General features: G+C 37.8%; 3 protein-coding genes and 1 non-coding gene across 5 annotated transcripts; 1 reads left to right on the top strand and 3 right to left on the bottom strand.

Moving 5' to 3' along the window:
- Positions 1-28202: 28202 nt before the first annotated feature.
- LOC142521435 (small nucleolar RNA R71) lies at positions 28203-28308 on the bottom strand. Its single transcript, XR_012814188.1, has one exon. It is a non-coding gene; the product is annotated as a small nucleolar RNA R71 (small nucleolar RNA).
- Positions 28309-38358: 10050 nt separating this feature from the next.
- Positions 38359-41806, bottom strand: LOC142541334 (rac-like GTP-binding protein 5). Of its 2 annotated transcripts, none has more exons than XM_075647884.1 (8): positions 41684-41806; positions 41336-41577; positions 40866-40953; positions 40677-40786; positions 39851-39914; positions 38991-39055; positions 38773-38838; positions 38359-38698 (listed from the first exon to the last, which is right to left on the bottom strand). In XM_075647884.1, the coding sequence occupies exons 2-8, from the start codon at positions 41432-41434 to the stop codon at positions 38597-38599; spliced, it is 594 nt and encodes a 197-aa protein (XP_075503999.1). In that variant the 5' UTR covers positions 41435-41577; positions 41684-41806; the 3' UTR covers positions 38359-38596. The 2 variants fall into 2 exon arrangements, with proteins under 2 accessions (XP_075503999.1, XP_075504002.1); XM_075647887.1 differs by having other exon boundaries at positions 41336-41580; positions 41684-41791.
- A 1715-nt stretch (positions 41807-43521) lies between these two features.
- LOC142541329 (uncharacterized) lies at positions 43522-46034 on the bottom strand. Its single transcript, XM_075647880.1, is given in 5 exon segments — positions 43522-43660; positions 43662-43855; positions 43857-43889; positions 44373-44718; positions 45034-46034. Coding segments are annotated over 5 exon segments (627 nt in total). The 5' UTR covers positions 45045-46034; the 3' UTR covers positions 43522-43617.
- Positions 46035-50145: 4111 nt separating this feature from the next.
- Positions 50146-53624, top strand: LOC142541321 (serine/threonine-protein kinase-like protein ACR4). The gene has a single exon (XM_075647876.1). It carries the CDS (start codon positions 50419-50421, stop codon positions 53143-53145), a length of 2727 nt encoding a protein of 908 aa, XP_075503991.1. The 5' UTR covers positions 50146-50418; the 3' UTR covers positions 53146-53624.
- Positions 53625-70964: the final 17340 nt, after the last annotated feature.

Genomic DNA, 70964 nt, shown 5'->3' with positions numbered 1-70964 from the left:
TATCAACTTTGAGTCAACCCTATCAATTGGAGAAGCCGATGTGAAGAATGTTTTTCTGAAGCTTGAATCAGCAGGGTTGAAAACTTTCTTAGGGCAATTCTCACAAGAAATCTATCCAAAGGAACTTCAAGATTTCTACTCAAATGGATTTATCAACTCTGATGGAAACATCATCTCTACTGTCAACAATCACCAGTTGACCATCTCTGAAGATTCTCTTGGAGAATTATTTTTGCTGCCTTCTGATGGGTTAGAACAACTTGCTGATGTCAAAGCATATGATATCGAAGAGATGCAAACATTACTTTCTGCTGATGGACAGAAAATCAAAGTTTCCGATCCAAAGAAGGAGCTGAAGCATGAGGTTCAGTTACTGGCCGACATTGTAGCCAAGGGGCTATTGGCAAAGGCAGGATCCTTTGCTGCTCTAACTTTGGAGAAATTTCAAGCCATTACTGTCATCATGGCTGGACGAAGACTCAACTGGAAGCACCTACTTTTCAACATCTTGAAGAATATGTTCTCTTCCACCAAGCAGTCAAAAGGTTTTGCAATACAGCTGAGCTATTTGATGAAAGTCAAACGGTTAGTAACTGATGATTCCGAGAGATTATCTAAATTCAAAGTGTTCAATGCCAAGAATATTTTGCCACCAAAAACTAAGTTGGACATCTCTCCTGAAAAATTTGTTAAGATCAAAACAGAGATTGGGACGCAGCATGCTGCTCCCAAATCAGTTAAGATTGCCAAGACTCTACCACAGAAGAAGACTTCAAAGAGCAAACTGCTTATCAGTGATTCTGATGTAGAGAAGACCCCGTCTCCTCCAATTGCCAAGAAACCACGGACACTGAAAACCAAACCTACTGCTACAGTTGAAGTCATACCAACTGATAAGGTGATGAAATCAGGAGCTCAACAGCCAATCCAGGCTGTTCCATTGAAAGCAATTCCAACTGAGTCCTCAACTTAGGATCAGTTACCCTTGTTCACCATTCCGCCAAAAAGTTTAATCACTACATCTAGTGATAAAACCAGACTTGCTGGAGTAAAAGCTCCACTTATTAGTATTTCTCCTTACTCCCCTTTACCATTTGCCAGACCAACAGGGGTTGTGCTCAGAGAAAAGATTGATGCAACTACGTCTGGATTAACCATTCCTCATATTTTGACCGACTCCAAGGGAAAAGGTAAAATACAAGAAAAGCCCAGACCTTCGAATGCCATTTAAACTCACATGGATCTAATTTGGCAAGAGGTCCATAAATTTGCTGAAGAGAAGCTCCAAGTTTTTGAAGAATGGGTAAATTTCAGAGTTTGTGTTTTTGCCAAGGACCTCAACAAAAAGTCTAAGCTGAAAAGATTTATTGTTCTAGAAAGAGTAGTGCTGAAGATGGTCAAAGCTTCTTCAATTTATCAAGCTTTACAGAGGAAGAGGTATTTCTTTGATCTTTCAAGACAAAAGAAGCTGAAGCAAATTGTTACTGAGTTTCGGCAAAATTTCAATCCCACAAGTCCAACTGCATTCAATGATAAAGCAGTTTATGCTCAACTGGAAACAGATTTAATTGGACTACAAGCAGAAATTAAACAGTGGGAAATGGATCAAGAACTGATCATCCCAGAATTTTCTCAAGAAATTGTGACTGAAGATCTAGCTGAACAATCAGCTGGAGAGCCTGATAAGGACACTACTGCTACCCTTTCTCAGAAAGCAGATGTCTCCTCATCTTCAATTGCTCTACCTTCATTCTTGTCATCACCTCTTATTGATGATCCAAAGATGTATTCAGAAGCTGAATTGACACTAGCTCATATTGATGAAATTATTCAATCAGTGGTTCAAGAAACTTCCACCAATGAGCCCTTGTCAGTTGATCACTCCGCTGATCAAGCAGTTGAAGAGAATCCCATCTTAACTGACGAGCCAGTTGAAGCTGTCATTTCTGCACCAAATGATCAAGCTATGATGACTGTTCAATCACCAGTTCACCACATTACTGAGAATCTGGAGGATCTATTGACTACTTCTGAAAATCCTCCAACTGTTGTGTCAGCTCGAATCTCAGATGATCATCAGGCAGAAGCATCAGTTCATGACCCTCTAGTTGAAGACCCTGCAATCTCTCACATTCAGCAGGAAAGCTCAAATGCTAATCAACTTCAGTCTTCACCTCCTCTGGTCCAAGCTGAAGTAACTGAAACAGATGTTCCAGCATCGACTATTGCCGCAACAATGATATCTGAAAGAACCATGGTGGTTTTTGATCGACTCTCTCAGGAAACTGGAGCGTTGGATCAGCCAAATCCTCACTCTGCCAAAGATCTTGATTTTGCTCTGGAAGAGATTAAGGACATTCAGCATCATATACACAGAGTGATTAATGATTTGTATAAAATTCAGCATACTCAACTAGAACATTCTCTGAAGCTAGAACATTCTGAAGCATTCAACTCAGAGAAACTGAAAGCAATTCTAGAAGCCTTAACCTCTCTTTCTCAGTCAGTGGACGCAATTCAAAAGAACAAAGGTTTGGCTCAGAGCCTCTCCATCACTCAAGATGTTATCAGCAAACGAGTTGAAAATCTGGAGACACTTGTAACAAGAAAAATAGACTCGTTGCAAACCACAATGCTCTCTGCCGTCTCTAGAATATCTTCTTCTGTCAATCTATTATCAACCGATGTTCGGAAATTATCTCTTCAGATGGGTTTATTTGACAAAAAGGGGGAAGAAATTAAAGAGTTGCTAGATCAACAAAAGAAGAGCAGTCTTTGAGTCATTTCTGTTACTCAATTCTATATCAAAGCTTTTATGTTATCTACAATGAGTTCAGTTGTTCAGTTATTTTGTGCTTAGTTTTGTCAAACACCTTAAAGAGGGAAATTGTTGGAAACAAAATTATGGCGTTTGACAAATTGCCAACTGATTATGCGAACCAACTGAATCTAGTAAACTGAACTCAGCAACTGAATATAGTAAACTGATCTACGCAACTGAAACGCAACTCAGTTATTCTCCTCACCAGTTTATTGCTCAGCAGCTGATTAATTCAGCGAACACGTCATTAACAACCGACATATAGTACCACTACAGTCCGCAACTATTAGTGGGACGCCGCATTTCAGAGGTCACAGAGTACGGTTGTCAGAAGAATAACGATGTGGCATATCAACGGATATAATATTCAAACAACAGTTAATGTTACCGTTGAAATGGAAGCTTATAAATAGTTGAAGAGAACAGCTGAGAACAAGAATAAACCTACAACGAAATTTCAATCTCTTTGAAGCTTGCTGTTACGCTGCAAAATTCTTTACTTATCGAAAGCTCTCGCTTACTTGTTCTATCAGTAGAATTCAAGCTATACATTTGAGTTTAATAGCACTTTGTAATATCTGCTAATTCTTTAAGTTGTGCTAAGTTCAGTCAAGGACTGTAAAAGCGTTTGTAACTAAGAGTTTCAGTTTTGGCAGTATTAAGTCCAAACTGAAGTGTGTCAGTACAAGTCTTGTATTTGATCAAAATCTTTTAGTGGATATCCTATCTTCGTGATAGAAGGGGTGACGTAGGAGTTATTCAAGTCTCCGAACATCCAGAAACAATTGTGTTCTTTTACTTCAGTTATTATATTTCAATTAGATATTCTATCTTTCAGTCAGTTCTTATTCCTCAACTGTTTTCTTCAGTTTAACTGATTGTCATTGACCGACGTGATACCTAGAGTCAGTTTGTAACCAAACTGAATCCAAATCTTCGAAGAGAATATAAAATTCGTGAAGTGTTTATTCAACCCCCCCTTCTAAACAATTTTCATCCTTCTAACCGATCCTTTCAACGTCAAAAGTAAAAGCTGAGTTTGAGCATAAATAGTAAATGATAAAAATGAGGTCCTCGGGTTCCTACTACTGCTGACCCAAGCTAGCTCACTGGTCCCCGCCCTCGGTCCCGACCTCATCAGTACCTACAACAATCAAGTCTAGTGAGTTTAAAGACTCAGCATGCATATATCATGGATAACAAGTAAAATATATCGTAAAGTTTCGTGTAACGTAAAAATATCGCATCGTAAAGCGTAAGGGGAAGGTCATGTCATGAGTAATTATAAATACGTGCATAACTGAAAATCGTACGTAAAAGAGTTGCTCGATAGAGTCCTGTCATAATTATCATAATTTTCTTGTAGAGATAATGTTCTACGCAAGTGGCCCGTAACATAACATGAATCGTCTGATAAGACTAAACAACAGTATACTGGGCGGTAGAGATCACCACAGCCCTTGGACTGGATTTCCGTACCCATACATAAACATGAACCAGTCGTAAGTCACCGGGTGAAGCAATTCCATAAGCGTAAGTTGGCCACAAGTCATATCGCATATATCTCAAAAATAAACATTTTATATTTTATGCACGTAATATAATTATAACCACATTTTTATCGAAAGGGTTGGATCGTTCCCAGGCTCACTGCGACCTACTTCTAACATGAGGAACATGCAAATAATTTCAACTTGACTAAAGCTTCATAACCGAACCCAAAAACGAGACAAACGCGACCCACAAACTAATATTCCAACCATGACTCCGTACCAACCCGAACCAACATCGAATCATCGTTAAGTCATGATTAAAATACATCTAAAATGATGGAAAATAAATCCCTAGGGCTGTAATACACGAAAAATGGGAATGGAGACCAAAATCATGAAACGCTCTTTCGAGAGTCACTTTGGAACATTGCACCTAAATTCTCGTACGACTTCTAAACTTAACCGAATCGTAAACGGCCAAAAACGTGACCTTCTTAACTCATTGAGGTACTGTGTAGTCCAAGGACATAGGCTAAAAGCCAACCAAGAACTCGTACATGACCTCTGAACCGATGACAAAGTTGCTGTCAATTAACATGGCAGCAGCTTCGCTTGCTTTGCTTCGATTACAAGGCTAATGGCCATTGGGGCTTGAACCACCAACCAGAGCCTCTTACCAACATCCTAAGAAGTGGCTTGAACCGTGGCTAAGGGCACTAGGTCAACCACAATCCACCCAAACACCTAGGACAACACAAAGCTCAAACCGAGAACACAAAGAAAAATTCTGTACCATGCGATTGTTTGGATCGCTTGCTGTCATGTGTCGTTCCACTGGTCATATGATCGACCATGGCTCAATCTAGACATGATGAAGTATTTTATGAACCAAGGTTAAGGGCTAAAAGCCAACCAAGATCCATCCAAAACCTCAAGAGCCGAAACTCACTCACAAAAATCAGAAAACGAAACCGAGGGACATGTGTTTGTTTTGTTTTAAAAATCGATGGGACCATGAACCAAGCCTTGAAAGGCGACCTTGGTCACGTCTTAGACATGCTTAGGGAAGGTCATAACCATGTTTACAGGCCCAAAAGCCAACCAAGATTCGAACCTCCTTGAACAATCGAAACCAGAAATTTCGAGACTCAGCTTGCAACTATGGTGGAGTTGCTGTCAAGTCTTGAATCCAGCGAGTTGGGGGCTTAAACGAATGGACCAACATGATCTTGACACACCCTAGTATGTGCTTAGATGCAGGCTTGAGTGCCTGGAACCGAGCCAAACCCTGAAACCACAAAAACAAGCCAACCCGTGAAGCACAAGGAAGGGGCCGAAAAATTCTGTCCATGTTTTACGAAAAGAGCTGTCATATTTTCGATTTTGCTTCATGATTTATGATCACAACATTGTTTAAAAATAAGACTTGATTGAAAAGAAAAGAATAACATATACATGCCTGGGATTTTGATGAATAAGAGAACAAACACTACGACGACACGGCGCGGAGGAGACGGAGTTGCTTTCTTACTTTCTTTCTTGTTCTTCTTGATGATGGTTCACATTTTTTAGCAGCTGTTTCTACTGATATTTTCGAATGGAGGGTGGAGAGGAAATGTTAAGTGGTGAAGGGGAAGGTTACCAAGATGAATAAGGAGTCAAGGAATGCATTAAGGTAGGAGCTATAAGTGAGGGATTTGAATGGCACAAGGATTGATCTCCTTCCTACTTGGTGCTTCGAAAATTCTGGGATTTGGGGAGTGTGTTGACCAAATTATCTCATCCAAATGAAGGTAGGGATATTGCTTAATTATTAATTAGTGGGATTTAAAATGAAGAAATTGTTCTACCAAGAAGGGTTTAAGGAAAGAATCAAAAATGGAAAGTTGTCAAACTTAATAAAATCTACAATGAGGTGGCCGAAATCTATGTTTAAATGCAAGGAAAAATATTGCTTAATTATTGAATTTTAACTCTTTAAAGTTTTAAACAATTATTATGTATTTTAGTGAATTAATAATTTAATTTGGGATAGTAATTTTCTTGCATTCATGGCTAATTCAAAAAAATAAATTACTAACATGTTAAGTTACAATTTGTTAAATAAAATAAGCCTAGATTAATTTATCTCAATTGGTCACACATTTTAATTTAGGCTTTTAATTAATTATTGGACATAAAAGAATTTATTTACTACTTAACTCCAATTAATTAATTAAATCTTTAAACCTTCTTTTACATTAAAAAAATTATTCTTTATCTTAAATAAATTCTATGAATATTTTCTTACTATTAAATTTTATCTCAATACTCCAACTCCAGTCCGGCCTCGTTTATTTAACCGAAAAGATAAAAACTAACTTCTGCGATTAAAATAAATGATCATGACTAAACAACTTTTAAAATGCTTTAATAAATCATTTTAATTTTAAATAATAATAATTATGCATGGCCTATACGTAATCTGATTTATCGGGTTCTACAACTCTCCCCCCTTAAAAGAAATTTCGTCCTCGAAATTAAAACTTACCGAATAACTCGGGATACCGACTCCTCATTTCTGGCTCAGATTCCCACGTAGCTTCCTCCTCCGAATGGTTAAGCCACTTGACCTTCACTAGCTTGACCAGTTTGTTCCGAAGCTTCTTCTCCTATCTGTCTAAGATTTGCACTGGTCTTTCTTCATAAGACAGGTTCGGAGTGAGCTGCAATGGTTCGAAGCTCAAGACATGCGAATGATTTGTCATATACTTCCTCAGCATAGAGACGTGGAACACGTTGTGTACTCCGGCCAGATTCGGCAAAAGAGCAACACGATAAGCTAACGTCCCAACCCTGTCGAGGATCTCAAATGGTCCGATGAATCTTGGACTAAGCTTTCCTTTCTTCCCGAACCGCATGACACCTTTCATAGTTGCTATCTTCACGAAAACATGGTCGCCAACGGCAAACTCTAGATCTCTCCTCCTCTGATCCGCATAACTCTTCTGTCGACTCTGAGCAGTCCTCAACTTGTCACGGATCTTGACTACTACGTCGGTAGTCTGCTGAATAATATCCGGACCCAATTCTGATCTCTCCCCTACTTCATCCCAATGAATAGGAGACCTACACTTACGACCGTACAGTACTTCATACGGAGCCATACCTATAGACGGCTGAAAACTGTTGTTATAGGTGAACTCTACCAATGGCAACTTCGACTCCCAACTCCCGGTGAAGTCGATGACACATGCACGGAGAAGATCCTCCAAAATCTGGATAACTCTCTCTGACTGTCCATCTGTCTGAGAGTGGAAAGTTGTGCTAAACAACAACTTCGTACCCATAGCCGAATGCAAACTCTTCCAAAATGAGGAAGTGAATCTAGGATCTTGGTCAGACACTATAGAAACGGGGATACCATGAAGTCGAACTATCTCTCGGATATACAACTCTTCATACTGAATCATGGTGAAAGTCTTCTTAGTAGGCAAGAAGTGCGCTGATTTGGTAAGACGATCAACAATCACCCAGATAGCATTTGATCCTCTGACTTACTTCGGAAAACCGACAACGAAGTCCATGGTAACATTCTTCCACTTCCACTCGGGAATAGGAAAAGGCTTGAGCATACCTGCTGGTCTCTGATGCTCCGCTTTCACTAGCTGACACGTCAGACACTCGGATACGAAACGTCTGATATCCTTCTTCATTCCGGGCCACCAGTACAATAACTGCAGATCTTTGTACATCTTCGTACTCCCAGGATGAATAGAGTACGGCGGCATGTGGGCCTCAGATAAAATATCTGCTCGAATAGAACTGCCGCTAGGAACCCACATTCTGTCTCGATATCTCACAATACCGTCGCTAACTGTATACAAAATACTGCCCTTGGCCTCATCTCTCTGCCTCCACTTCGCCAACTGCTCATCTGCTGACTGTCCACTGCGAATACGATCTAGAAGAGAAGACTGAATCGTCAAAGTAGATAGACGGGGAAGTCTACCTCGAGGATATGTCTCTAGATCAAACCTCTGCATCTCAAACTGAAGGGGTCTCGGAATCATCAAATGAGCCATCACTGCGACTTTTCTGCTCAGTGCATCCGCAACTACATTAGCTTTGCCCGGGTGGTAGCTAATGTCACAGTCATAGTCCTTCACCAGCTCCAACCAACGCCTCTGACGCATATTCAGCTCTTTCTGCGTAAAGAAATACTTGAGGCTCTTATGGTCGGTAAAGATCTTACACTTCTCTCCGTACAAATAATGCCTCCAAATCTTCAAGTCAAATACTACGGCTGCCAATTCTAGATCGTGGGTAGGGTAGTTCTTCTCATGGATTTTCAACTGACGAGAAGCATATGCTATCACCTTCCCATGCTGCATCAACACTGCGCCTAAACCGAGCTTCGAAGCATCGTTTTACAAAACAAATCTCCGGGCCCTGACGGCATGGCCAGTACTGGTGCTGAGATAAGAGCTTGCTTCAAAGTATCGAAGCTCTTCTGACACTCATCGCTCCACACAAATTTTGCATTCTTCTTTGTCAATGACGTAAGTGGAACTGCGATAGAGGAGAATCCATGAATAAACTTCCGATAATATCCTGCTAGCCGAAGGAAACTACGGATCTCTGATGCATTCTGCGGCACAACCCAATCTCTGACTGCTGCAACTTTTGCTGGGTCTACCTCGATACCGCTGCTAGAAACAATGTGGTCTAAGAACGCCACCTTCTCTAACCAAAACTCACACTTACTGAACTTCGCGAATAGCTGCTGTTTCTGTAAGGTCTGCAAAATTGCGGTCAGATGTCTGCTGTGATCCTCTTGATTCTTTGAGTAGACGAGGATGTCGTCTATGAATACTATCACGAACTAATCAAGATACGGCTGAAATACGCGATTCATGAGATCCATGAAGATCACTGGCGCATTCGTCAAATCGAACGGCATCACAAGGAACTCGAAGTGGCCATAACGAGTTCTAAAAGCAGTCTTGAGAACATCGGCGTCTTTCACCCTCAACTGGTGATAACCAGAACGCAAATCAATCTTTGAGAATACTGAGGCTCCCTGCAACTGGTCAAATAAATCTTCAATCATCGGGAGTGGGTATTTGTTCTTCACTGTAACCCTGTTCAATTCTCGGTAATCGATGCATAGCCTCATCGAACCATCCTTCTTCTTCACAAATAAGACTGGCGTGCCCCAAGGTGAAAAACTCGGGCGAATGAACTCCTTGTCAAGAAGTTCCTGAATCTGCTTCTTGAGTTCTGCCATCTCTGTCGGTGCTAATCGGTACGGCGCTTTTGATATCGGTGTCGTACCTGGCATAAGATCAATAGAAAACTCCACCTCTCGCGTAGGTGGCATACCAGAGACGTCATCAGGAAACACATCTAGAAAGTCTCTAACAATTGGGACATCGGAGGGTGCCTGACTGGGTGTCTCGGGAACAGATACAAAATTCGCTAAAAACACTCAACACCCTCTACGCATAAGCTTCCTAGCCTGGACACAAGGTATAATGCGCGGTAAAGCAAAGTACCTGTCAGGCTCGATTAAGAACTGCTCTCTCCCAAGCGGTCGGACTAGAACAGATCTCCTCTGGAAGTCAATCAAAACTCTGTTCCTTAATAGCCAGTCCATACCCAGAATGATATCAAACTCTGGCATCGGCAGTACGATCAGATCCACATAAACGAGATTACCATGAAGTTCGAGGTCTATGTCTCGGATCACATTAGTAGCTGCCAGCTCCTCTCCAGAAGGCAATACTACTGAATACGCTACATCTAGCCCAATGGTCTTGATCTGGAGAAAATTTGCAAAGGTCTCCGAGATGAACGAATGAGTAGCCCCTGAATCTATCAAGGCATTCGTAGCTGAACCAGCTATAAAAATTCTCTCTGAAAGGTTGGAACATCAAGCTGAACCCAATAATTACTAGAACTAACTTATAGACATGCGAAGGTCAAAGTTCTTCTAACCTAAATTCCCGAAAGTAACACTGGGTAGAACATGCAATCCTATCATCAATTCTATGTTCAAAATATCAACCCAAACCCTCGAAACATTAACTTTCAAATATAAACTTAAAGCTTTAAGATACCTGTCAAGAGCACAGTCTCCGGGTTCGTCTCCGCTGCATGAAGGGTAAAAACTCTGCCTTGGGTAGGCAGACTCCCCTGCGGGCAATACTTCAGTAAGTGGTCAGGACTACCACACTTGTAGCACTTCCCCGAGCCATACATACAAGCTCTAGCGTGACGGCGCGTGCACTTAGCATAGACTGGGTACTTCGTGGCTCTCGGGACTACACGTCCCTGCTGCTGCTGTCCTCTGTTCCTGGATGGGCCGTGGAAAGGCCTCTGATGTTGTTGGTGAGGAGGGCGGTGCGGCACTTGGATTGGTCGCTTTCCCTGGCGATCTCTCTCAATATCAATCAGATCCTGCTCTGCAGCTAGAGCTCTGGAGACAGCGACGTCATAGGTAGTAGGGCCAGCCACCCTAACATCACGGCGCAAGATCGGGCGTAGACCATCCATAAATTGCCTCAACTTGGCTCCAAGCATCGTTTGCAATCAGGGGTACAAAATGGCAACCCCTCTCAAACTTACGGATGAACTCCGTAACAGTCAAGTCTCCCTGCCTCAGGGTCATAAACTCACTGGTCAACCTGGAACGCACCTCGTCAGTAAAATATTTAGAGTAGAATACCTCTGTAAAACGCGCCCAGCTCAGAGTAGCCAAATTCAAGGCTACAGATGCTCCTTCCCACCATAAGCGGGCGTCTCCTCCAAACAGATAGGCCGCACAACATACCCTATCCTCGTCTCCAAGCCCCATAAACTCGAAGATAACCTCGAGGGACTTAATCTAGCCCTTGGCAATCATGGGATCTGTCGTCCCTGAGAACTCCTTCGGTCTCATCTTCATGAACCGCTCATAGGTAGCCTCAGGCCCCGTCTGCCTGGCTACCCCAGTATTGTTCCCCGCAAACTGTGCGAAGAACTGCGTCATGCCAGCTAGCATCTGGGCGTTCATGTCCGGTGGAGGGGGTGGTGGTAAATCTCTCTCCTGCCTATGATCCTCACCGTCCTCATGACGATGCTCATCATCTCTCATGCGCTCAGGAATGTGTTTAGGAGGCATACTGTTCCATACATATAACTCATACGTAACCAACATGCATAATTCCATTATTTCTTTAAATTTGAACAAAAACTGCATAATCATAATCTTGACATAAAACATTTCATGAAAACATGCTGTAAAAATATTTCATGCTTTAAACGAAATGCGTAAACGTAAAACTTACAGACCGAAGACGTGACTTCATGAGCTTCTCGAGGTCAGTAGTAGTACAACCCTTTACAAGAACATAGGCTCTGATACCAACTGTAGAGGCCCGTATTTCGTATTTGAAAATTTGCGAAATTATTTAAAATTTTCCTTTTTAAAATAAATAACATGCCTCATTCATAAAATAAACTGATAAAAAGATTTAATGTTTAATGTAACAGCGAAAGCATATATTGTTCTCAAACCACAACTTAAAAATAATACGTCAAAGTAAAAACTGAGTTTGAGCATAAATAGTAAATGATAAAAATGAGGTCCTCGGGTTCCTACTACTGTCGACCCAAGCTAGCTGACTGGTCCCAACCTCATCAGTACCTACAACAATCAAGTCTAGTGATTCTAAAGAATCAGCATGCATATATCATGGATAACAAGTAAAATATATCGTAAAGTTTCGTGTAACGTAAAAATATCGTATCGTAAAGCGTAAGGAGAAAGTCATGTCATGAGTAATTATAAATACGTGCATAACTGAAAATCGTACGTAAAAGAGTTGCTCGATAGAGTCCTGTCATAATTATCATAATTTTCTTGTAGAGATAATGTTCTACGCTAAGTGGCCCGTAACATAACATGAATCGTCTTATCAGACTAAACCACAGTATACTGGGCGGTAGAGATCACCACAGCCCTTGGACTGGATGTCCGTACCCATACATGAACATGAACCAGTCGTAAGTCACCGGGTGAAGCAATCCCATAAGCGTAAGTTGGCCACAAGTCATATCACATATATCTCAAAAATAAACATTTTATATTTTATGCACGTATATAATTATAACCACATTTTTATCGAAAGGGTTGGATCGTTCCCAGGCTCACTGCGACCTACTTCTAACATGAGGAACATGCAAATAATTTCAACTTGACTAAAGCTTCATAACCGAACCCAAAAACGAGACAAACGCGACCCACAAACTAATATTCCAACCATGACTCCGTACCAACCCGAACCAACATCGAATCATCGTTTAGTCATGATTAAAATACATCTAAAATGATGGAAAATAAATCCCTAGGGCTGTAATACACGAAAAATGGGAATGGAGACCAAAATCATGAAACGCTCTTTCGAGAGTCACTTTGGAACATTGCACCGTAAATTCTCGTACGACTTCTAAACTTAACCGAATCGCAAACGGCCAAAAACGTGACCTTCTTAACTCATTGAGGTACTGTGTAGTCCAAGGACATAGGCTAAAAGCCAACCAAGAACTCGTACATGACCTCTGAACCGATGACAAAGTTGCTGTCAATTAACATGGCAGCAGCTTCGCTTGCTTTGCTTCGATTACAAGGCTAATGGCCATTGGGGCTTGAACCACCAACCAGAGCCTCTTACCAACATCCTAAGAAGTGGCTTGAACTGTGGCTAAGGGCACTAGGCCAACCACAATCCAGCCAAACACCTAGGACAACACAAAGCTCAAACCGAGAACACAAAGAAATATTCTGTACCATGCGATTGTTTGGATCGCTTGCTGTCATGTGTCGTTCCACTGGTCATATGATCGACCATGACTCAATCTAGACATGATGAAGTATTTTATGAACCAAGGTTAAGGGCTAAAAGCCAACCAAGATCCATCCAAAACCTCAAGAGCCGAAACTCACTCACAAAAATCAGAAAATGAAACCGAGGGACATGTGTTTGTTTTGTTTTAAAAATCGATGGGACCATGAACCAAGCCTTGAAAGGCGACCTTGGTCACATCTTAGACATGCTAAGGGAAGGTCATAACCATGGTTACAGGCCCAAAATCCAACCAAGATTCGAAGCTCCTTGAACAATCGAAACCAGAAATTTCGAGACTCAACTTGCAACTATGGTGGAGTTGCTGTCAAGTCTTGAATCCAGCGAGTTGGGGGCTTAAACGAATGGACCAACATGATCTTGACACACCCTAGTATGTGCTTAGATTCAGGCTTGAGCGCCTGGAACCGAGCCAAACCCTGAAACCACAAAAACAAGCCAACCCGTAAAGCACAAGGAAAGGGCCGAAAAATTCTGTCCATGTTTTTCGAAAAGAGCTGTCATATTTTCGATTTTGCTTCATGATATATGATCACAACATGGTTTAAAAATAAGACTTGATTGAAGAGAAAAGAATAACATATATATGCCTGGGATTTTGACGAATAAGAGAACAAACACTACGACGACACGGCGCGGAGGAGACGAAGTTGCTTTCTTACTTTCTTTCTTGTTCTTCTTGATGATGGTTCACGTTTTTTAGCAGCTGTTTCTACTGATATTTTCGAATGGAGGGTGGAGAGGAAATGTTAAGTGGTGAAGGGGAAGGTTACCAGATGAATAAGGAGTCAAGGAATGCATTAAGGTAGGAGCTATAAGTGAGGGATTTGAATGGCACAAGGATTGATCTCCTTCCTACTTGGTGCTTCGAAAATTCTAGGATTTGGGGAGTGTGTTGACCAAATTATCTCATCCAAATGAAGGTAGGGATATTGCTTAATTATTAATTAGTGGGGATTTAAAATGAAGGAATTGTTCTACCAAGAAGGGTTTAAGGAAAGAATAAAAAATGGAGAGTTGTCAAACTTAATAAAATCTACAATGAGGTGGCCGAAATCTATGTTTAAATGCAAGGAAAAATATTGCTTAATTATTGAATTTTAACTCTTTAAAGTTTTAAACACTTATTATGTATTTTAGTGAATTAATAATTTAATTTGGGATAGTAATTTTCTTGCATTCATGGCTAATTCAAAAAAATAAATTACTAACATGTTAAGTTACAATTTCTTAAATAAAATAAACATAGATTAACTTATCTCAATTGGTCACACATTTTAATTTAGGCTTTTATTTAATTATTGGACATAAAAGAATTTATTTACTACTCAACTCCAATTAATTAATTAAATCCTTAAACCTTCTTTTACATTAAAATAAATTATTCTTTATATTAAATAAATTCTAGGAATATTTTCTTACTATTAAATTTTATCTCAATACTCCAACTCCAGTCCGGCCTCGCTTATTTAACCGAAAAGATAAAAACTAACTTCTGTGATTAAAATAAATGATCATGACTAAACAACTTTTAAAATGCTTTAAGAAGTCATTTTAATTTTAAATAATAATAATTATGCATGGCTTATACGTAATCTGATTTATCGGGTTCTACACGAGATGATAATTATTTGAATGGAACTATGGGCCATTGTTCGAGTGTTTCAAAATTGTTCAAGCAATTTTACAAATCTGGACCCTCCGGTCTCGAACTCAAACCAATTGACAGGTGAAGAACCCACTGCAGTAGCACTTGTGTGCCATTAAATACCATGTTTGTGCTTCAACATTAAAGACTGGTAGTTTATTCCCTTATCACAAAGTTATAAGAATATGGAAGGAAAAGTTCCACAGTGCATAGGAAATGGAAGTGTTATGATATCTCTTGTCTTGAATAACAAAGATTTGAAAGGAACTGTGCCTCAGTCCTTGGCCAAGTGCTGACAGCTTTGAGTTCTTAACCTCGGAAACAATAAAATGCAAGATAATGATCCCTCTTGGATGGAAAATCTTGTTGAGCTTCGAATTCTTGTGTTGAGATCTGATAGGTTCCATGGTACAATGCCTGCTTTAAGGAGTAATATTGCATATTCTATGTTGCAGATCTTTGACCTCTCCAACAACCAATTCATTGGAGCTTTGTCAAATCAATATTTCAAGAATTTCAAAGCCATCACAGATGTCAAAGAATATGAAAATGAAAATGAAACGGTGAACTCAAGGTTAAACTACCCTTACATGGAGTCAATGACATTAACTGTAAAAGGACAGGAGCTTCAATATCAGATAATTCTGGAAACACTTACGGATTTTCTTTGACTAAGAAATGCACCAATGATGAAGAAAGACCAACGTTGCCAAGACAACATGAAGATTTTAGTATTTTGGATGGATTTAAGTTGCAAGTTATTCTTATTGGATGTGGATTTGGAGTAGCTTTTGGGATCATTAGAAGTCGTTTCATTTTCTGACATCAAAGGTTGATAGGATCGATTAACTGGTGAAGGAGTGTTTACAAGGGGGGTTAAATAAACACTCTCGATATTTTACAATCTTTTCGAAAGTTGAGTCAGTTTAGTGACAAACTGAAACTCGAAATCTTGTCAGTCGATATCTTACAAACTATTTCACAGTAGTCAACTGGACTTAGCACAATTATCTCTTTTAAGATAGAATTTACAATAAGATGATATGTGCTTGTAAGCTTGAAAAGTAGCCTAGAATGCTACGAATATATCAGATAAGTGTGAGCTTCAAATTCTTTGAATATGAGCGAAAGTTTCATCAGAGTAACAACAAGAATGATAGATGGTGAATCGTTGTTTTTGAACTGCTCTTCTCTGCTATTTATAGGCTTCTCTTCAACGATAATAATCAGTATAATTTGAATCTTTATATCCGTTGTTTGTCACGTCAATATTCTTCTGACATTCGTACACTGCAGCTTTTCTGAAATGCGGCGATCCCACTATCAGTTACAGTCTGCTTTTGTACTGTTTGTCGGTTGAATGTCATTTTCATTAACTGACGACGTGTACAGCTAAAAGATCAGCTGAAAAGCAATGGTTGATAAGCTCACAACTTAATATAGCAACTGATCAGTTTCCAACTGATTAGTCAGTTATTTGTGTAAGTTCAGTTTAGCTGGTTCAGTTGCATTTGCGCATTAATATTCAGTTATAGGCAACTGTCAGTTTGAATATTTGTTCAGTTACTCTCAAACTTCTTGATCAGTTAATCCAATCGATTTAAGCACTTAGTTTGTCAAACAACGAAATTTAGTTTCCAACAATTTCTCTCTTTTTGGTGTTTGAAAAAACTTGGAATTCATGAACTGATCAACTGAACTCACTAAAATAATCTTCGTACACTGTGTAGATAAAATAGTCCTTTCTATGTATTTTCCAGATAGTCAAGACGTTTTGTAACCAAAGCTTGAGCCTGGAAATGAGCTTCAGTTGACACTTTGTCTTTCCGAAGTTCGTCTATTTGAAGGAATAAAGAAGTGTCATCCTTTTGGATTTTGTGCAATTTTCCCATGGTGTTTTCTTTCATCGAATCAAATCTCATAGTGTGCAAGAATTGGGTTGACTTGATATCTGACAAGGAAGACACTATACCGGCGAGATTGGACTGGATCGCCTGAATTTCTTTGATCAAGGATTCACTCGCTATCGAGATGCCATGAGACATAGCTTCAGAAGTTTTTGGTTCATGTTCTCTGTTCTGTTGATCGAAGATGGTCAGTGCCCTGTCAGTTGTATCTGTTGTAGGATTGACCATTTCATAAATTCTTTCTGGTAGAACTGTCTATTGAGGCCGTGGAGGAGAAGAAGTTGGATCAGCAGCAGAGTCCGAAGGTGCCTCAGGTGGAAGATCGATTGAAATAGCAGCTGTTTCTTGAGCTGGTTGCTCAGCTGATGCTTCAAGTGTCTGAGCAGCTGAAATAGTGGAAGGCTGTTTATTAGTGCTTCTTCAAATAAAATCTGTTCAGTTATAATAGATGACTGAATTGCTTCTTCAGTTCTTAACACTTCATGTTCAGTTGTGGAAGTCAACTGAACTGGTTTTTCATTTGGTTGATCTTGGGCTTGAAAAACTGGTTCTTCAGTTGCGAACAACTCTTCAACTGCTTCGGTAGAGGATAGTTGAATATCAGAGGCAACTGATTTGATGACTTCATCAATATTTGCTAATGACAATTCAGCATCCATGTAGGGTTCAGATCCGGCAGTTGAGGACTGAGGAACATTAGTTGAATGGTGTGCATCCTTTGGAGAAGAACCAGTTACCTGTTCAGCAGAATCAGTAACCGAGTCCTTGGATGGCTTGCCTGGTTGAGTTGATTGATCAGCCAGTTCATCTGATGGAAGTTCTTGAGAATTTTCTGAAATGATTAGTTCCTTGATCCATTTCCCAATTCTTGATCGCCATTTGCAGATATTACAGATCCATGTCCAGTTGGTCATGAACTGCTTTGTCATTAAGAGCAGTTGGGCTGGTGGGATCATAATTCTGGCGTAGCTGACCGATCATCTGATTCAGCTTCTTTGCCCGTACCTGATCAAAAAAATATTTCTTTCTTTCCAGTGCTTGAACCACTATAGCGGCTTTGACCAGTTTTAGAACAATTGTTTCCAAGGCAATGAATTTCTTTAAAACTGATTTCTTTTGCAACTGGCTGGCAAACACAACAGTTCGAAACTTCTACCCAGTCATCATAAGTTTTGAGTTTACCTTCAGAGAATTCATTGACTTCCTTCCAGTTAAGGTCAATGTGAGTTTGAATGGTGTTGGTTGGTCTAGACTCTTCAGTCATTTTTCCTTTGCCCTTTGAATCAGTCAGAACATGAGAGATGCTTAGTCCTGACCTAGTTGAATCAACTTGTTCTCGAATCACTACTCTTTTAGGTCTTGCAGCTGGCAGAGGGGTTGGTCCGGAGATAGTGATGAGTGGAGCCTTAACTCCAACAGGTTTCTTCTTATCACCAGATTCGGTGATAGTATTCTTGAGAACAGTAGCTAGAGGTAACTGATCATCAGTTGACGCTCCAACTGGTATTGCTCTTAGTGGAGTAGCTTGATTGGCTGTTCAGCTTCAGATTGAATAAGCTTGTCAGACGGGATGGTGCCCACAGCCATCACTAGTTTTGTCTTCTGAGTCCTGGGCTTTGACGGAGTCTTCTCTGAATCAGTCTCACTGAAAATTAGTTTACGTTTAAGCGCCTTTTGTGAACCTCCATACGGGCTTTCTTAACTGATTTGGGAGCTCCCTGCATCCCAATCTCTTTCTTTACTTTCAAAAACTGCTCAGGAAACATGTTCAATTTGAGCTTCGGTGGCTGGACATTCTTAGCATCGAAAACTTTGAACTTGCATGATTTCTCAGCAGCATCACCCACTAACCCCTTCACCTTCAGCATATAGCTGAGTTGCACTGCATAGCCCTTGGATTGCTTGGTTGATTGGAACATATTCTTCAAGATATTGAAAATAGTGTTCTTCCAGTTCATCTTCCTGTCAGTTATGATTGCAGTCATGGCCTGAAATTTTTTCAGAGTTAGTGCAGCAAAGGATCTTGCCTTTGCCAATAGTCCCTTGGCTACAATATCAGCCAGCAATTGTACCTCTGGCTTCAGCTCCTTCTTGGGATCGGAAACCTTGATCTTCCGACCATCAGCAAAAAGAAGGGTTTGCATCTCTTCAACATCAGATGCCTTCAGTTCAGTGATATATGCAAGCCCCTCAGTAGGCAGTTGAAATAGATTGCTGAAGAAGTCTTCATCAATAATCAGCAACTGAGCATTGACAGTAGTAGCGATTTTGTCATCAGTAGTGATGTATCCATTAGCATAGAAGTCTTGAATCTCCTTCAGATAAATTTCTTGGGAAAATTTTCCCAGAAATCCCTTCAGCCCGGCTGCTTTTAGTTTGAGAAAGATATTATTGACGCCTTCATCCTTCACAGTCAATACTGAATCAAAATCAACAGCCATAGCATTGAGAATGTGAGCAGGAACTTGGTTGGCCATTTGAGTGAATTGTAATCTGCGAAAGAGAATAAGTTTGAGTAGTGATTTGCTCTAAATGCTGATGTGCGTGTAAGACGGAAAAACTGAAATGGGACGGGGTTTAGTACATATGTATGTGACTGTTCAAATTTTTGGACACGTGTTAGTCCAGAAAAATTTTGATAAAAAAGTGTGAAGAATATAAATGGATTGCATGGGTCCACGTTTTAAAATACTATACATTGAAAGACAGCAATTAAATGGGAAAAAAACAGTCACTTCACTTAATATGGAATATTATACGATTAATCTGTTAACTTATTGGAGAAGATCAGTTATGTCAGCAGCTGACTGACCAGTTGAGAACCGAATCAGTTCAGTTGAAGACCAACTGACTAATTTCTTCTCAGTTAACTTTATAAATCTAATATTCCCCCTCAATATATGCATGAAATTAAAGTAAGGGTAAGAAAAACTTAGTCTGGATCAATTAAATATGTTTAGTAACTGATGACTCTTTGTCTTCCTCCTGTCTCTTCAATATCTATCTATAAATAAGACCGTTTGTTATTTGAAAATAACATTTAGAACTTCAATGGATTGTGAAAGCAGTACCCACATCCCTCATCCTTTATGGACACCTTATCGCTTTCAACGATTTAAGAAGGCTGTTGAAGAGTACGTCTTTTCAGAAGTTATGTCTGTTTGGACTACAGCTCATGAACTCCAATCAATCCACAGTGGTGAATTTCCTGCTATTGCTAAGCAGAGATCAATTTCAAGGAAATATAAGAGACTTGCTCAAGTCGATCATATTTCCGAGCTTATCAAAGATGATCTGCTAATTCATATGATGTTATGTAAGGAATGACAGTTGCTTGAAAGTATTTCTACTACAGAAACCTTAAGAAGTATTAGGAGTCATGATTTGAATAACTGGTTGACTGTTTGGCAAGATGCCACTGCAGTACACATGGATCGTGTAACTTGGTTTCGATTTTGTCAGCAATAAAATTTCAGTTTCTATTCATTGTTGTCTCTTTTACTTTTCTGCAAACAAACTAATGTCAGTCGAAAATCACTAACTGATAACAGCTGACTGAAATGATATTAACTGACAACTGACTAACTGAGCAGTTACTTCTTGATAAAAGACTAACTGATCAGTTATAAATAATAATCAATAAAATAACAACAAAACTGATATAATCAAGTTAAATCAATTAAACCAAGTATATTCCGAAAGTAAGAAAACTTAGTCTCTGGTAGTGGTTTGGTGAAAATGTCCGAAACTTGTTCAGTTGGAACATACTCCAGTCTGATAGCTTTCTTCAGAGCATGATCTCTGATGAAATGATGTCTGACATCAATGTGCTTGGTCCTTGAGTGAATAACTGAATTGTATGTGATCTCAATTGTGCTTGTATTGTCACAAAATATTGAAGATTCTTTACCATCGACTCCATAATCTTTCAGTTATTGCTGGATCCAAAACAGTTGGGCACAGCAACTTCCAGCATCAAGGTATTCTGCTTCAGTTGTGAAAGTAGCTATGAATGTTTGCTTCTTGTTGAACCATGAGATCAGTCTGTCTCCTAGAAACTGACATGATCCACTGGTGCTTTTACGATCTAGCTTACATCCTGCATAATTTGCATCTGAATATCCAACTAAATTGAAAGAAGAGTCTTTAGCATACCATAATCCCACATTTTGTGTGCCTTTAATAAATTTTAAAATATGTTTGGCAGCTGAAAAATGCGATTGTTTAGGATTTGTTTGAAATCTAGCACACATACAAACAGCAAATACAATATCAGGATGACTAGCGGTTAGGTACAATAATGAACCTATTAAACCTCTATAGAGTGTCGTCTCAACTGATATTCCCTCTTGATCATTGTCAAGTTTAACTGATGAACTCATGGGAGTACTTGCAGCTGAACAGGTTTCCATGCCAAATTTTTTAAGCAATTCTTTTGTATATTTGATCTGACTGATAAAAATACCAGTTTCCAGTTGCTTCACTTGCAGACCGAGGAAAAATGTCAGTTCACCCATCATACTCATCTCAAATTTGTCATGCATTAACATGGCAAACTTATCACATAATTTGGGGTTATTTAACCCAAAAATAATATCATCAACATAAATTTATACAAGTAAAATATGATCATTTTTAGAGATTTGAACAAAGTCCAATCAACTGATCTTACAGTAAAATCATGATCAGTTAAGAATTTTGAAAGTGTCTCATACCAAGCTCTTGAAGCTTGTTTGAGACCATACAAATCTTTGTTCAGATGATAGACATGATCAGGAAAATAGTGATCGATAAAACCTGGTGGTTGTTCAAAATAAACTTCTTCTTGGAACTGACCATTCAGAAAGGCATTTTTCACGTCCATCTGATAGACTTTAAAATTCTTGAATGATGCATAGGCAAGGAACATTCTGATTGCTTCCAGTGTTGCAACGGGTGCATACGTTTCATCGTAGTCAATTCATTTTTCTTTCCTGTATCCATGTGCCACAAGTCTTGCTTTGTTGCGTGCAACTGAACCATCTTCGTTCAGTTTGTTTCTGAATATCCATTTTGTACCTATAATAGTTTTACAAATTGGTCTTGGAACTAAGTTCCCGACATTGTTATGGGTAAACTGATTGAGCTCTTCTTGCATTGCATTTATCCAGTTAGGATCAGCAAGAGCTTCGTCAGTTTTCTTCGGTTCCAGTTGTGAAACAAAAGCTGAATGAATAAATAAATTAAGCATTTGATTTCTAGTTCTTACCGGATCAGATGGATTACCTATCACTAATTCTGGAGGATGTGATTTCTTCCATCTGAGCTCTCTATTTGTCAAGTCCAAATCAGCAACTGCTTCAGTTGGCAACTGAATGCTTTCTTCAGTTTCAGTTGGAGCTGTATCAGTTGGTAACTAATTATTATCAACATGCTCCACCAACTGATTATCAGGAACAACTTCATGTTCAACTGATTGATCCAGTACTTCTGGTTCAGGTGTTTGAAGGATGTTTCGATTGATATTATTATCTTCTTCATTATCATCCTCCAAACTGATATCTGTAAATCGATAAACTAGCTCAACTAGATCAGTTGGCTTATCAGTTAGCACAGATGCATCAAATACAACATGAATTGATTCTTCAACATTTAAAGAGCTTTTATTAAAAATTATAAACGCTTTACTAACTGATGAATATTCAAGAAATATTCTCTCTGCAGATTTAGCATCAAAAGCTTTTAAATGATTTTTGCCATTATCAAGAATAAAATATCTGCAGCCGAATATTTTGAAATATGAAACCACACTTTTGTGTCCATGCCAGATCTCATATGATGTTTTTAAATGATTCTTATTAATCATTGATCTGTTCTGAGTGTAACATGCAGTGTTACTGCTTCTGCCCAAAACCTTTGAGAAATACCAGAATCAGCAAGCATTGTTCTAGCAGCTTCTTTAAGGGTCTGATTTCTTCTCTCAGCTACACCATTTTGATGAGTGGTTCTTTCTGCTGAGAGCTCATGCTTAATTCCAGCATTTTCTAAGAATTGTGAAAAATTTTTATTGATGAATTCAGTCCCTCGATCAGACCTTATTCGATCAATCCCAACTGATTTTTCATTTAAAAGTCTTTTCGAACAAATTTTATCCTTGGAGAAATCTATTTTGGGCAAACCAGTTACAAGATCATGGTTACTCAGATAGGAAATAGATTTAAAGTTTAAGTGGTTCAACCTCTTATGTCACAACCAGTTTTTCGAAGATTTGGAAGCAATGAAACAAACTGGTGCATGAGGTTGATCGGTTCAACTGACTTTGTAAGTATTTCAACAACGATTGCCAGTTAGGATGACTTCATCAGTTGAGTCTCTAACTGAACAAGTGTGTTTGTCAAACTGAACTGAGAAATTATTGTCGCATAACTGACTTATGCTAATCAAGTTATACTTCAAATTCTCAACTAGTAAAACATCTTTGATTGTAAAGTTACCATGGATAAGCTTACTCTTACCTACAGTTTTACCTTTGGTTTTGTTCTTACTTTCAGTGGATTGAACAGTTGGTTTACTTGGTTCTGAGAATTCGTTTAACATAGTTGATTTTACAAAGGTAATGTACTTTCCTTTGTTTTTATTCAACCTTGGCTGTGTATCACTCGCAGAATTTTCAACATGACTGTTAAAGCCTAAACAAGTTTTATCATCAACTGATTTTTGTGAATTTTGCATTTCAGTCAAAGTAACTGAAGACTTGTTCCAAGCTTGAATCAGTTCAGTATGTTTAGAAATTTCAGTTTTTAATTGATATATCAAAGCTTGGTTCTCAATCATTTCAGCTTTTTGCTTTACAATCTCTTTTTTTAGATTTAACACTTCAACTGACTCATCAGTTTCAATTTTTTTATCATTGGGATCATTTTGATCAGCTCTGACCTTCTCAAATGATCGGGCAAGATTGTAATACTCATTTACCATGTCATGCAATGTGATGATGATTTCCTCACTAATGAAATCAGTAGAGCTGAAATCAAATACATGTTCACTTGTTGACTTTAGTTCAGCATCATCTGCCATTAAGCACCTGACTTCTTCTTCATCATCACTTGAACTGATTGGGCTTTCAGGTTCTAACTCATCGCTGTCAGTTTCTGCCCACTTCGACTTACTCTCCTCAGCTAGAAGCACTTCATGTTTCTTTCTGAGAGATTTCTTGTCATCCCTGGTTCTTTTTCTGTGCTCATAGGGCTTCTTTTCTTTTTCAGTTGAACATCGACTATCCTTCTTTGGCTTGGGGCAGTCAGCAATGAAATGGCCAGTTTTGCCACAATTGTAGCAAGCATAGGTTTCTTCTTTGAATTGATTTTTCTGATATTATTTCTGGAATTTTCCCTGATTTCTCCTCATAAACCTTCCGAACTTCTTGACAAACAATGACATTACGTCATTGCTCAGCTGATCCGCAGATTTGTCAACTGAACAAGTTGGTTCCAGCTTAACAGCAGTTGTGACATTTGATGTAGAAGGTTCCCCTTCTCTGGTTTGTAGTTCAAACTCATATGCCTTTAGATCAGCAAACAAATCATGAAGTTCAACCTTGTTAAGGTCCTTTGATTCACGCATAGCCATGGTCTTAACGTCTCATTCTTTAGGAAGACCTATGACCACCTTCAGTGTTATTTCTTTGTTCAAATACACCTTTCCAAGTGCATTCAGCTCGTTTATAATACCACTGACCCTCTCATCATATTTGAGCAAGGATTCTCCAACTTTCATCTTGATATTATCAAATTTCTGAACAGCAACTGATAGCTTGTTCTCCTCGGTTTGTTCGTTTCCTTCACAAAGCTGAATCATTTTCTCCCATATCTCTTTAACAGTTTTGCACATTTTGATTTTGCTGAAAGTGACTTTATCCAGCGTTTTGTATAAGATGTCCCCTTAGCCACATTGTCAAGGTTGGCTTTTCTCTTATCTTCAGTTGTACATTCCTCTCTGGATTTCTCAATGCGATGAGGTGCCCCATCAGTTATTGCAACTGTTGTATTTGCCTTTAAGATTTTCATAGGTCCTTCAATAATGACATACCAAATATCGTCGTCTTGTGCAGCTAAGTGAGCCTGCATTATGATTTTCCGGTCATCGAAATCTTATCTGGAAAACATTGGTATTTTACTGAATGAAGACGTTGATCAGTTTTGAGGATAAGAATATTCTGAGAAAAGATTTAGCTGCTCTGATACCACTTGATAAGAACGATTAACTGGTGAAGAAGTATTTAGAAGGGGGGTTGAATAAACACTCTCGATATTTTACAATCTTTTCGAAAGTTGAGTCAGTTTAGTGACAAACTGAAACTCGGAATCTTGTCAGTCGATATCAATCAGTTAACAATAAAGTGCGGAAATAAACTGACTGATAGATAGAATGAAAACTGATAAAAGAATACTCGAGATTTTATGAATGTTCGGAGATTTCAATCATTCCTACGTTACCCCTTCTATCACAAGGATAGGATATCCACTAAAAGACTTTGATCGATACAAACACTTGTACAGACCCACTTCAGTTTGGACTTAACAATGCTAAAACTGAAACTCTTAGTTTATAAACTATTTCACAGTAGTCAACTGGACTTAGCACAATTATCTCTTTTCAGATCGATTTTATAATAAGATGATTTGTGCTTGTAAGCTCGAAAAGTAGCCTAGAATGCTACGAATATACCAGATAAGTGTGAGCTTCAAATTCTTTGAATATGAGCGAAAGTTTCATCAGAGTAACAACAAGAATGATAGATGGTGAATCGTTGTTTTTGAACTGCTCTTCTCTGCTATTTATAGGTTTCTCTTCAACGGTAATAATCAATATAATTTGAATCTTTATATCTGTTGTTTGACACGTCAATATTCTTCTGACATTCGTACACTGCAGCTTTTTTCTGAAATGCGACGATCTCACTATAAGTTACAGTCTGCTTTTGTACTATTTGTCGGTTGAATGTCCTTTTCGTTAACTGATGACATGTACAGCTGAAGGATCAGCTGAAAAACAATGGTTGATAAGCTCACAACTGAATATAGCAACTGATCACTTTCCAACTGATTAGTTAATCGTCTGTGTAAGTTTAGTTCAGCTGGTTCAGTTGCGTTTGCGCATTAATATTCAGTTATAGGCAACTGTCAGTTTGAGTATTTGTTCAGTTACTCGCAAACTTCTTGATCAGTTAATCCAATCGATTTAAGCACTTAGTTTGTCAAACAACCGAAATTTAGTTTCCAACAAAGGTCCAATATAAATTATAAGAATTTGGGCATAAAATCCAGCATGGAATAAAATGAGCTTGTGGATAAATAAAATTTTTCCATTGCTTTGACTTGATTGGGAAAAAAATGTAGTTGCTTGATAGAGGTGGATTTTACGTGTTTTTGTGTATCATGTTATGTCACATTGTGTTGCATTTATCATTTAGATGTCAGACATTTTGTGTTATTTTAGCATAATTTATGTTTCTTGTTACTCATGAGTTTAGTTGGTGAAAATGCAGGTGAGTCGAGAATAAAAAGAAAATTTAAAGAAAAATTTGAAAGCAATCCGCCCGGGCGCACATGGCCATCCGCCCGGGCGCTCCAAGGTGTGATAAAAATTCGAGATCTGCGCAAGTCATTCGCCCGGGCGGAAACTTATGTCCGCCCGGGCGCGCCAAAGAAGAAAGAAAAGAGAAGAATCTGCGAAGACCATCAGCCCGGGCGGAAACTTATGTCCGCCCGGGCGCGCTCGTAATTTTGGAAAAAATTCTGGACGATTCCATTTCTTATTTTCTAAAAGTGGATGATATGGGAAGGGGAGTTGGATGTTTTTAGGGGCATTCAGACTTCATTGAGCAGCCGTCACAAGCTTTGGAGAGATTTTCGCGCCTGGATTGAAGCTTCGAAGATTTCCGGGCGTCGATCCTTGCATTTTCGTCGAGCCTAGTATTTCTAATCTAGTTTTTATCATTCAAACATTGTTTTGTTCATGTCTAATATGAATTCGAGTAGCTAAACCTTTAATATTTGTTGGGATTTAAGGGGATCCTACCCCAAGTTTTGATATAATTAATTTACATATCGATTTCTGATTTATTCTTGAGTATACTATTGTTTTATCGTGTTGTTAAAGCGTAGCTAACTTTAATAACAATTTTATATTGCGAGTGGGTTCGAGAGAATAACTTGTGATAGGAACAAATAGTATAATCCGTGGATCTACAATTTACATAGATATATGAAATTGAATACGTGCCGATAGTTATAATCCTAAGGGTCGAAAACTAGGGGATTTCATAGATCGACATGCAATTCACTCTTGATAAATAATTAAAGACATTTAATTACTTCATTGAGTAGAATTAGTTTGGCATAGCTCGAGAGAGTGTGTTCAATTGAATAGGAAATCCTGTCGGAAGCATTTAATCAATATCGAACGAATTAATTAATTAACGATGGGCAGGTGAACCAATATTCCCAACAAATCTATTTTTCATTGAATTTTTAATTAACCATTTTAGATACTATATTTCATTAATCAATTCTTGAATAATTTTATTTGCGTACTTATTTGATCATAGTAGTACTAATCAACCAACCAATTTTTCGTTGCTAAAGATTTAATAATTGAAAATAATAATTGTTAAATACAGTCTTCAGTGGAACGATACTCGTACTCACGTACATTATACTATTACTTGACATCGTGCACTTGCGATTAATTTTGAGCACAAAACCATATTTTTATTAAGGATTCCACAGTGCAAGTTTTGCTCGATCAAGTTTTTGGCGCCGTTGTCGGGGATTGTTAATTCACAATTTTATTTTTAGTTATTCTCTTTAGTATTGTTTCATAATTTTTTGAACTAACACTCCATATTTTATTACAGATATCTTTTTCAGTGCATGCCAAATTCACTTGACGTGGAGCTTGAGCAGTTTGACCCTGAAATTGAAAGAACTTTCCGCAGGAGAAGACAGCAGCAGAGACTGAAGGAACTGATGGAGAGGCACGAACACGATCATGAGGAGGAACACCATGATGCTAGACATGTTGAGATGCCACGCCGCATACTGATGCTGGACTATGCCCAACATTCTTTGGATGGAGCACACCCCAGCATTGTGAGGCCTATTGTGCGGGCAAACCACTTTGAAATCAAACCAGCTATAATTCAGATGATTCAGAACACAGTCCAGTTTGGAGGATCTGCAGTAGATGACCCAAACACGCACATCGCAGATTTTCTCGAAATTTGCGACACTTTTAAATTTAATGGAGTTTCTGATGATGCTGTTAGGTTGCATTTATTTCCTTTCTCCCTACGTGATAAAGCTAAAGCATGGTTGAATTGTTTTCCTGTAGGTTCAATCACCACATGGGAGGACATGGCGAAAGCGTTTCTAATTAAATACTTTCCTCCATCTAAGACCATGAAGCTGCGGGCAGACATCACCACATTTGCTCAATTCGACCAGGATTCTTTATATGAGGCATGAGAGCGCTTCAAAGATCTATTGCGAAGATGCCCTCATCACGAACTACCACTTGGGTTAGTCGTTCAAACCTTCTATTATGGCTTGCTTACTCCTAATCGCACTATGATAGATGTTGCTGCTTGTGGAAACCTACTGAGGAAGACTGCTGAAGAGGGATATGAGCTGTTGGAGGAGATGGCTGCTAGCAGCTATCATCCTCAATCTGAAAGGAACAACCAGCGGAGAAGTGCAGGAGTTGGTAACTGACCTTTCTGCTATTACTGCACAACTTGTTGTTTTGAACAGGAAACTAGATGGCTTGAACATGGGTGGCACAGCTATGCGTCTTCAAGAGATATTCTGTGAAAAGTGTGGAGATGAACATTTTGTGAAAGACTATCAAGATGACAATCCCTTCTATGTGCAAAATGAGGCACCAGTGAATCAAGTGGGAGTCCACAACCGTCCAAGGAATGATCTTTTTTCAAATACATACAATCCTGGATGGAGACAACACCCCAACTTCTCATGGGGTGGTCAAGGCAATCAGACTCAACCACAAGGAGGACAACCATACGGGAAACAACCGATGTACAGATCTGATCCTCCTAGGGAAGAAAGGTCCAACTTAGAGCAGATGATGTCTAAGTTTATCTCGGCCACTGAAACTAGACTCCAAAATCAAGATGCATCAATAAAGGGGCTAGAGAATCAGATTGGACAGTTGGCAAAGATGATAGCAAATCGAGATCCGGGCACCTTGCCAAGTAACACAGAGACCAATTCAAAGGAGCAAGTGAAGGTGATCGAGTTGAAGAGTGGAAAGATCTTAGAGACCAGAGGAACAGAAAAAACTCAAGCACATGATGAACAGACTGAGTCATTAAAAGGTAAGTCTTCCAACTCAACACCAGCACCCACTGCACAATCTAAAATTGTTATCCCTCCACCTTTTCCTGCAGCATTAAAAAAGGCAAAACTTGATGCACAATTCGGTAAGTTTCTTGAGGTATTCAAAAAATTGCATATCAATATTCCTTTTGCCGATGCTTTAATGCAAATGCCTAGTTATGCTAAATTTTTGAAAGACGTATTAGCTAACAAGAGGAAATTGGAGGATCACATGACGGTGAACTTAACGAAAAATTGCTCTGCTTTGGTGCAAAACAAAATCCCACCGAAACTAAATGATCCAGGGAGTTTTTCTATTCCTTGCATGATTGGTGATGTTGTTTTTCACAAGGCTTTATGTGATCTTGGTGCAAGTATTAATCTCATGCCCTTATCTGTATTTAGGAAGCTCGGATTACGAGAACCTAAACCAACAAGGATGTCCTTGCAACTAGCAGACAGATCTGTCAAATACCCGCGAGGGGTCATAGAGGACGTCTTGGTAAAGGTGGACAAATTCATATTTCCTGCAGATTTTGTGGTACTTGATATGGAGGAGGATGTGGAGATGCCCTTGATTTTGGGGAGACCGTTCCTTGCGACTGGCAAGGCCCTGATTGATGTTCAAGAAGGGAAGTTGAGATTGAGAGTGGGCGAGGAAGAGATTAATTTTGATGTTTTCAATGCACTTAAGCACACATTGCATTTTCTGATAGTTGTTATAGAATTGATGCTTTTGATGCTCTTGTGTCTAACTATGTGCAGGATGCTCTTAGGGACCCGTTGGAAGCAACTCTCACTACTGAATTAAGAGATGATGAATTGGATGCCGAGAAAGCCAAAATAGTGGCATACCTCAATGCCAACCAGCCATGGAAGAGGCCAATGAGGATGAGATTAGAGGACTTAGGAGATCGAAGAGACTTGATCCCACAGAAGTCAAGCCTGGAGGAGCCACCGACACTCGAGCTAAAACCATTGCCTCCACATCTAAAGTACGTATACCTAGGTGAGAATAACACTTTACCTATCATTATTTCTGCTGATTTGACAGATGTGATGAGGACAAACTGTTGGAAGTTTTGAAAGCACACAAGAGTGCTTTTGCGTGGAAGGTGGCGGATATCAAAGGAATAAATCCATCAGTCTGCATGCACAAGATCTTGATGGAAGATAAGTACTCACCTCTTGTGCAACCTCAGAGAAGATTAAATCCAAAGATGCAAGAGGTAGTAAAAGCAGAAACTATCAAACTCCTTGATGCAGGTATTATCTATCTTATATTTGATAGTGCATGGGTAAGTCCTATTCAGTGTGTGCCGAAAAAAGGTGGGATTACTGTAATCACAAATGAACAAAATGAATTAATACCCACTAGGACAATTACGGGATGGCGTGTGTGCATTGATTATAGGAAATTAAATGTTGATACCACTAAATATCACTTTCCACTGCCCTTTATTGATCAAATGCTTGAGAGGTTAGCGGGTCATGAGTTCTATTTTTTTTTGGATGGGTATTCAGGGCCAAATTATGATTGCGCCGGAGGACCAACAGAAAACCACTTTCACTTATCCTTATGGCACTTTTGCTTTTAGACGGATGCCCTTTGGTTTGTGCAATGCCCCTGCTACATTTCAGCGCTGCATGACTGCTATATTCAATGATATGATGGAAACTTTTCTTGAAATTTTTATGGATGACTTCTCGATTTTTGGCTCTTCTTTTGATGACCGTTTGCAGAACTTGAAGGTGGTATTGATGAGATGTGAGGAGACGAATTTGGTACTGAATTGGGAGAAGTGCCATTTTATGGTACAAGAAGGCATAGTATTGGGGCACAAGATATCAGGGCATAGAATAGAGGTGGATAAGGCAAAGGTTGAAGTTATCAAGAACTTACCACCTCCGGCATCCATAAAGGGAGTTAGAAGTTTTCTAGGCCACGCCGGTTTTTATCGGCGTTTTATCAAAGATTTTCTAAAATTGCCAAACCTCTATCTTCCTTACTTATGAAAGATGTGCCCTTTGATTTTAATTCTCACTGTTTACAGGCATACGAAGGAGCGCTTGGTGACGGCTCCTGTCTTGGTGGCACCAGATTGGGATCTACCATTCAAGATCATGTGCGATGCAAGTGATACTGCGGTGGGAGCTGTGCTTAGCCAGCGGCAAAACAAGGTATTTCACACAATTTACTACGCAAGTAAGACCCTAGATGAGGCTCAATTGAATTATGCGACAACTGAAAAGGAATTACTTGCAGTAGTATTTGCTCTTGACAAATTTCACTCATATCTTGTTTTGTCCAAAGTCATTGTTTACACCGACCACTCTGCACTTAAGCATTTACTTGCTAAGAAAGATGCAAAGCCACGCCTACTTCGGTGGATTTTATTATTACAAGAATTTGATTTAGAAATAAAAGCTAAGAAGGGTGTTAAGAATGTGGTGGCAGATGACTTGTCTAGACTGGAGCTTATTAGTAATGACTATGTAGATCATGCCATTAATGATTGGTTTCCTGACGAGCAACTGTTTGAGGTGAAACATTGTCCTTGGTATGCAAATTTTGCTAACTTTCTTGTCACAGGCACACCCCCACCAAATCTATTGTTTCACCAACGAAAGAAATTTTTTTCTGACGTGAAGTATTATTTTTGGGAGGAACCGTTCTTGTTTAAGATTTGTGCAGATGTCATGATAAGAAGGTGTGTTGCAGAGGAAGAGTTTGGTCAAATTCTCAACCATTGCCACGACCGTGAGGTAGGTGGTCATTTTGAACCAACAAGGACGGCATCGAAGATACTTGAATGTGGCTTTTATTGGCCAACCCTTTTTAAAGATGCTCGTTCTTATGTGATAGCATGTGATAGATGCCAACGGACAGGTAACATCTCTAACCGTCATGAAATGCCTTTGAATAATATCATTGAGTGTGAGGTTTTTGATGTGTGGGGAATAGACTTAATGGGACCGTTTCCCAACTCATTCACAAAAAAATATATTTTGGTGGCGGTCGACTATGTGTCTAAGTGGGTAGAGGCAGAAGCATATGCCACTAATGATGCTCAAGTGGTCCTAAAATTTTTAAAGAAAAATATTTTTAACAGGTTTGGGACACCACGAGCAATCATTAGTGATTGTGGCACTCATTTTTGCAACAAACTCTTTGAAAAAATTTTGAGCAAATATGGTCACACATAAAGTCTCTACCCCCTATCACCCCCAGACGAGTGGTCAAGTGAAAGTGTCTAACCGAGAGATCAAGCGGATTTTAGAGAAAATGGTAGGTGTGAGTCGGAAGGACTGGTCTATGAGGTTAGATGATGCTCTTTGGGCATATAGGACTGTTTTTAAAACGCCTATAGGCACTACACCATATAGGTTGTTGTTTGGTAAAGCATGTCATTTACCTGTAGAGTTAGAGCATCGAGCATACTGGGCCACCAAAGCATTGAACTTTAATTTTACTGATGCAGATGAACGACGTTTGCTTCAATTGGACCAGTTGGAGGAATTTCGGAATCTGGCCTATGATCTTGCGCTATCATACAAGGAGAAAACGAAGAAGGCTCATGACAAACGGATCGTCGAGAGGGAATTCAGGGAAGGTGAAAACGTCCTGCTCTACAACTTCCGGTTGCGACTATTTCCCGGAAAGTTGAAGTCACAATGGTCTGGTCCATTCGTGATTTCCAACGTTTACCCATCGGGGGCTGTAGAATTGCAAGATGGAAAGGCTGGGACATTTACGGTCAATGACCAGCGACTGAAGCACTACATTGGTGGCACAATTGAGCCACAACTTGGAATCACCCGGTTCCAAGACAATCCGAACTGAAATTGACCGACAGTCCAGCTCTCGACTATAAATTGAGAACTACCTTTCTTTCCCTCTCTACTCGTTTTAATTCGATTTTTAGTTTGTGTTCTTATTATTTTATATAAAAAAAAGAGAAAAATGTGAAGAGCCGTGAAGGTTCCGCCCGGGCGGATGTTTATGTCCGCCCGGGCGCGTTTCTTTTCAAAAAAAAATTCAAAAAGCCGTAAGTTTTCCGCCCGGGCGGATGTTTATGTCCACCCGGGCGCGCCCCTTTTTCAGAAAAAATTTTTAAGGCCGAGGGTTATCCACCCGGGCGGAAACTTATGTCCGCCCGGGCGGATTGCGCAGATTTAAAAATCTGCACTTCTGTTCTTCTCCCCATTCGAACCCTACTCCTCCCACTTCTCAATTTCCGCCGCCTCCTCCCCAAATCTTCTCTCAATCTCACTCAATTCCCCTCTTTTGTGCAAATCTCAGGTACAAGCTTGTCTCTCCACCTTCCCCAAGCGTCAAGAAGAGATTCTTCCGGTCAAGAACCGAAATTCTCCGGCCCTCTTTTAAACTTCCGGTCACCCCTGAAATCGCCGGCCGCCGCTATCCTTTTTCCAGCCACCGATGCATTCTTCCGGCGAGGCATTCTCCGGCAACACGCCCCCTACTCCGGGCTGCTTGTGCTTCCCAAATAATCAACAACGATGGCACCTAAAAAAGCTCGGGTAAGTCACGGTGCTTCTTCTTCGTCATCTCATACTTCCCAATTATTTGTGAATACTGCGGCTAGGGAACGATATGAGCATGCGAAAATACATCGCGCTCCGATTCGGGAGCGAGGTTTCCAGCTTGAGCAGAATATTCTTATTATTAGACAAACTGCGAGTAGAGGATGGGGTAAATTTTGTTCACAACCGCAAGCCGCAGTGGCACGAGTGGTGCGAGAATTTTACGCCAATGCGGCTGAGCGGAGCGACAGCAAGGCGGTTGTGAGAGGAAAATTGATGGATTTTAGTTCAACAGAAATTAATAGGGTGCTTGAGACACCGGCGGTGGACTATTCGTTGTATACGGCATGGGCGGCAGAACCCGATTTTAGAGTTGATGATGCGCCGCATCTGCTATCCGGGGTCTCCGTGGAAGACACCTGGATTCGCACACCTGTTTCGCTGAAAGATATCTGCTTGTCCCAGCGGCGATGGTTATGCTTTTCTGACCACACGATTGATGCCAGTCGGGCACACGAGTGACGTCCAGAGGGAAAGGGCAGTGTTGATATATGCACTGATCACACATATGCCGTTCAACGCGGGAAAAATCATTCATTCACAGATCCAGCTGAGCATCCATAATCCAAATGTGGCATTATTCTTTCCCCATGTTATCACCGAACTATGTGCGAGCGTTGGGGTGGTTTTTCAGGACGACGATGAGTGGCTGCCACCGATCAAGGCCCTCGATGACGCCAACTGGCTATAGAAGACCGCAGTACGGCGGAAGGCGTTCCATCAGTTTGGCCCTATCTGGGACAGTTGAACTTTTGATCCACTGCCAGAGCAGCCTTCACCACCGGCCCCGCGACCTAGACGTTGCCTTCTGCATGAGAGGATGGATGAATTTGCTGCATTTGCTGATCATCAGCTCCAGTGGCAGGCTGTGAGTCAGACTTATCAGACCGCCACTGACGCCATGCTACGTCTGTCCCTGAGCCACAGTGGTATCGACCCGGCTCTTATGCCGCCCCCTATGCCAGCCTTCCCGCCGCCGTTCCATTTTCATTACGTCGATGCACCAGAGCCGGACGCTGGCGTCGTTCCCCTGGAGGCGCACGAGGAGGAGGATCAGTGAGAGGGGAGTCACTTCTATCCCTTCTTTTCTTTATCGCATTTCGTTTCGTTCAGTTTATTTATTTTCATTTATCTTGCAAGCTTAGGGTTTACTGAATTCATTTTGTTGTGCCTATCTGTCTCTTTTTCTATCGTCTGCTGCATTGGGGACACTGCTCGACTTTAGTATTGGGGGGTGGATGGGTGTTGTGTCGTCTTTGTCGTGTTGGTGTTTTGTTGGTATTGTTCGTTGGCATGTATTTTTAGTTGTTTTGCATATGTTTGTGTGTCAGCCGACAGTATTCGATATAGTACTTGTTAGCCAAGGATGATTAAGAAGTGATGAGACAGGCCCTGTTGATCGTGTACTCGCATTTCTTTAGCACTTACTGTGGTAGAGACATGAAGTTTTATTTCGAGTATTGAACTCTCTTTACATGAATGTTAGAACTAAAAGCATGCATGACAAGATGGTGAAAATTTTAAACTTAAGTGGGGAACAAAGATGTTTGAAGGTGTGAATTGAGCTTGAATATATTCTCTTGAATCGAGGTATCTATCAGCAACATAAAAAAAAAGAGAGAGAAAGTTGGAGATGTAAGGTGTGTGGGAGCCGAATAAAGGAATGAAATTCTATTCCTGGCTAAAGTTGGAGATGTAAGGTGTTGTGGAGCCGAATTACGGAATGAAATCCTATTCTTGGCAAAAAATGAAAAACTCATGAATGTGAATCTGAAATGAAAAGTTCTAATATAGTCCTTTCATTGATGTATTCCTATTAAAAAAAAAATAGTTGCCAATGGATACCGAGTGCAGAGGAATAAAGCAGAGTAAGATTTACACTAACAGGCTGATTTAAATATCTGACAATTGTTGAAAATGGATCTCTCTGTCATTTGTGACGCTGGGACTAACAACACACACACGTTCAGACTTTATGTGAAACTACGTCTAGACCAAAGGAAGTGTGAAGACCTATGCTTTTGTATTGATCGACAATGGAATATGTTGAGTTTCGCTGAGGCTAGTTGATGACTATGAATTCACTCTCGAGCTAATTTATGTCTCGTTCCATTTTATCTTGTCACCTGTTTTGCTCGAGGGCGAGCAAAAGGTTAGTATTGGGGGGTTGATAGAGGTGGATTTTACGTGTTTTTGCGTATCATGTTATGTCACATTGTGTTGCATGTATCATTTAGATGTCATGCATTTTGTGTTATTTTATCATAATTTATGTTTCTTGTTACTCATGAGTTTAGTTGGTGAAAATGCAGGTGAGTCGAGAATAAAAAGAAAATTTAAAGAAAAATTCGAAAGCAATCCGCCCGGGCGCACATGGCCATCCGCCCGGGTGCTCCAAGGTGTGATAAAAATTCGAGATCTGCGCAAGTCATCCGCCCGGGCGAAAACTTATGTCCGCCTGGGCGCGCCAAAGAAGAAAGAAAAAAGAAGAATATGCGAAGACCATCCGCCCGGGCGCGCTCGTAATTTTGGAAAAAATTATGGACGATTTCATTCCTTATTTTCTAAAAGTGGATGATATGGGAAGGGGAGTTGGACGTTTTTAGGGGCATTCAGACTTCATTGAGCAGCCGTCACAAGCTTTGGAGAGATTTCCGCGCCTGGATTGAAGCTTCGAAGATTTTCGGGCGTCGATCCTTGCATTTTCGTCGAGCCTAGTATTTCTAATCTAGTTTTTATCATTCAAACATTGTTTTGTTCATGTCTAATATGAATTCGAGTAGCTAAACCTTTAATATTTGTTGGGATTTAAGGGGATCCTACCCCAAACTTTGATATAATTAATTTACATATCGATTTCTGATTTATTCTTGAGTATACTATTGTTTTATCGTGTTGTTAAAGTGTAGCTAACTTTAATAACAATTTTATATTGCGAGTGAGTTCGAGAGAATAACTTGTGATAGGAACGAATAGTATAATCCGTGGATCTACAATTTACATATATATATGAAATTGGATACGCGCCGATAGTTATAGTCCTAAGGGTCGAAAACTAGGGGATTTCATAGATCGACATGCAATTCACTCTTGATAAATAATTAAAGACATTTAATTACTTCATTGAGTAGAATTAGTTTGGCATAGCTCGAGAGAGTGTGTTCAATTGAATAGGAAATCCTGTCGGAAGCATTTAATCATTATCGAACGAATTAATTAATTAACGAGGGGTAGGTGAACCGATATTCCCAACAAATCTATTTTTCATTGAATTTTTAATTAACCATTTTAGATACTATATTTCATTAATCAATTCTTGAATAATTTTATTTGCGTACTTATTTGATCATAGTAGTAATAATCAACCAACCAAATTTTCCGTTGCTAAAGATTTAATAATTGAAAATAAAAATTGTTAAATACAGTCTTCAGTGGAACGATACTCGTACTCACGTACATTATACTATTACTTGACATCGTGCACTTGCGATTAATTTTGAGCACAAAACCATATTTTTATTAAGGATTCCACAGTGCAAGTTTTGCTCGATCATTGCTTACGGGCATTAACAAGTGATTTTCTTCCATGAACAAGTTTATATTTTTCACCCGAAAAATCATCTATTCCAATATCCATTTCATCTAGTCTATGACACTGGATGTGGCGCCGCACCTAGCATAGATCCCCCCCCTGTCCTCGCACCCTTCATTTGGAGGACCACATGTTTTACAGCAAAATATGTGGGATTCCTATCCCAATCCAATGGTAAAAATTAGCCACACCCTTAAAACCCCACTGTTATATTAGTGGTTGTTACTTGAATGATTTTTGAATTCCATAATTGTCTCAGCTCTAATTGATAATTCTCAATGGAAAAAATGAGTTGGTAAAAAGTTCGCTGGGAGGTAAAAATAGACAAAAAGCTTGTTATGTGGCCATAAATATGTGATGCATAATGAGATTACCTATAAAAAAAAAATTTATCCTCAACCATGCTTGTTTCATGTATCCAGTAGATCGTGAGCAGACAACTAAGAGACAGAACACACACATAAAAGGGGGAAAAAGAAAAATTATCTCCTCCTACTGTGGCTGGATGTATTGAGATGACATAAGAACTAAACGCCAATAGCATTGCCAAGTACACACTTGGAATACTGATTCTGCAGATAGCGAAGATCGTCAAACTCGCGACTACTCATGCACTGATCATTTGACGAGTTAGTTTTGAACCAGAGTAAAAGGCAATAACGCTGATCGTTACATTAGCTACACCTCTATAGGCATCTCATTCTTTGGGCGTTCATGGTTTTGCTGGATCGAGTATACATACAGACTGGTGCAGTTGTGATCAGATTTGAAGAAGACATACAGTGACGAATAAAAATTAATTGTGTATGTGAGAAGCACCTCATCTCTTTAGACCTATGAGATCATGTTGGTACTCTCATTTTTTATGGGGGAGCAAAATATTAGAACGATGACAGCTGAAAACAATATTATGTATTCAATTTGCCTATCAATCTGGATATCCCCACCTCCCATCCCGGCTTTCAACAACCAAATAGGTTTCATAGAATACCACCATTCATGTTGAAAAATACATAACATTAGAAAAAAAAAGACATAACATTAAAAATACACATGCTCTTTTACACTACACAAACACAAATTATATAGCCTAAGCTTAAAATCCATAGAATATACACGAGCAACAGCCTATTTGATCAATGCTTATACGCAGTTATCTAGTACAGTCAGTGGAGATTGCAACACATAGGCTATTGTTTCCTTGAGGAAAGTATGAATGCGGTGTAACTCACATGGTGTCTCTTCCCACTTTACCATTTGAGCGTTCACAATATATTGCAAGCTTTATGACCCTTCTTCTTTTTCTTCTTTTGCTTTGGTGGCTGCAGGACGACTTTTATTGCTGCATCAAACACCGCCTTCACATTCTGCAGTAGTTGGTAGGATATTATGGAAAAATACAGACAAAAAAGGGGATTTTTTTCAAAGTAAAATTTCTCACCTGCTGTGTTTTAGCACTACATTCTATATAAGCAGTTGCTCCAATCAACTTCGTCAACTCCTCTCCCTTCAGAAGAAAAACAGAAATTGAGTTTCTGTACGAAGTTAAACAACTGATCCTCAAAAAGATGAGCAAGAGCCAAAGATGGTCTTGGTTTGAGTTAGGCACATATAATCAAACAATGGAAAAGGGTCGTGTTAATCAAGATATTAATATACCTGTGCAGTCATGATGGGAACTGCTCCTGGGTGATCTACAAAGAACTGCTTATCCTCACGAAGATCTGGAAGGAAATGAAAATAGTAATTTGCACCAAGAGACCAAAATTATGCATCAATAACAAGAGGATTAAAAACATTAAAACAACAGTTTGTTTTTAGGTTTATTATTTTAGAAGCCTACACATTGACATGATTAGATGCAATATCCATGGGAAATGTACAAATGGCACGTTATTCCAGGTGACTTGAAAAACTAATAAAATTGTGACACTAGCCAGATGATTACTAGAAAGCAGTAAGATTAAAATAAACATAAAAATTAGAAAAAAAGAGAGATTCTCATTTCTTATCCAAATAATCCGGTAGATAATTTCCAAAACTCAACAGGGATAGCCACTTTTGCTGTCTGATATTCTCATTAACATATAAGTTGCATGAGTTAAGTTGGGTATTGACAGTAGCACAATCAATTTCGAACATCCATTTATGATATTAAACAGACAAAAGCTTCTATATCTAGCTGTTAATGCATTTTTTCTCCAAATGCCAAGGATGAGTTATGCATAAGCTGCCAATATCACTTTTTACAAATATGAGATTATTGTTTTAACACCAGGAGCATGTAGTACAATAGCACAAATCTGATGACCAAAACAACCGGACACAAACACAAGGATGATAGTGAGGTATGTTCACAATCACATAATGTGCAGCATGAAAATGAGGCATTTTCAGATAATAGCATCAATGTGATCCCTAAAATATTGTCAAGCAGAAAACTTGTAAGGAACATTATGCAATAAATTGAGTCAGATAATTTAATGCATCAAAAGAGAGAGGGGGGAGGGAATCCTGACCAAGCTTTGTTCCAACAAGAATTATTGGAACTCCAGGAGCATAATGCCGCAATTCAGGTACCCACTGAACAGAAATCAAAACACATCAGAACCATCGGACAATGAGATAGTTCTAAAGCTCAGAGTTCGTGGGCAACATTTAGATAAGAAATATATAAAATTCTACATGTAGGGCTCTGTTTGATTGAATGTAAGGCCCTTTGAATCGGGATTTCCTCATTTCCAGGTCAGGGAAAGTGTGAGTGTATTCACAACGGGATTTCCTCATTTCCAGGTCAGGGAAAGTGTGAATGTATTCACAACTGGCTTATAGCTCAAGTAGAACTCAAGCTCTCCCTGTCCTATCAGCCTCGAGGATACTATTGGAACCTTGAGAGACAAGACGGCAGTGATTGGTAGCACGAGAACAGTGAACTGAAAGGAGGGGGTTCTCCCTACCGCTCTCTATAAGGGCAGCTTTATAGAGAGTATGTTGGATGAAGAAAGATGACTCCATACTGGATAGGGCTAGGCACCGATTAGGAAATTCCATACCTTGCCTATCTAGGAGGTGAATCTGAAGCAGATTCTAACCCTCGTACTCACGACATTGATTTCATGGTCCGGAGCATTTATTATATACCTAGAATAAAGGCTCCTTTGTTGAAGCCAAATAGTGCCTCTCTATGGCTATAAAGCCCTTAAACTATAGGGGCGAAATCATTCACAGACTTCTCATTTTTCCATTTCCCTTCTGAATGAATTGTTGAAGCGACTAAGCGAAAGGAACGGGAAGAATGAAAATAGTAAAGGTCGTATCTAATCCAGCACAAAAAAGGAACCTCACCTTCTTGGAGATATTCTCAAAGCTGGCCTTGCTGATAAGGGAAAATGAAAGAATAAAGACATCAGCTCCACGGTAACTCAATGGTCTTAATCTATTGTAATCCTCCTGGCCTGCACAACAAATTTAAAATGACTCTCTGCTCCCTTCTGATTCATAAATGAACTAAAAACGAATGAAGAACTAGTGCACCTGCGGTATCCCACAATCCTAAATTAACAGTGCTTCCATCCACCACAACATTGGCACTAAAATTGTCAAACACAGTTGGGACATAATCCTGTTTATCATAACAATACAAGAGATCAAAACATGGAAAAGATTTCAATTGAAGAACTTTAGGGAAAAAAATCCAGGAAAAAGACGTCCTCTCCACAGGCATAACCAAGAGTCTCATCAAATCAGAAAAAGTAGCTAATCTATTAGTTCCACGATATTCACAAACGCCTCCACCCATCCCACATGGCAATATCTTGAAAAAAGAAACGGGAAATTCAATATTTTCAATATTTAGTCAATTAGACAAACAAGCCCAACCTATGAAAGAACTCCATAAAAACACCCAAAAAGATCCCAAATTTCCATTTCATTTCTAAAATGAACCAAGAACAGAACAAAGAAAGGAAAAAAGAAAGAGTGAACTACAACAGACAGTAACTTACAGTGGGAAAGGTGTTGCTGGTATACGAAATGAGCAGGCAAGTTTTACCCACGGCACCATCTCCGACAGTTACACACTTTATAAACCTCGACGCACTCATCTCATCGCCGGCGGCTCCTCTCCCGCCCGCGAACTATCGCTGGCCTATATCTCTCCGAATTCTCTACTCCACACAGATCAAACAGGAAATTCTCCGCAACGTGAAGTAGTTCCCAGCACACCCACTTCAACTTACGCGATTAACTGCTGGAAAAACAGCAAATCTTCAGAATTAAGCAGAAGTAACCGTAATTTCAAAGTTCGAATCCAAAAAAATGATTACAAAATGCATATGCTACGATAAACATACAGTTAAATTAGAATCGTAGGAAAGCTTTATTAGAAAAGAGGGAGATATGGGAGTGAGTGAGAAAGAAATAGTAGGTAGAGAAAAGGTTGGGCTTTCGCCAGCTAAAAGCCAGCTGCTCCTAATGACACATGGAACCAAATCATTTGATTCCATACACGTATACAAAATATACAAATAAATAAATAATCATTTGTAAAACAAATATTCGCGTATACTCAAACATACACTCCAATCAATTTTATAAAACGAATATTTGATTTGAGGTAAAAATTTATTTGAGACAGTCTCACAGATCGTATTTTATAAGACGGATGTTTTATTTGGATCATTCATAAAAAAATATTACTTTTTATGCTAAAAGTATTACTTTTTATTGTGAATATCGGTAGGATTGACCCGTCTCACAGATAAAGATCCGCTAGACCGTAGAGACCTACTCATAAAAGAATATTTTTTTACTTTAGATATGTCGATTATAGATATTTGATTTTCATGAGCATTGCCTAGAGTTGTTCAAAAGAGTATTCTCAAAAATCTCAATTAACTGATGTTTAATATCGTTTAAATTCCGATATTCTTAATCTCGATTAAGCATGGGTGTGTTAAATTCAACATTGTTTCATGAGGTTTTTTTAATATTTTTGAACGGAAATATTTTTATAAAACATAAAAATCGAATGAAAAATCATGAATATTTATTTTCAAAAATATATGTTTGCTCTTCTCTTTGTTTTGTCTTCAAGATGGTCAATGTCGAAAATGATAAGTTTTATATATATATTTTTCGCATTGTAAAGAATATGGACCAGAATAGTATTGACCCAATATAATAGACGGTAAAATTGAGATCATCCCCCCGTTTAATTATCCTAGCATGTACTTATTTCTATAATTTATATTGAAATTAAGGTCGACATATTAACTGAAAATGAATTGAAAATATCAATATGGTATCCAAAAATATATTGATTTCTTTTATGATTTAATTTATTTAATCAATTTATAGCTGAAGAAAAAAATATTTATTTCCAAGTCCTCCAATTCATAATCGGATACACTGATTAATTTCAAATTAAATATCAGCACAAATCCGGACCCATGCTAGGTGGACACTCGAGCATAACCTTATTCTTGCCTTTTAAGCAAAAATTACTCGCAACAATTTGTTTGTATTAAAACAATTACATTTTTTTAATAAGTGTATAAATTAGATTCATATGCAACCAAGAAATAATATATATAAAAAAATTAAATGCACTCATCTTTCTCGTAAAAGTTCAAGAAAAATTTCAAGTAATCACAAAAGTGCAACTCAAATCTTATATATCTTTTTAATTGTTTGCATTTGGTATCGGCGGCAAGAAAACCAAATGCGCTCATCTTCTTGCAAAAGTTTCAAGTAATCACAACAGTACAACTCAAATCTTATTTAACTCATGCACGAGCTCAAGAGACATATTCAACTATTATATAATACAGATCTTGTCACAAAATAACGATGTCAAGTGTTTCTGAATCATCAAAGATGGTTCAATAAAATTTGCCAACAATAGATTTATGGTGTCATTCATGGTATGTATATATATGGATTTGGATCATCTGCTGTGGCTGAAAACACAGCACACGGAGTCAGATAAATTTGAAAAATTATCAGACGCAACGAGATTATCAGCTGATCATCTCATATAAAAAGAGCACAACATAGGTTCAACCATAGCAGATGATCCATATCCACATATATATCTATACATGATAAGTTAATGACAACCAACTATTGCAAATCTGGAAAATGACTTTTTTATTGAACAAATCCGGGTACAAGATAAATTTAAAAAAAAAAAAAAAAACCTCAGATCATCCACAATTTGCAGTAAGATAAACTACACCTCCAAAACCAATTACAGACAATACAACACAGTTGAAGAGGATATTTTTTACACAACAAGAGGAGCTCTTGCAGGAAAACCTGGTCTATGCACTTCTATTTATTGGGAGATGAAAATAAACATCATGGACTTCCTGTTTTGAGACCTCCCCTCGGTCCCGGTCGATAGCATAGCAAACATACACTGTATCGATAACATTGTCCAGAACACGCACAAAGTAGCCAAGAATCACGATCAACAGTATCCAGGCCATAACAGCAACAAAGTAGGCATCGTCGCCACTCCCCAAGACGAATTCCAACTTTCAGTATCACACAAAGCTGGAAATTCAGACTCCAATTGATCAGGATCAACCCGGAGATATAGATAGCACAAAATATGGAGGGGGGAAGCTCAAGTAAGAAAATATATATTTCTCTTCTCCATCCATGAACACAGCTCGCAAATCGTAGCCAACAAAAGGCAGCTGTTTATATTGAGCAAGGGCAGGTTTGATTTAAAAAAAACATTTAGCTCAAAATGTTCTTTAATTGAACCGTGGTATTTTGAGTTTCTTAAGAAGTAAAAATAGCTTCCCATTTGGCTGTGATAATAAAAAACAACTTTTTTTAAATTTTTGAAAGGAAAAGAAAAATGCGATGCCCGACCAGATTTCTTGATTTTAGCTTTTTAAAGTTGGTTTCTTGAAGGGAAAACAAAAACAAAAAACCTCACAAAAACAATATTCACAGAGAAAAATTAAAGACATCATTTTTCTTCTCATCCAAATGCACTCAATGTAGATGGCAACAGTTTACACCAACCAGTATTGTGTAGATTGCAGATAGCACTAGGATAATTCCAGCTAGTATTCGAGTAGAAACGGTCTCGACAAATACTGCAGAAAGAAGGTTGCGTTTGAGAAGTTTGTAATACATTCTTGCAGCTTTGCAATATGCTTCACCAGTTATGGCTGCAAAGTTTATTGTGAACTTGTTCAGAAAATCGATTGCTGACATTAGGGCACTGACACAGCACCGTAGAATGACATTTACAATTCCTGATGTCTCTTCTTGCCTAGCATTATCAACCATAGAGCCCAACAACACAACTGTGTAGAAAATTAATCCTGAGAAACATATTGTGCCGGAGGAGTGGCTAAATGCATTTCTGCAATGTCATAAGGAAGAGTCATGACACAGACAACAGGCGCTGCAATTGTGTTTACAAAACGGAAACAAGTTTATTCAGGGCACAAACACTCAGGATATTTGGCTTCAATTTATCAAGAGGTTTTGAATCCGAGGTATTTCTATGCATCAAATCCTAGCAACACTTTGATTTGTAAAAATGAGGAAGATAGTAACACCCTCAAATTTTCTATTTTGTTTAGTTCATCAGTAGAGCTTGGACAACATAGTCATGATTACTACAATTAAGAGATATAAATAAGACACTTGCCGCTTGCGATGAGTTTAACACAACCTTATTTGCATGAGCAGCAACAATGTCTATAATACTGCCTTTCAATGCTAATCTCTTTTCTAGTAGTTCATCAAGATTAAGCTTGAGGCAATGAGTTAAACCAGCCTCCCAAGCGAAGCATACACTATCTGTTTTGTGTAGCGTTTAAGCAACAAAAGCACTAACAAACCAAAGGGCAAGCTCAAACTTAGGGTGATTACAAGAGTCTATATCAACCTATTCAAAACACTGGATCCTAAGGAGTTCAAAGATGTGGGATTGCTACAAAGATATAAATAATCCATTAGACTATAAAGTAGACTCGATTCTTGGGGAGTTGAAGAAGCGGAGTTGTAAAAAAGCAGGGGAATTTCCATGCACAATCTCAGAAAGATTCGATTTCGAGGCATTCAAAGAAGTGGGGTTGTCACCAAAAGCTGTACTCAAAAGATTCCACTCCGTGGAATTCAAAGAAAAGGGAGAGCCAAAATCCTGAATGGTGCAAGAAGATAAGGAGGTGTTGTAAACAAAAGAGAGAACTTTGTAGCGGTGTGGATTTCAGTTAACAGCCGCGAAAATTCCGAAGCCAAAAGGGCAGCGAACAAGAACCCAGAAGAGAACAAGGAAAGGCAAATCTTTAAAAGAGCGAGGGCCATAATTGTAAGAAATCTGAAGGTACTGAGCTTGGTCTTATTCAGTTTCAGAAATCGAAGCGGCCGAGGGTTCGAGTGAAGGGAATTGGTGGGAAAGGAGTGACTGAGTGGTGGTGAGTTCGTGGAGGGTGGAAGCCAGCTTGCTCCGGTCCTCGCCACCGCCCGAAGCGGTACGTTCGCTGGAGAAGGTGATGGTAGTTCTGACTATTTTTCCTGAGCTGGGAATTGTAAATCTTGATTGCTTGGTCGGTTTACGAGAATCTGTAAATTGTAAAGATTTGGCAAAAATGGAGATTTGTTCACAAATTTGGCAAAGATGGAAAAAGAAAGCTTGAATTTTTTTTATTAAAACCAATAATTTTCTATATGCCAGAAATCAATTAACTTTACCCACCCAAATTTGTGAATTCGCGTGCAATATGATTGGATTCAGAAGTCAATTGATTGAAATAATTAGTTTTGAATGGCAAGAACTCTCACTAACTAAAATTCGCATTTTTCCCAAGTAAAATTCTATTACTTTAAGGTCATAATAAGCATTACTTTGTAAATAATGTTCTCGATTTCCTTGATAATTTTCTTAGATCTATTTTTATTGTTTGGAAAAACAGAACTTTTTAATGGAATTTTGAATGAAAGAACTCTCGAAATAAAAACAAATATATCTCCAAAAAAGATTTTTCTGACAGTTTCATCAACACTGATTCACTTGGGGCCAACTTGATGATCTTATTTATAACACATGCATGTGTAAACACAAAATGGTCCAATACAGCGTGATGAACTCATTTATTACAAGATTTCGTGCTATTTTCATCTTTATTTCCTTGTGGTTTAGTAAACAACCCCGAGGTCACTCGTTCTTAAAAAAAAAAAACATGCACTTGTAACAAGTCGATGAATAAGTCGAAGTCGCAAGATCTTTTGATGGTCTGCATACAACAAGTTTTTCCAGAATTGTGATGATCTTTTGAGAACCATTCTATCTTCTGTATATCTATCAGCAGCAAAGCCAGAAGCTTCGCAGAGGGCTGGAGAGAGGCGAAACTCTAAGTGGGCTATATTCAATTCAGAGTTTTGATAACTTTTATTGACTTTTTCAAATGATAGACTTGTATGGATTTGATAGATTTTTATTGACTTTCACAGAATCTCACAGATTTATAAACAGATTTATGTGGATTCATGTAGACTTTTTTGCAAGATTTTTATATACTTTTGTGAAATTTTTTTAATAGAATTTTATAAATTTTGTACTTAATTATAACATATTATTTTTATTAATTTATTTGAACCAATAATTAATTGACATACATAACATATTCAGTTTGAATTAGTTTGTCAATATTTATATTAATAAATAAATTTGCTTATTTAAAAGTTAAATCATTTAATCCTCTTATATATGTGAGTTCGTATGCATGTTTGTAAATTTTTTAAAATACATCAATTGGTTAATCTGTAACCTTGTTTTTGAATTTATAATATACATGTGAAAAGAACATTATTTAGCATTGTGTTGATATAATTTTGTATAAAACATAATAGCTTACATATTAATTTAAAATGCTAAAAAGAATTTAAAAAATCATGGTTGTTGCGAAACTATTCAATTACTAAGAATTAAGCGATATTTTTTTGGATCATCTTTTATTATTATTGAATATTATATTAATTTATACAAATCATAAATTAAAAATCACAAAATCAATTTTAGAGTTCAAAATTTCATATGATATTAAAATAAAAAATTATTAAATGAACAATCAGCCAAAAAATGAAAATTTTGAAAAAAAAAGATGAAAATATATATAGAGATACACTTCGAAAATTTGAGAGAGTGATAGAGATAGATGAGATAAGAGAACATAAAAAGAGATGTGATGTGAAGCGACAAAGAGAGAAAAAATAGCTTGTCTATTAGTTAAAAGTTTTAAAAATCTATCCAAATTTTACAATTTTTGACAATTTATAGTTGTAAATTATGCTTTAATATTTGTATGTTAATGAATTTCATGAACTTATTAAAAGTCTATTGAAAATTTGAATACCTCTAGACTTTTATAGAGTTTTTAAAAGTCAATGTTGAATACCTACTTGACTTTTTAAAACTCTATGAAAGTCTATTTTGAATACCACTAGACTTCTATAGAGTATGTAAAAGTCTTAATTGAATACATCTACTTTTAACATCTACAAAAATCATTAAAAGTCAATAAATTTTCTTATATTGAATAAATCCCTCTAAATTTTTTTGTAATTTTATCTCAAAAAACTAATCAGACATAGTGCAAACCGCAAACTAACAAGAATAGGATCAAAAACCCGAAAACCAAAGAGGTAAACAAATCCCAATTGGATCCGAACAAATAGGCAATCACTGAATCATACATAAATTAATCACAACTGTGAATTCAAAAAAAGAAAAGTAACAAAAATTTAAAGGGATATATTTAATTTTCTGTTAATTGCATGATCAAATATGTGAGATAATTGTATCAAGTAGTATCAAAATATGTTTATAAAATTTTTGCTTTTTATAAATTAAAAATTAAAATTGGAGGAGATACTTTCATTTTCCGTGATCAAATTTATGGTTTGTAAACTTACATACAAGATCTTATTCGTAAGTTGTTGTAGCATTTACATATTTGATTATTAATGTTGCAACTTAAATCTTATTCCACCGTACAAGTTATATTTAGTTGTTTCCAAAAATTAAGAAAAATGAAAAGTAGAACTGGAACCAAAAAATTTGTTTTTTTTTTTAATGGACTGAATTTATTTCAAGTTTGTGCTTCTAATATATTTTTTTATCCCTAGTTATGGTTAACCATTTTGTATGTAAACATACATGAAAAATACAAATTAACATAGCATGTGACAAACAATAAATTTAAATAAATAATTTGTGACTATACCACAACTCATCACATTAAATCAAATAATATATTCCCATGTGAATTCATTAATGTTGTCATAGGATTGTGGTGTTATAATGTGGATATTTGGTGAAATTTTAGTCAAACTTTTTAACAGTAAAATGGAAGTTTGCTCTTACAAGAACTCATTATTCAAATTCCAGACAACTTAGGCCAAGTGAAACTATTGTGTCTTCGAATCGACATACATTTTTTTAAAAAAAATTAATTTTAAATAAATAAAATTTAGTCATTAATATATGTTATGACCATATAGGGAGATTGGGTTAATCTTGGAAAGAGCAACATTTTTGTACTCGGCCTTTAATTTAATCACAAATTAACAGCCTAAGTCATCCCAAAACCCATGTGAAGTCGAGCCCTTGGGTAGAGTTCTTGCTACTCCAACTCCAAGGATGTTGTCCGAAGGAGCAAACTTAAGGGCCAATATCAAACCTAAGAAGACTATTTCACGATATCATAAAGATGATGCACAATTGCACTTGATTTTACTGTAGAAAAATATTGATTTTCACTGTAGGTATGAATCGGATTGACAAGTTTCACGGACATGAGCGGAGAATATATACGAGTAAGAGTGAGCTAGTCTATGAGACCGAGTAATTAAAAATATTTTAACTTACCATGCATTTTATTTCTGGGTCAAATTAGTTGAATTAGTCATTAGATCTTTAACGAAAATACTATATAGTAGCATCTAACGGTCTGTCATAATGATAGAACATAATTAAAATAAAATGATATTAATATCGGATTGACCCAAATCTTAGACCATCCATACTTACAATCTTACTGTCATTATCTCTCATGAGATGGAATTCTATAATCTTATTTATTTATTTATTTATTTATATTTATTTACAACCTATAAAAGGACAAGAAATAGATACTCAAGAAAATGACATGACACGTGAAAGTACCAACGTAAGCATTTTTGTCCACAAACACGAGTAATACTCGCATTCCATGCGCAAGTAATTAATATTTTACCTTGTTTAGGATAAATGATCATAAATATTCGACCTTTTTAAAATAACTACTATTTCTTTTTAAGATATAGAAATAAATTATCTCCATGACCATGCCTCCTCTCATGCTCTCTTTTATGATGTTTTGATGTATATTGGATATATCTTAGACTACCGTAATATCATATCAACCACGTTAGTCAGGTAAATTATACTGAACGAGTCTTGTGTGACAAAAGCTCCTACAAAGATATTTTTGTGATGAAAATCGAACTTATAATCATTGATTAAATATTGACCTACTCCATCAACTCGAATATTCAAAACATCTCCAACTAAAGAATATAAAATCATTTACTCATGAAAGCAATCTTATATTGCTAATGGAATTTATAACATGGTTTTTTATTCCCTACGCAATTAATTATTTATTGATTATTAGTAAAAAAAATTGTAAAATTTACTAATATAGGTCAATTAAGGACCATTAACAATGATTAAAGAGAGTTAATTAATTATTAAACCATAAATTTAGTAAGTTCAAAATTTTTAACATAGAACGAAGCATTTAATGTGAGCGTGACACATCCAGCGGTATCTGGACATAACTCTATTATTTTAAAGCAAACGAAGGCCGTGCGATTCAACGCTCGACAAATATATACCGTCGGATCAATATTAAATGCTCCACCTGCTCGCGTTCCCTCTCTTTCTCTCCTCTCTGGAACGCTTCAGCTAACTTCCACAGCCACCACCTCCGCCACGTACGCTATCGTTTACCCTTTTATCCAAACTTTACTTCTGAATTTCCCAACTGGGTTCAGATTCTCATCCTCAGAAGAGATGAAGTTCCGGTGGGTTGAAAAGTATGTGCTTTTTCGTGATAAGAACTTGGTTTTCTTGCTGTTTTTTTCCTGTTTATGTAGCAAAGTTTCGAGCTTGGGAACAATGTCGTCCATCGCAATTTCTTATGGTGAAAATGGACCGGTTTTCTGTGGGATAAAGTCTGATGGTTCCCATTTAGCTAGTTGCTATGGCTCCAACTCGGCTATAGTTCGTGCTACTCCGAATCACTCGCCTTTTCTTGGTTTGACAGCTGGAAATGGATTTGTTTGTGGTCTTGAGATGGATTCGAACCAACCTTTTTGCTGGGGGAGTACGCCATTTATTCCAATGGGGGTACCTCAACCTATGGTCAAGAATTCAGAGTACTTAGAAATTAGTGCTGGGGATCATCACTTGTGCGGTTTGAGAAAACCCTTGATGGAAAACTTGAGAAACTCTTCGTTAATTGATTGTTGGGGTTATAATATGACCAAAAGTTACGACATTGATGGGCAGATCCAGTCTATTTCTGCAGGTTCCGAGTTTAATTGTGGCTTGTTTGCTCAGAATAGGAGTGTCTTTTGCTGGGGTGATGAGACTGGAAGTAATGTGATTTCTTCGATTCCTAAGGAGTTGAGGTTCTGGAAGATTGCAGCTGGGGGGTTTCACGTTTGTGGCATTTTGGAAGGGGTGAATTCGAGAGTGATTTGTTGGGGCAGGAGCTTGAATCTTGAAGAAGAAATTTATGTTGGTTCTGTGATAAATTCTGGGCATCTGAATGTGGATTTGTCTCCTGAGGATTCTATGCTTTCTGTAGTTGGGGGAAGGTTTCATGCTTGTGCGATCAGAAGTAATGATAGAGGAGTGGTTTGTTGGGGTTATAGTGTCGAAAGAAGCACGCCACCACCTAATGGTGTTAAACTTTATGAGATTGCAGCCGGCGATTACTTCACGTGTGGAGTTCTGGCTGAATCTTCTCTCTTGCCTGTTTGTTGGGGTGCAGGTTTTCCTTCAGCCCTGCCATTGGCGGTTTCACCCGGCGTCTGCAAGCCTGCGCCTTGTTCGAAAGGTTTTTACGAGTTCAACAATGCGAGTTCCCCTTGCAAGTCTTCCGGATCCAACATTTGTTTGCCTTGTAGCAGTGGCTGTCCCAGTGAAATGTATCAGATTTCTGAATGCAGTTTGACATCAGATAGGCAATGTGGTTTTAATTGTTCAAGTTGCGACTCCAGCAAGTGCCATTCAAACTGCTCCACTGCTGCTAATTCTGGAGGAAGGAATGAAAAGTTTTGGTCGATGCAATTGCCCATAATTTTTGCTGAGATTTCGTTTGCTGTGTTCTTGGTATGTGCTGTGTCTTTGACTTCAATTCTTTATGTTAGATACAAGTTAAGAAACTGTAGGTGCTCTGCTAAGTCCAAGAAAAGTAGTGGGAATGGTTCTTTTCATAAGGAGACTGGGAAAATCAGGCCGGACTTAGATGAGCTAAAGATTAGGAGGGCTCAGAAGTTTACATACGAAGAACTTGAGAAAGCTGCGGATGGTTTTAAGGAAGAAACTTTGGTCGGTAAAGGTAGTTTCTCGTGCGTGTTTAAAGGCGTTTTGAAGGATGGTACCGTTGTTGCAGTCAAGAGGGCTATTGTATCTCCTGATATGAAGAACCCGAAAGAGTTCCATACTGAACTTGACTTGCTTTCAAGGCTAAATCATGCACATTTACTGAATTTGCTAGGCTATTGTGAAGATGGAGGTGAGAGGCTTTTGGTTTACGAGTTTATGGCGAATGGTTCCTTGCATCAACATCTCCATGGTAAGAATCAGGAGCTAAAAGAACAACTAGATTGGGTGAGAAGGGTGACTATTGCTGTCCAAGCGGCTCGTGGGATTGAATATCTACATGGTTATGCTTGTCCCCCGGTAATCCACCGGGACATAAAATCGTCAAATATCCTCATTGATGAAGAGCACAATGCCCGTGTGTCGGACTTTGGCCTCTCACTATTAGGGCCTACTAATAGTAGCTCCCCTTTGGCTGAATTGCCAGCAGGAACACTTGGTTATCTAGATCCTGAGTACTATCGGCTTCACTACCTCACGACCAAGTCTGATGTTTATAGCTTCGGTGTTCTACTTTTGGAAATCCTCAGCGGTCGAAAAGCCATCGACTTGCAGTATGAAGAAGGAAACATTGTCGAATGGGCCGTCCCTCTGATCAAAGCAGGTGAAATAGAAAGCATTTTGGATCCAGTTTTGAAACCTCCAGTGGAACTTGAAGCTCTGAAACGTATTGCGAACATCGCTAGCAAATGTGTGCGAATGAGAGGAAAAGAGAGGCCATCAATGGATAAAGCGACGACGGCTTTGGAGCGTGCCCTGGCTCTGCTAATGGGCAGCCCATGTAACGAGCAGCCTATCTTGCCAACCGAGGTGGTTTTAGGAAGCAGCAGATTGCATAATAAGTCTTCTCAAAGATCCGGTAACCGGTCAACCTCAGAAACTGATGGAGCAGACACAGAGGATCAAAGAATTGAGTTTCGAGCTCCATCATGGATCACTTTTCCTAGTGTTGCATCTTCACAAAGGAGGAAATCTTCTGTTTCTGACTCGGATCTTGATGGAAAGAACCTGCAGGAAGCAAGAAACCCGTGCAATGGCACGGGTGCTGCAGATGGATTGAGAAGTCTTGTCGAAGAGATCGGGCCAGCTTCTCCTCAAGAACACTTGTACTTGCAGCACAACTTCTAGCAGAAATTTTCAGTCTCTAGCGTTGTTAAATTATAATCAATCAACGAGAGAAATGTACAGAATGTAGAAGAAATACTCTCTATAATGGATAAATATTTCTTGAGACTGTTGTAATTCATTTCTTTGATTAATTTTTTACCTAGAAAATGAATGAAACTAATTTGAAAAACAAAATATTGGCATCATATGCTGCTTTTCTTGAAACTACTGAAGATTTTCTACAAAAAAGAACTCACTTTACCCTTCACGATGTGGAGGAACATGGCCTCTTGCTTCTGCATTCTACAGGTTTTACAACAAAATCTATTCATTATTAGCCCCTTTTTTTGCGGGTGGTTTTTATGTATTTCACCAAGCACCATCGGTGCCAAGATTGACGCCAATTAGAAGAATATTTCAGGTACCCGGTGACTAAAAGACATCAACTTTTCGACAGCCTGTAGTCTGTGGAACTGATGTGAATCATTTGGTCCCCTTAGGCCAAAGATTTTCTTGGGGTCTAATATTTCAAATGCTACAACAATATAAAGAACTCGATATATCCCTCCTCCTCACACTACACCTTATCTTGAAAGCAAATCATAATTGGCAACAATATTCAACCATTTACTCCTGCAATATTAACGCGTAGTGCATCAAAATTAAGGATTTTGGATCGACGAACAAAACCGAAATAGAGAAGCAAAGTTGCAATGGGCAAGAATTTAGAACTAGGTTGCTAAAAAATCCAGTGTTTGAATTATTGAAATGGACTCCATATTTATATGCTTAAACTAAATGACATTGATAGCTCCAGCACTTCCATACTCCATGTGATTAATAGCTCACTTCCTCACTGCTACAATTAATATAGTGCACGTAGGAAGACAAAATGGTTGTTTATGAATTTCATATTATACTATGAAATTGACTGTTATTAATAGTGCAGGCGATTTGCATATTAATTCTTTTATAACATATTCAATGCAAGACACAATTTTCATTCATAGAAGTCCAAAATTTCAACAATAATGTGAATTTTGGATTCAAGATGCCAAACATAGAGAAGTTTTACGATATGCATTTTAATTTTATAATATACTTATTTGTTACAATTGTGGTAAAATATAATGGTCCCTTTGCAAAGACATCCAAAGTTTAGGCCATGTTTGTTTTCCTCCCACGCCTTCTTAGAATCATCCCCACCCTAGCTCTCCCACATACAAATAATGTAACCTATGTAAAAAATATGACACATACATATTAAAAGACGTAGCGTGTAGGAATTGACGACGGCCAAGAAACCTATCATTTTTTACGAACAGCACATGCAGCCTCAAATTTTTGAAAATTGAGACGTGCACGCACCTCTTCTTTTGACATTCATGCTCCCGACTTTTCTCGTTGATGGTATGAGAAACGCCTATAAATAGAGGCGATTGAGGTCCCTAAGTGCACACACCTCATAAGAAATATACACCATCTAAAGAGAGCGTGAAGTGCTTAGAAGACTTCAATCAGAGAAAAATCAGAAGAATTACAAATTATTCAATGGCCGGAGGTAATACTCGATTTATTTCCGCATATTCATTATCACGTTTATATACGTGCAAAAACATGATTTTTAGAAAAAAATCTAACATTTGGTATCAGAGCCATGATACCTCTGCCTTGAAAATATTTTGTTTTCTGAAGATCGGATATCATGAACTTTAAGAAATTGAAGTTTAGATATTATAAAGTTTAAGTAAAAAATTGAAGTTAGATATCATAAATTAAGAAACTTACCTGAGAATTTTGTTCTCGGTTCCACCTTTCAAATCTTCCTTGAAATCTTGAAAATTGGAGAATTTCTGGAAAAAAAAATTGAATGAATTTTCTCTATAGAAAATATTGCCGGAGATGTTGCGGAAGAAATAAAGAAGAAGATGAATGGCAACTGGCAATTGAACTGGCAAATGAATGTTAATTGAAATAATTAACAATGAGACCCACACGTTTTTAAAATTGCTTACGAAGTGTTGGTAATGATTTTTTTTATTAAAAAAATTATTTAATGTGGGACCTTATATTGGTAATAATTCGCTTTTTATTATTATTGTTTTTAAAATAAAAATAATAAATAATAAATAAATAATAATTAATGTGTTATTAAATTATATGTATAATTCGGTATACATATAGCATTTGATTAAATAATTTGTACACATTAAAATAATTCCAAAGATCGACGTAATTTCTAATACATGTTTAGAAATTATTTTTGCATGTTAGATATAATGTCAAATATTATGGATAAATGTTTGATGTGTACATGCAAATTTAATATTACGTTTGCATTTATTTTTGAAGTTTTTTAAATGCAAAATTGTAATGAAAAATATTTTGGTAAATCAATATTCACATTATGTTCATATTAAATTATATTGAGTTGTTTATAATTTGAAATGAACATATCAAGTAAGTTGTGAATATAATGTTATAAAATAAAATATTTCAGATGTTCACAAATGAACAAATAATCCTCACTTTATCACTACTCTGATTGAAGAGAAAAACTGATGTGGAACATATTTGTTCATATTAAGTAAAAATGTGAATATAAAGTTATTAAATGAAAAAATTTTGGCTTATAAAGATTCACATAAATGTGGATAATTAAAGTGAATAATAATTATAAGGTGACATGAGAAAACATGATCTGAGGGAGTTCTTCATAGATCGGTTTAAACTGCCTTGACTAGCCACTGGTCTCCCTGAGGAATGTTGCTCTAACTAGGAGTTATGTATTTAAAGGGCCTTAGTACTACCTATCTTTCCTGGTAGCACTCTTGGAAAATGTTGATTATGTTACTAAGTAATTATTATATAAAGTATTAAAGTAAAGCCAAAATTTTGTCTGGTGAACCGTATAATTTTAAATAATTGAGGAATAACCACATCATCCTTAATTATGGAAAATTATGCATTAAGTGGATTTAGATCACATAATGGACATCAATTGTAATTAATTATATAAACATAGTAAATTTTACCCTACAATGATTTTTATTATATTTATATAACTAATTAGGTTAAAATATCAAATTATATTTTTCTTAATTTACCAACAAGAGTTAAGGAAAATACATTTTGATAGTTTTATCATAAAATTACAGAAAAATTTTATTGAATTAAAATTTTAGCCCACAGACAAATTTTATGTCACTAGATTTTTAAAAACATGAATTACATTGGTAAAACATGATATTGTCTTAAAATTTTAAGCATATGATATTTTGTGCAGTTATGCAACATGCGAGTTTTTTGATATAAAATGTGACATTCCCGAACTAAAGAGCGATAACTATAAAAATATGGAAAGAAAGAATTCTTCTACAATTGAGGTTGATGGATATTGATTATGCTATACGGAAAGACGAACCATATGCTATTACTGAAAACAGCATTCCGGATGATGTTGATCTTTATGAAAAATAGGAGCGATCTAATCGACTCTGCGTAATATTCATAAAGATCAAAATCTCTGCTGGTATGCGTGGTTTTGTCGATCAGCACAATAATGTCAAAGAATTACTGAAAGCTATTGATGAACAATTTCAGTCTTCAGATAAGGCAATTGCCAGCACCCTAATTATGGAATTTTCTTCATCAAGGCTCACAAGTGTGAGAGGTGTGCGAGAGCACATAATGAAAATGCGGGACATAGCGGCTCGACTAAAGACACTTGAAGTGGAAATGTCTAAGACTTTTCATGTGCATTACATTTTATGCACTCTTCCACAGCAATATGGACCCTTCAAAATTTCCTACAATACACACAAGGATAAATGGTCAATTAATGAATTAATGACCATGTTTGTTTAAGAGGAAGGAAGGTTGTTGATAGAAACAAGTGATAGTGTATTTATGACTACACAAGGAAAGTATAAGAAGCAAGCCAAAGTCAAGGGAAAAGGAAAATGAATAATTCCACCTCAATCTGACATCAAGAAAGAATCCAAGTGTTTTTTCTGTAAAAAGACGGGACACATGAAGAAGGATTGCAATAAATTTAAGGACTGGCTTGAAAAGAACGGTATTCCTACTTCATTTTTCTGTTATGAATCTAATATGATTGATATCATTTATAACACATGGTGGATTGATTCTGGTTCTCCAATCCATGTTACAAATACCTTGCAGAGTATGCAAAACCTAAGAAAACCAATAGAAAATGAACGGAGAATCTATTTAGGAAACAAGATGTCTTCGCATGTGGAGGCTATTGGGATTTGCTGCCTAATGTTGAATAGTGGTTATATTTTAAAATTAGAAAAGACATTTTATGTTCCTAGTTTTTCTAGGAATTTAATTTCTGTTTCAAAACTTGCAACCCTTGATTATTCATTTCAGTTTTTGGATAAATCAATAAATTTGTTTTATAAATCAAATCTTATTGAAAATGGTACAATGATTGATGATATTTTCTCTATTTCTTTACAAAATAATAACACCACTATGCATGTTCAAGGAGGTATTAAAAGATGTGTTATAAATGAAGATTTCTCTATATTGTGGCACAGGAGATTGGGACTGTAAGGCCCGAGATTTTAATTACTGTAATCCGAGATTAATCTGAAATGATTTATTGATTAATTGATATGATTATATACAGAAAAGATCAGACCGGGAGAGCCGAAAGAAGATTTGACATTTTGTGCAAGAAGAGTTCGGCGCATATGCGCGACGTGTATGGGCGCACATGCGCGAGGAAGACAGAACCATGCGCGCACATGCGCGGCGGAATGCGCGCACATGCGCGGAACGTCCAAAGAGTTCGGCGCACATGCGCGGCGGAAGGCGCGCATATGCGCGAGCCATGTGAGAAGCCGAGGGAGAACTCCAGAGAGTTCGGCGCATATGCGCGACATGGATGGGCGCATATGCGCGAGGTAGGCAGAACATTGCGCGCACATACGCGACTTGAAGGCGCGCACATGCGCGGGGTGTCCAGAACGTTGGGCGCATATGCGCCGAGATAGTACGCGCATATGCGCGAGAGCCACTGTGAAGACACGCGCGGAGACTTAGTGTCTCGCGCATATGCGCCGAGTGATGTCGCGCATATGCGCGAGACGTGGATTGCAAAGAAGCAAGCCACTTGCCTTAATGCATGTAACGTATATATATATATATACACATGTCTTCTTAAGTTTCAGAAAAGAGGAAACCGAAGGAAAATTGATTTTGGTGCTTCAAGTTACAATCGTTCAAAATCCGTCTGTCCGAATTGTAATCCGACTTCAGTACTGTGTTCCTATTAACGACAGCTACAACTGGACGTAAGTTTTGTTACGTTTAGATACGATTTGAAATTATGATGTTGTTAGAATTGAATAGGAATCATATATGGTGTTTTTGATACAGTGGACATCGTATAATCGAAGTCAGATTAAAGAACAGACTAGTTATGTAATTGTTATGATTTTTGGGACTGATTAATTGAGATTCGATATCAGATTTATATTGTTATTGAAATTATGAGTTGCACCGATATTGATTATGAGTTCTAGTATTATATCTGTGATGTTGGAATTGACGGGGTTATCGAGACTGTATTGTTATGCCGTCGAAACATCCGTAAATTGATATTGATCAGATTCGGTATTGGTTGAGATTGTATTGTGGTACCCTATGTCGATTGGCACTGATCATATTATGTTTTGATTTGAGTATTAATCAGAACAGGTGTTGAACTGAGTTATATACTGATATTGTATCTATTCGATTGTCATTATCAGATTGGGTATGGACAGAGTTGACTTCAATACTTCGTCTTCGTCGGACCGAGAAGATAAAGGTATAAATTAATGTTGAGTTGGGATTGCACAACTCGAGTGAGGTTTGGCTCGAGTTTCCCTAAATCACATACTTTACCTTATTGTATTGATTTGATTGATATACTTGTTCTCTTGATTGATAGACAGCAGGTATTAGACGAGTAATCTTGTGACAGAAGTGCCTGATAGTGGTGGGATCGCCGCGGGCACATTGCACAATGTCACAAGATAGTGTATTGGCGATTGTGCCAAAGTCTGTCACCGGATGTTTGGCTATCGATGTGGATAGAATTATATCTTCTTCTATTACTGATGATCGATATTATATCGATGTGGATAGAATCGGAGCTTCTTCTATTACTGGTGATCGGTACCGTATCGATGTGGATAGAATCATAACTTCTTCTATTACTGATGGTCGATATCATATCGATGTGGATAGAATCGGAGTTCTTTCTATTACTGGTGATCGATACTATACCGATGTGGATAGAATACGAGCTTCTTCTATTACTGGTGATCGATATCATATCGATGTGGATAGAATTGGTATTTCTTCTATTACTGGTGATCGATACCCTATCGACGTGGATAGAACTGGAGTCTTTTCTATTACTGTTGGTCGATATGGGAATGCTAACATCTGGAACCGGGATCCCTAGACTAGGATTGAGTCTAGTCTTAAATGTGGAGTCATGAGTCTAATTGATAGTTTATATTGAGTTATGTTGATTATGTTCCTGAATATGGTACATGATGAGTTATGTTCCTGATGATGGTACATGTTTAGAATAGGATTTATTCTTGATATGGATTTACATTCTGATTTGAATACATGTTAGACATATATGTTATATGCTTTTATATTGTTGTTATGTTTGCATGTATACATGATTTATACTGAGAATATAATTCTCACCGGAGTTATCCGACAGTTGTCTTATTTGTATGTGTGCATGGCAACAGGTGGGATAGGATCATGATCAAGAAGAGAAAGAGGCTGGACTAGATAGCGTGGAGATCCGGGCTTCGAAGCAACTTAGGATTCAGCACTGATATATAGTTGAACCTAGTTGAATTCTTGTAGATAATACAAGAATTGTATGTTATATTTAATATGTAATTTGAATTGAATTACATTACGTTTTCGCTTTGTATTTTTAAAAAAAAATTAGACCCTGTTTATTATAATTGTTTGAATTATTCCTAAAGATGATTAAAGAATGAATTAGCGTCCGGGTCCCCACAGGGACACATCTCCATTGAGAGAATTAAAATATTAGTAAATGATGGTGTATTCAGTACTTTAGATTTTACTGATTTTGAGACTTGTGCAAACTGAATTAAGGGAAAGCAGACCAATAAGTCTAAAAAGGGTGCCAAGAGGAGTACAAAAATATTAGAAATCATACATTCGGATATTTTTTGTCCAGATATAGACATGCAAAGTCTGAAATACTTCATCTCCTTCATCGATGATTATTCACGATACATGTATATCTACATGCTTCATAATAAAAACGAAGCAGTTGAAGCCTTTAAGGTTTTTAAGGCTGAAGTGTAGAAGCAATGTGGAAAACATATTAAGATCGTGAGAACTGATAGAGGTGGAGAATATTACGGTAGATATACTGAGAATGGACAAACACCTGGTCCGTTTGCGAAGTTTCTCCAAGAACATGGGATTGTTGCCCAATATACTATGCCTGGTTCTCCGGACCAAAATGACGTAGCTGAGAGGAGAAACCAAACATTATTGGACATGGCGAGGAGCATGTTTAATAGCTCTAAACTTCCTAAATCCTTGTTGACTGAAGCTTTTAAGACAGCTGTGTATATATTAAATCGAGTTCCAACTAAGGCTGTCCCAAATACGCCGTTTGAGTTATTTAAAGGTTGGAAACCGAGTTTGCAACATATACGCGTTTGGGGTTGTCCTTATGAAATAAGAGTTTACAACCCACATGAAAAGAAACTGGACCAAAGAACTATAAGTGGATATTTCATTGGGTATGCTGAAAAATCCAAAGGGTACATATTCTATTGTCTATCTCACAACACTAGAATTGTGGAATCAAGAAATGCAAAATTTCTTGAAAATGAATTGATTAGTGAGAGTGATCATGACATAGTTTTTTAGAATGATCACATTAATGCACAACTCTCTTATTCAAATGACAGATTGGTCGTTATTCACACCCCTCAAGACCAAATGAGTGTTAGACAACCAGTTACTGAAATTCCACAAATCGCTGATGAAAATCCAGTAAATCAAGTTGTTAATGAAGAACAACAAGAAATTGTTGATCAACCAAACAACCTAAGGAGATTTACTAGAATAAGAAGATCAGCTATTTTTAGTTATTATGTTCTGTTTACAAGAATCAGACTTTAACATCGGAGCTGAAAATGATCCTGAAACGTTTTCAAAAGTCATGAGTTGTAATGAGTCAAAACTATGGTTTAATGCTATGAAAGAAGAGATGAATTCTATGGCAGTTAATGGAGTCTGGGATCTTGTTCAATTTCCTGATGGTGTAAAAGTCATTGGATGTAAATGGGTCTTCAAAACAAAGAAAGACTCATTAGGAAACATTGAAAGGTATAAAGCAAGACTCGTTGATAAAGGATTCACTCAGCAGGAAGGAATCGATTATAAAGAGACTTTTTCTCCTGTATCTAAAAAAGATTCTCTTCGTATCATTCTAGAATTGGTTGCACATGTTGACTTAAATTTGCAAGAAATGGATGTGAAAACAGTTTTTCTCAATGGAGAATTAGAAGAAGAGGTTTATATGAAACAACCTGAAAGATTCTTCTCTAGTAATGGTGAGCAATTGGTTTGTAAGCTTAAGAAATCTATATATGGATTGAAACAAGCTTCTCGTCAATGGTATTTAAAATTTCATAATGTTATCTCTTCATTCGGATTCGTTGAGAATCTCATGGATCAATGTATATACCAGAAGGTCAGTGGGAGCAATATTTGTTTCCTTATTCTATATGTGGATGATATATTACTTGCAACCAATGATAAGGGTATGTTATATGAGGTGAAACAATTCATCTCTAAAAACTTTGATATGAAGGATATGGGTGATGCATCTTATGTCATTGGCATTAAGATACATAGAGACAGAATTCGAGTTAATATAGGTCTGTCTCAAGAAGCCTATATCAACAAATTTTTAGAGAGATATCGGATGAAAGATTGTTCACCAAGTATAGCTCCCATTGTGAAAGGCGATAAATTCAATTTAAGTCAATGCCCAAAGAATGATTTAGAGCGGGAACAAATGAAAAAAATTCCTTATGCTTCTGCTGTCGGAAGCTTGATGTATGCTCAGGTTTGCACTAGACCTGACATTGCATTTATTGTTGGGATTTTGGGAAGATATCAGAGTAATCCAGGTTTAGATCATTGGAAAGCTGCAAAGAAAGTCATGAGGTACCTTCAAGGGACCAAAGATTATATGCTTATGTTCAGATGAACTGAGAATTTGGAAGTAATTGGCTACTCTGATTCAGACTACGCTAGCTGCATTGATTCACGAAAATCCACTTCAGGATATATTTTTATGCTAGCTGGTGGAGCTGTATCTTGGAAAAGTGCAAAGCAAATATTGACTGCTACTTCCACTATGGAAGCTAAGTTCGTAGCTTGTTTTGAGGCAACCTCACATGGTGTATGATTCAAGAGTTTTATTTCAGGGCTTAGAATTATAGATTCTATATCTGGGCCATTAAGAATATATTGTGACAATTCATCTGTTGTTTTTATAGGCTAAAAATAACAAAAATGGTAGTCGAAGGAAGCACATTGACATTAAGTATTTAGCCATACGAGAATGTGTTAAAGATAAGAAGTTACTTATCAAGTACATTAGCACTGAATTGATGATTGCAGATCCTTTGACTAAGGGCATGCCACCATTGAAATTTAAGGATCATACAGAAAGAATGGGACTTGGCTCCTTTATGTAATTTTGTTGTAAGAACAAAGTTAATGAAACTATGATGTGATATTTTCTCATATTTGTTGTGTACACATTCATTGATTTGAGAAATATCAATAAAGTTGGACCTCGAATAAACATAAGGTTTATTCATTAAGTTATTTGAGAGATATAATACATTGTAATACATGGAAGATAATAATCGTTTTTAGATGACATATCGCAATGATTCATGTATTTTATTTTCTCCTATGGTAAAAAAGATATATGTGTCAAGTGGGAGAATGTAAGAATTATGACACATACATGTTAAAAGACGTAGCGTCTAGGAATTGACGACGCCCAAGAAACTTACCATTTTTTACGAACAACACATGCAAACTCAAATTTTTGAAAATTGAGACGTGCACGCACCTCTTCTTTTGACATTCATGCTCCCGAATTTTCTCGTTGATGGTATGAGAAACACCTATAAATAGAGGCGATTGAGGTCCTTAAGCACATACACCTCATAGGAAATATACACCATCTAAAGAGAGCGTGAAGTGCTTAGAAGACTTCAATCAGAGAAAAATCAGAAGAATTACAGATTATTCGATGACCGGAGGTAATACTCGATTTATTTCCGCATATTGATTATCATGTTTATATACATGCAGAAACATGATGTTTAGAAAAAAAATCTAACAAACTAAGGCACCAAAACATTTTCACTAGTACAGTTTGGCACTTTGAGATAATAAAACCCGAAAATAAAGAATAAAATGGACATCGAGATTTACGTGGAAAACCCCTAAAAATTTTTAGGGTAAAAACCACAGGCAAGATGAAAAGAATTCCACTATAATATTTTGTGGTGTACAACTCACTCACTGTGTTTTCAAAGAGAACACAAACTCTCTTAATACAGGAGAACAAACACCTATCAAATATTATAAAACACACTCAAATATGTGTATACTGAGAGAGGAACTCAGAATGGGATGGATTGAAATGAGGGGAGAGAGCTCTATTTATAGAGCTCCCTCGACGCGTCCTTTACGCGTTTCTCGTGTGAAACCGCTTTTGTCAACTTTCAAAATTCAATCTTTTCTGCACGAGCAATTCAAAGTTTTATGCATTGACATACATGCATTTATTGCATGTCTGCCACATGCATTCTTGCCGACATTTCTCCCACTTGGAGATTTGATTGAGAATCAAACACATCTTCACACTTCCTTCATCTTCACACATCCTTTCAATCTTATCATCCCTGCTGCTTACATCTCCGCTAGACCACTAGAAGATCTACACCACTCAAACTTATCAGTGTTCACTGGTTTGGTCAGAAAATCAGCTATGTTTTCTTTCGTATAAATCTTCTGCATATCCACGCTTCCTTCTTCTACTACTTCCCGCACAAAGTGAAATTGTACTCCAATGTGTTTCGTCCTGGAATGAAAGGCTAGATTCCTTGCGATGTGCAAGGCACTCTGACTGTCACAAAACAAAGGAACATTCTCTTGTTTGTGCCCAATCTCCTCCAATAACCTTTTAGTCCATATTGCCTCCTTGCAAGCTTGAGTAGCTGCCATGTATTCTGCCTCTGTTGTAGATAACGCCACAACTGTCTGCAGTTTTGAAACCCAGCTTATTGCTCCCCCTGCAAGTGTAAACACATAACCAGTAGTAGATTTCCTCTTATCAGGATCACCTGCATAATCTGAATCGACATAGCCCCTGAGTGTAAAATCCGATCCTCCATAACATAATGCAGCATTCGAGGTACCCTTAATGTATCTAAGGATCCTCTTAACAGTGCTCCAATGCTCTCGTCCAGGATTCGCCATATACCGACTAACTGCTCCCACTGCTTGAGCAATGTCCGGCCTTGTACAGATCATGGCGAACATCAAACGTCCCACTGCTGATGCATATGGTACTCGAGACATCTCTATCCTCTCTGCTTCACTGCTAGGACACATCTCGGAGGATAACTTGAAGTTAACAGGAAGAGGGGTCAATATTGACTTACTATCTTGCATGTTGAAGCGTTGCAAGACTTTCTTCAAATAATTTTTCTGGGAAAGCCAAATCTTTATGTTGCTTCTGTCTCGGTGAACTTGCATCCCTAGAATCTTGTTTGCTGGTCCCAAGTCCTTCATATCAAATTCCCTAGCCAACTGTGCCTTCAATTCTTAGACCTGATCTTTGTCGGGGCCTGCTGACCAACATGTCGTCCACATACAACAACAAAATGATATAATCATCACCAGACCTCTTGAAATACGTACAAGGGTCTGCACTCAGTCTGTTGTATATAAGGCTCATGATATAGGAATCAAATCTCTTGTACCAACACCTCGGCGCCTGTTTGAGACCGTACATAGATTTGTTCAACCTGCAAACCAAGTTCTCTTTGCCTTTTTCCGCAAAACCTTCTGGCTGGAGCATATAGATTTCTTCTTCAAGATCTCCATGAAGAAATGCCGTTTTTACATCTAGCTGTTCTAGATGTAGGTCAAACACCGCACACAATGCCAACACCACTCTGACTGTTGTAAGCCGAACCACAGGGAAAATATCTCATTGAAGTCAATGCCTTCTTTCTGAGCATACCCTTTTACCACCAATCTAGCACAATACCGCTCCACTTGGTTATTGCCATCTCGCTTGATCTTATAGACCCATCTGTTACCGATGGATTTCCTCCCTCGTGGTAGTGTAACAAGATCCCAAGTTTTATTCCTGTCTAATGCCTCCAACTCTTCTTGCATTGCTATCATCCACAAGGATACATCCGAGCTTTGAGTAGCCTCGTGGAAACTCGATGGCTCACCATCCTCTGATAATAGACAATATGCAATGTTGCTTTCAGTGACATAATCTGAAAGCCAACCTGGTGGTCTTCTGTCTCGAGTTGACTGCCTCACATTGGAAACCTCAGACTCAACATGTTCTTGTTCTTCGTGCTCTGGTACTGCTTCACAAGAAACTTGACCTTCATCCGTCTTATTTTCCACCTGAAAAATAATAGTTTCTGAATTCGGTGAGCCTTTGTCTCCCTTTACTTTATCTTCCTCGAAGATAACATCCCTGCTGATGACAAGCTTGTGAACAGTAGGATCCCACAAGCGAAACCCCTTTACTCCATCAGCATAACCCAAGAAGATACATTTTCTGGATTTCGAATCCAACTTCGATCTTTTTTGCTCGTTGTACAGAACGTACACCAGACTTCCAAATGTATGCAAATGAGAATAATCTGTTGGCTTCCCAGTCCACATCTCCATAGGAGTCTTCAGATCAATCGCCACTGAAGGAGAACGATTGATAATATAACAAGCGGTTTTGACTGCTTCTGCCCAAAATGACTTTTCTAGATATGCAGTCCTTAACATAGCTCTTGTTCTGTCCAACAAGGTTCTGTTCATCCGCTCCGCCACTTCATTCTGTTGAGGTGTGTAAGCCGTCGTGAATTGTCTTTTGATGCCCTCATGTTGACAAATTGCATCAAACTCGTCACTGGTATATTCTCCTCCATTGTCAGTCCTCAGACACTTGATTTTCTTTTCAGAATCAAGTTCAACCCGCGCTTTGAAATCTTTGAAGACTTGGAAAACATCTGATTTCTTCTTGATTGGATACACCCAACATCTCCTAGAGAAATCATCAATGAACGAGACAAAGTATCTCGCTCCTCCTAGGGATACAACCGGTGCTTGCCAAACATCCGAATGAATCAGCTCTAATATGCTTTTGCTCCTGGCAGTAGAAGTGTCAAACTTTAATCTGTGTTGTTTACTGGTAACACAGTGCTCACAAAAGGGTAGTGACAATTTTGTAAGTCCCGGCAGCAGCTTCCGTTCTGAGATAATTTTCAACCCCCGTTCTGACATATGCCCGAGCTTTCTATGCCATAACACTGTTAATTCTTCTCCTGAACCAATTGATGCAACAGCTAGTTCTGCCTCTTTGTGTGTTTCTCCCAAAAGTACATACAGATTTGCAGCAACCTTTTCCGCCTTCATAACCACAAGCGCGCCTTTCACAATTTTCATGATCCCGTTCTCGATACGAGTTTTGCACCCGATGTCATCCAATTGCCCCAATGACAAAAGATTTTTCGTCAGTCCTTTCACATGTCGTACCTCATGTATGGTGCGAATGGTGCCATCAAACATTTTAATTTTGATAGTACCGACCCCAACGATTTCCAAGGCATGATCATTTTCCATGAATACAGATCCTCCTGAGATTGGTTCATAATGATCAAACCATTCTCTCCGAGACGTCATGTGCCACGTCGCACCTGAATCCACAATCCATGTGTCACAAAATTTGTGCATCCCTTCCGCAACAGTTGCTGCTTCGCTGAATAATATTTCACCACTGCCTGAAGTACTGGCCACATTTCCTTGAGAGCTTTTATCGATACTCGTACACTCTTTCTTGAAGTGCCCTTGACCGCCACATTTAAAGCAGTAAATATTTTTCTTCTTACTTCTCGACTTTGATCTACCTCGCCTTTGGCTCCCACTGGAGTCACGGTCCATAAATCTTCCTCTTATCATCGGCAAAGCCTCTGCCTGCTTCGAAGTTGCCAACCTGTCTTCCTTATTCTTGCGCCGGCTTTCTTCTCCGAGAACCGCAGTCAAGACATCGTCGAATCTTAGAAAGCCCATAAGAATATTGTTGTTAATGTTGATGATTATTTGATCATATGAATCTGGTAGACTTTGAAGTAGAAGCTCCGCACGTTCATTTTCCCCTATTTTATGCCCCATGGAAGTTAGTTGGGCAAATAAGGTATTTAGTGTGTTGATATGGTCGATCATCGATGAGGATTCCGCCATCCGAAGAGTATAAAGTCTTCTCTTTAGGAAAATCATGTTGTGTAGCGACTTGACCTCGTACATCTTTGTCAGAGTATCCCAGATAACTTTGGCTGTTTTTATCTCAGAGATACTTGACAAAACTTCGTCAGCTATATCTCATTCCACTTTCCATCATCTATAATCTCCACCGGTCTATCTCCAATAGCCGCCAAGCAATTCTCCTTTCTTAAAACTGTTTGTATCTTTATTTTTCACAGCATAAAATTGCTTCGGTTGAACTTTACTATCTCGTACCTTTCCGCCATTATGCCTACAACAATTTTAGTAGACTGGACAAAATAATCCCGCCTTAAATAAAAAATCTCAAAAAATCTTTTCTGATGTGGAAGATCAGTCTAGGCTAAAACCACAGAGCATACTCAGAATTTTAAGAAATTTTTAAACCAAGGCTCTGATACCACTTGTTGGTCCCACGTGCGGAATTTGAGATAATAAAACCCGAAAATAAAGAATAAAATGGACATCGAGATTTACGTGGAAAACCCCTAAAAATTATTAGGGTAAAAACCACGGGCAAGATGAAAAGAATTCCACTATAATATTTTGTGGTGTACAACTCACTCACTGTGTTTCCAAAGAGAACACAAACTCTCTTAATACATGAGAACAAACACCTATCAAATATTATAAAACACACTCAAATATGTGTATACTGAGAGAGGAACTCAGAATGGGATGGATTGAAATGAGGGGAGGGAGCTCTATTTATAGAGCTCCCTCGACGCGTCCTTTACGCGTTTCTCTTGTGAAACCGCATTTGTCAACTTTCAAAATTCAATCTTTTCTGCACGAGCAATTCAAAGTTTTATGCATTGACAGACATGCATTTATTGCATGTCTGCCACATGCATTCTTGCCGACAGTTTCTTCCCTGCCTTTGTTCATCACGGGAAAGACACCTTTTACATAAAGTTATAGGAGTCACATTTCACTCTTTTTGCGTGTTGGACATCACAGAACTTAGCCTCCTTTGGATAAGTTTTTTGACATGCAAACAATCGAAACCTTATGTGGCTATGGCCAATACATTTCCCGAAGATAACAAAAGGAAGAGACCTAGTAGGAGTGGTGAAGGGCCACTTAAAAAAACAAATTTATGTATAATTTTCCAACCTTCAAAATATAATAAATCACAGATTTCTTGCATGTGCTCGTACAAGATAATGTGTCTGATGCGTTGGAATTAAGCCTTTTTGGGCGTTGAGATCAGCCTAAAGTCAAATAAGACAATTCGACAATTTTAGAGGATTTTTTGGTGATACCAGATGATGATTCTGATGAAAATATATATTTCTTGTGTGGAAACAGGTTAGCCAACGAACAAAATCCATCGATTGGCCTGCGATGCCAATGTTTAAGGGTAAATTATATCCAGTCAGGCCTTCGAACCAGCTTTATTTCAGTTTCTGGTAATTTTTTTATTCCGGTAATCAATGGACTTGGGAAATTCGAATTGTGTTTCTTTGTTTCCTAGGTCTAATAGTTTGTGTTTTACTGTGTTTATGCACTTTCCATTTATAGAAACTAGGAAGTGGTATATTCCCGATCATTATTGGCCAAGATAATTACGTGTAGTGGATTTTAACTTAAATTATATAATAAAAAATTATGTATAAGACAATGCGATGATGATATAATCAGTCAATCAAATAATAAATGTTTTAAAAAATATAAAAAATGAACATTTATTATTAGATAAATTGTAATTTATGACATAAATAAAAAAAACCAATAAAAAAGCATATTGCAATAATTTATTATGAGTTCAAAGTTTTTTTGCTTGATATTCACATATGTCACTTTTTATGTATCATTTCTAGTTTTGACTTGTCTAATCTTGTATCATTTTCAATCTGGATTTGTGTACTTTCTTTGGCATCACTAGTTAATTTCATTTCGTTTTGTTGGCTTCGAGACTTGGGCGTAGCTAGGGATTTGTTTGTTGGTTTTTCGTTTTATAAAAGTATCGATTCTGCCATCATCTTCAATCTTACTTCGTGCATTTGCATTGCCATATTCTATATTTCGAGTCTGGATTATTTTCTTACTCCGAGATTTGGTGGCTTGAACTTATTTTGTTGCACTCCTACTTTCATCGATGTGATTTGAGATGCTTTTTTGTTGAATTATCTGATTTGTTGAGCTTTTGCAAGAGCTTCTGAAATCCTTCAAATACAATAGGATAAGATGAATTGTTGGTTTGAGTCTTTTCATAAATTTGAAAAGAAAGTTATGTTTTTCCTTTTCTGGCATTTCAAAGGCTATATATAGTATGGTGAAGCACTTCCATTCTGCACAAAACAAAACACATGTTAGTTTTAGAGTTTTAAAATTCTAATCGAGACATTTTTTACGCTGTTTGATCTAGAACTCGAATGGATCTTTCCATTTACCATTGACAACAAATGGTCCCCTCACAATACACATCTCCGAAGATGGCTCATTGATCGAAATCGAACCGATAACGAACCGCGAATTTCGTTGTTTTGATATGGTTCTGCTAGTTCGATTTATCGAGCTAACAAGTTCCTTCGAATCATTGTCTTTCGAACCATGTTCAGAAGTCGTTTTTCCCTCGTGGGTCGTGGCTAGATCAATAAAATTTCACTCCAAATGTACGACCATCAAAACTTATTTAAATAAGATAGATAGAAATGATCCACCGAAAAGGCCAACATAAGGCATTAAATAAATTGGGGTACAAATGGGATCATTAATTTCCCTGACATTTATTTTATAATTATCATCATTTATTAATCTTACATTACTTATAATCCAACGTTTTGATATTAAATTTAGACTCAAACTCTAACAGAAAACAATGAACATATGCGGAATACTACGATGTCTTTTAACGCAGAAGACCAAACAAGGATGAGTCACCATAAATCCGGAAAATGTGACAATTTATTTCAATCAAGATAAAGATTAAAAACTTGAGAAGGGAAAAATCTAAAATAAGAATTATTAAGGACTCAAAGGTAAAAATACACTTGAGATTCTTAGTGGGGTGTATTCAATCCGAAGTTTTGATGACTTTTTCAAATTATAGACTTTTGTGAATTTGATAGATTTTTATTGACTTTTACAAAATCTCACAGATTTATAAACAGATTTACGTGGATTCATTTAGATTTTTTTGCAAGATTTTTATTGACTTTTTTATGCATGAGGTGTTTTGC

Source organism: Primulina tabacum, chromosome 1, assembly GCF_025594145.1.
Source record: "Primulina tabacum isolate GXHZ01 chromosome 1, ASM2559414v2, whole genome shotgun sequence".
NCBI lineage: Eukaryota > Viridiplantae > Streptophyta > Magnoliopsida > Lamiales > Gesneriaceae > Primulina > Primulina tabacum.
This window is presented reverse-complemented; position numbering and strand designations above follow the sequence as displayed.

What these genes read in the sequence shown, in the direction of transcription:
- LOC142541321 (XM_075647876.1), top strand. Translation starts at nt 50,419, where the DNA reads ATGAAGTTCCGGTGGGTTGAAAAGTATGTGCTTTTTCGTGATAAGAAC.
- LOC142541334 (XM_075647884.1), bottom strand. Translation starts at nt 41,434, where the DNA reads ATGAGTGCGTCGAGGTTTATAAAGTGTGTAACTGTCGGAGATGGTGCC. An exon ending in TTGAGAATATCTCCAAGAAG is followed by an intron (nt 39,915 to 40,676) that starts GTGAGGTTCCTT and finishes ATTTCTGTTCAG; the next exon opens with TGGGTACCTGAATTGCGGCA. An exon ending in TTCCCATCATGACTGCACAG is followed by an intron (nt 38,839 to 38,990) that starts GTATATTAATAT and finishes TTTCTTCTGAAG; the next exon opens with GGAGAGGAGTTGACGAAGTT.